The following is a 70,642-nucleotide window of genomic DNA, read 5'->3' as shown; positions in this document are numbered from 1 at the left end:
CCACTTAGACTCACTCGATTAGGCTACAGCCCTGCAGTTCCCCATGGCTATTTCCTGATGAAGGGTTTTGCCTGAAACGTCAATTCTCCTGGTCCTCGGATGCTGCCTGACCTGCTGTGCTTTTCCAGCTCCACACTCTCGACTCTAATCTCCAGCATCTGCAGTCCTCACTTTCGCCCAGTAAGGGGTAAATGTTCTATTCCTAGTCTTTTAGATCTTTTAAAATCTTTCTCCCACACCCTAAGCCTTTACCCTCTAGTTTTGGAATACCTCTACCCTGGGGAAAGGACAGAAACGTTGAGCAGCCAGACAAAATGCAAAAGAAATAAAATGTCGAGGCACAGGGAAAAAAAATCGGCAAAATAAAATAGCGTCGGCATTTGTCTCCCGTATTCGCATTTGGACGCTTAATATTTGTTATGATCGGGAGGTGCCCGTGTTGGACTAAGGTGTACGTGTTCAACGTTGGACTGTTGTGCTGTATCAGAGTTGAATATTGTGGCGCTGGAAAACCACAGTAGGTCAGGCAGCAACTGAGGAGGAGGGTTGACGTTTCGGGCACGAGCACTTCATCAAGAGTGACGTGTGGATAGACAAAGGGGCCTCAGTGTCCTTCTACACCAGTCACTGCCAGTTGTCAGAAAGTGCAGCAAGCAATGAGCAAAGCAAGTGGTATATCAGCGAGAGGAATTGAGTTCAGAAGTGAGGATGTCTTCCTGCAGTTAGGTCGGTTATTGAATTTATTCAAGGCTGAGTTCATGTGACTTTGAAGAACGAAGAAGTTATGGGAGGAGGCAAGAAAATGGTTTTAAGACCAGTACAGAACAGTTACAGAGTCATACAGCACAGAAACAGACCATTCAGTCGAACACGTCCATGCTGATGGTGTTCTGAAACTAAACTGGTCCCACCTGCCAATGATTGGCCCATATCCCTCCGAACTTTCCCTATTCATGTACTTATCCAAATGCCTTTTAAACATTGTAACTGTACCTGCATCCAGCAACTCCTCTGGACATTGATTCCTCACACGATCTACTCTTTATCTTTTAGAAAAAAGGTGCCCCTCATGTCTTTTTAAAATATTTCTTTCTTCACCTTCAAAATTTGCTCCCTAATCTTGAAACACCCACACTAGGGAAAGAATACTTGCCGTTCACCTCATTTATACCTCTCATGATTTTATAATCCTCTCTAAGGTCACCTCTCAATCTCTGATGCTCCAGTGAAAAAAGTCTCAGCCTATCCATCTAGATGCAGGTATGTTTATATCCAGTTATGAACTGTTCAATGCTGGTGCCAGCTGGAAATATAAATGACCTATTCCTGCTTCCAATTCTCTCACTGTGTCCAGGACAGCAGGAGACCATACAACATAGGTGCAGAAATTAAGCCATTTAGTCCATCAGATCTGCTCCACCATTCAATCACGGCTTATATGTTTCTCAACCCCATTTTGAAATATGGATTTTGGAAAGGCAGATCAGGGCAGGATCCACACATTTAATGGGGAGTGTTGTTGAATATACATACCTTGGAGTGCTGGTTCATAGTGGAGTCGCAGGTAGACAGGATAGCAAAAAAGGTATTTGGTATATTTGCTTTTATAGGTCAGTGCATTTCAATATAGATGTTGGGAGGTCATGTTGCGGCTGTACAGGACATTGATTAGGCCACTTTTGGAATACTGCATTCGGTTCTGGTTTCACTGCTACAGGAAAAGTGTTACGAACTTTTGCAAGGATTTGGAAAAGATTTACAAGGCTATTGCCAAAGTTGGAGGGTTTGATCTATCTGGAGAGGTTGAATCGGCTGGGCTGTTTTCTCTGGATCATTGGGGGCTGAGGGGTGACTTTATAGAAGTTCATAAGGAGCATGGATAGGGTGAATAGCCAAAATCTTTTCCCCAGAGTAGGGGTTTCCAAAACTAGAGGGCATAGGTCTGAGGTGAGAGGGGAAATATTTAAAAGGAACTTTACAGGCACCTTTCTTACCAAAGGGTGTTGTGTGTATGGAAAGAGCAGCCAGAGGAAGTGGTGGAGGCTGGTATAATTAAAGCATTTTAAAAGGCATCTGGTAATAGGGAGAATTGAGAGGGATATGGGTTATGTGCTGACAAATGAGACTATGTTAATTTGGGATATCTGGTCAGCACGGACAATTTGGACTGAAGGAAAGCAGAAGTGTCATTGTGAAGACTGGACTTTCAGAGCAGCTTTCAAGGATGTTTCGTCCTTACTGGGAGCAGAGGCTACAATGAAATCTTTCATTTGTGAGACAGCAACTGAGTGAGTGAGGACATCCAGAATATTGGTGGAAAGTGGGAATTTGTTTTAATGTGGAGTTGAAGTGATTGAAGTAAAGTGTGCTGAGCAGGGAGCCTAGTGAAGGGTTAGGTGAGTTTTTGTTTTAAACTGCTCATTTCTTTCAGCCTCCAACATTGTATTTCCAATGCTGTCCATCATTGGGAGCGGTGAATCAGTAACTGGTAGCGTTAGAAGCCTTACGATTTTCAGTACTGCAGGTATTGCATTGTCTCATCAGCTTTGGAAAGGTTACTGGCAGCAGCGGGAGGTGTGGGCTGTATTCACTAGAAATGATTAAGCAATTAGATAACACACGTACAAGAGGGCAGGGTGGGATTTGTCTTTCGATTTGCAGAAGGTGGGAGTTTCTGGTGCTGCGGTCCATGGCAAACACAACTGCGATAAATCATAGAATCACTACAGCGTGGAAGCAGGCCATTCATCGCATCAAGTCCACACTGACCCATCCAACGAGCATGCCACCCAGACCCACGCTATCTAGTCGTTTCTGCCGGTGAGTGAGACTAGGTCACAAGATTAGGGAGTAGGTTTAAGACAGAGGAGAAGGAACTGCTTTTCCCGGAGAGTGTGAATCTATGGAAGTCTCTGCCCAAGGAAGCAGTAGAAGCAGCCATATTCAAGACATAGTTCGATGGGATTTTGTATAGTAGGTGAATTTAGGATAGTCAGGATAATGCAGGTAAGAGGAGCTGAGACGATGGATAGATGAGCCATGATCTTAATGAATGGTGGAGTAGCTCGATGGACCAAATGGCCTACTCCTGCTTCTATTACTGCGAATGTATAAACATGCATTTTTCATGGCCAATCCGAATCAAGGCAGGTGAGCAATGTAGTGATGTGGAAAATGAACATCAGAGAATGATAGAAAGGGACACGGAAAGTAAATGTCCCAGTCCAAAGATGTGCAGGTCAGGTCAAATGACCATGCTAAATTGTCCATAGTGTTAGGTTCATTAATCAGAAAGAAATGGGTCTGGGTGGGCTACTCTTCAGGGTGTCGGTGTGGACTTGTTGGGCCGAAGGGCCTGGTTCCACACACTAGGGAATCTAATCTAATCAATCAAAACTGGATTCTACAAAATTGAAACCGAAGACTGTCTGGCTGAATGTGTGCTGCAATGTAACAAAACTGAATGAATTGACTGCACACATTGAAGAGAATAATTATGATCTGAGACTCCTTACAGGGACATGGCTTCAGGATGACAAGGATTGGATCTGAATATTGAGGGGGTACGTGACATTCAAGTTGAATAGGAAGCGAGGTAAAGATAGAGGGTTGGCACTGCTAATCAAAGCACTAATAACATGGTACTCTGGTGTCAGCTCGGATTTCAGGTCCTGATTTCTCTGTCCTCTTCTCCATGTTCCCACAGAGTAAGATGTTGTCTGTTCTCAGCTCAGCTGGCTTTCTGCTGAGCCCCTTTTACACCTTCCAGAGCAATAAAACATTCAGTCGATCAAGGCCCAATCCAAATATTCTCAGTCTGATAACCATCCAGACTGAGAGAGTAATCGGAGCAGGGAATAAAACAAGAAAAATGAAACAAAATTAGACATAAATGCACATTTGGTGCTTAAAGTGTGTTAATTAGATAGTAGAACAGAATTAGGGGTCTCCCAGGATTCTTATCATCCCCTACTTGAGGAATTCTCTCTCCCTAAAAATATTTACATCAACAGAAATAAAACATCTTTTATCAAATAGACATAGAGATTTACAGCACGGAAATAGACTTTTTAATCCAACACATCCATGCTGACAAGATGTCCTGTATAAATCTAGTATCCCATTTGCCAGCATTTGGCCCATATCCCACCAAACCTTTCCTATTCACACACCCATCCAGATGCCTTTTAAATGTTGTAATTGTACCAGCCTCCACCACTTCCTCTAGCCTATTTACCCTATCCATGCCCCTCATGATTTTATAAATGTCCATAAGATCACCCCTCAGCCTCCGACACTCCAGGGAAGCAGCCCCATCCTATTCAGGCTCTCCTTATACCACAAACCCTCCAACCCTGGCGACATCCTTATCAATCTTTTCTGCACACTTTCAAGTTTCACAACATCGTTCGTATCCTATCATAGGGAGACCTGAATCGAATGCAATAATCCAAAAGTGGCCAAACCGATGTCCTGTACAGCTACAACATGACCTCCCAACTCCTATACCAAATGCATTCAATGGGCCAAATGGCCTATTTCTGCACTGCAGCGATTTAATGATGTGATTTTGTATCAGAGTCAATGTCAGTCACTATCTCTGGTTTATGGTGTGTCAGGGTGGGATCACTGGTACCAGAATTGCATGCAATACTCCAAACGTGGCCTAACCAATATCTTCTACAGTCGCAACATGACCTCCCGACTGCTGCAGTCGTGCACTGACTAATAAAGGCAGGCATATCAAACACCTTCTTCACTATCCTGTCTGTGTGCGACTCCCCTTTCAAGGAACTATGAACTTACCATCGAGCCATACAGCATGATCATGGACCTTTGGTCCAACCAGTCATGCCAACCATAATCCCAAACTAAATCAGTCTCTCCTGCCTGCTGTTGGCCTGTATCCCTCCAAACCTTTCCTATTCATGTACCAAAACAAATGTATTTTTATTGTACCCGCATCCATCGCTTCCTGAGGAGGTTCATTCCACACATCAACCACCCTCTCTGTAAAATTAGTCTTTGAATGGCAAGGACAAAATGGTTCATTAAAATAAACAGCTTCTACCAAACCCCCTACAGCAGATATTTTAGGAACTCTGGAGTCTCTCAAATCGGTATTTCCAGGGAGTGGAGGGGGGAGTAAAGTGTTGGATTCACAGAGGTGGGCGTCTTCTGAGAGTGGAAAGCTAAAATTAAACCCCGTGCTTTGCTAGAACTCAAACCGCATTGATGTGGAGGAGAGCGAAAGGAGTTAGCAAAGTGTCCTCCCCTCCCCATGTGCTTCAGCTGCAGGGCAGCGCAGGCGCAGTGCGTCCCCCCACCCCATTGTGGACGTCACAACGTGGAGGCAGCCCTGTCAATTTCAGAGTGAAACTCCCTCCCTCTGGGTAACATCTGGGAGCAAAGCACTGTCTCCCCCTTTCCATTCCTCATCTTGGGAGGGGGAGAGAGAGAGGCATTTGGGGGTTGGGGGGGTGGGGTGGAGACTGTTCACTTGTAGCAACTGGAGTGACTCCATGGAGGGAGCAGGCTCTCCAAAGGTGCTTAGATGCTCTCTGTCCCTCTCAAAGGTATTTTCCTTGTGTATTACCTCAGTTTGGCACGTATACAGTTAGCACCCTGGAAAAGGTTTGCTTCTTACCTAATGTTCAGAATTATAAGGGTAGTTTCTCATGGAACAGAAAAGTATTTAAGGGATTGGCACATTGATTTCAAATGTAGATATATGTTGCTTCAGATGGTGTATATCTGATATTGTTGGCTGTCATAAAAACTTTGTGGCTATGATTTTACACCTTCTAATGCAGTAATAGAGTTACATTCTATATTTCGTGTCTTTTTTTATTTACTAGGACAGCAGGAAGTCATTCAGTAACTTCACTGGCTTTCTTTTCCCAAGCAGCCTTAACATTTCATTATCATATTCTTGATTCAGCTCCATTTCCAGCACCTTTGTTGACAGCTTGTTCCAGGTTATTGCGATCTAAATTAAGTTTTCCTCCATACACACTTAAGGCTATCTTGTTGCATGAGGGTTTTCTGTGTCCTGCATAATATATGGTCAGCATTCATCTAGCAATCTACAGGAATTTCCACCAATGTTATGTTCACTTAACAGTACTGACAGTGATCACTCAATTTGTGATTTTTTTTTGCAGGAAGACATGCAGAAAGAAATCTGAAAACAAATGATACATCATCTTCTGACAGCGCCACGTGAGTCAATGGGGCTTGAATATCAGCAGCCATTCAATTCAAGAAGAAATGTTTGCTTTTGTCTGTGTGAAAGATTTTGAACACTGGTTTGGCAGGAATAATACTGAGACACCCGAGTGAGGGAGATTCAGTACGCTGTCTGTGAAAAATGTGTCAAACAATTTACTAAGCTTGGGGGATCAAAATCTCACCCCTCACAGTGGGGAGAGACAATGCATCCATTCTGTTTTTAATTTCAAACCCAGCGTGACACAAAGAATGCTCCCCTTATGGGGAAACCATGGAAATGTGGGGACTGTGAGAAAGGGTTCCCTTCCCCATTGGGGCTAGACACCCACAGATGCGTTCTCACTGGGGAGACGCCATTCTCCTGTTCAGTGTGAGGGAAGGGATTCAGTTGGCTGTGCAGCCTGCAGACACACCAGCAGGTTCACATCAGGGAGAGGCCGTTCTCCTGCTCTGTGTGCAGGAAGGGGTTCTCTCAGACATCTGCACTGTAATCTACCAAAGGGTCCATATCATGGAGAGGGCGTTCATCTGCTTTCAGTGTGGAAAGGGCTTCACCCGCTCCTCCCACCAGCGGAGCCAGCAACGAGTTCTGGATTTTCTTTTAGGATGTAACTCTGAAGATGGACAAGGGAGATCCAGTGGATGTAGTGTACCTGAACTTTCAGAAAGCCTTTGATAAAGTCCCACATAGGATGTTAGTGAGCAAAATTAGGGCGCATGGTATTGGGAGCAAAGTACTGACTTGGATTGAAAGTTGGTTGGCTGACAGGAAACAAAGAGTCATAATAAATGGCTCCATTTTGGAATGGCTGGCGGTGACCACAGGGATCAGTGCTGGACCGCAGCTTTTTACAATATATATTAATGATATAGAAGATGGTATTAATAGTAATATTAGCAAATTTGTTGATGATACAAAGCTGGGTGGCAGGGTGAAATGTGAGGAGGATGTTAAGAGATTACAGGGTGACCTGGACAAGTTAGGTGAATGGACAGATGCATGGCAGATGCAGTTTAATGTGGATAAATGTATGGTTATCCACTTTGATGGCAAGAACAGGAAGGCAGAATACTACCTAAATGGAGTCAAGTTAGGTAAAGGGGCAGTACAAAGAGATCTGGGTGTTCTTGTACACCAGTCAATGAAGGCAAGCATGCAGGTACAGCAGGTAGTGAAGAAAGCTAATAGCATGCTGGCCTGGAATATTGTGTGCAGTTCTGATCTCCAAATTTGAGGAAAGACATTCTGGCTATTGAAGGAGTGCAGCATAGGTTCATGAGGTGAATTCCTTGAATGGCAGGACTATCTTATGTTGAAAGATTGGAGCGACTGGGCATGTATACCATTGAGTTTATAAGAGTGAGGGGGATCTGATTGAGACGTGTAAGATAATTAAAGGATTGGACACTCTGGAGGCAGGAAACATGTTTCCGCTGATGGGTGAGTCCTGAACCAGAGGACACAGCTTAAAAATAAGGGGTAGGCCATTTAGGACAGAGATGAGGATAACCTTCTTCAACCAGAGAGTGGTGGGTGTGTGGAATGCTCTGCCCCAGAAGGCAGTGGAGGCCCAGTTTCTGGATTCATTTAAGAAAGAGTTGGATAGAGCTGTCAAGGATAGTGGAATCAAGGGTTATGTAGATAAGGCAGGAACAGGATACTGATTGAGGATGATCAGCCATGATCATAATGAATGTTAGTGCAGGCTCGAAGGGCAGAATGGCCTACTCATGTGCCTATTGTCTATTGAGTTCATGTGCCATTGCAGGGGGATTGAAGGAACGACGGCTGAGTGCCATTATCGACTGGACTATCAACCCAGTTCCAGGGATTCCCGGGGTTTGAATCCCGCCGAGGCAGATGGTGGGATTGGAATTCAATCAGAAATTTGAAGTTCTGAATCTAATAATGAAACCATTTTTGGGGGGAGAAACTGCCATCTAATTCACTCATGTCCCTTTTAGGAAAGGAAACGACCATTGTGGGAAAGGCTCCCCCCCCCCCCCCCCCCCCACCCTTTTGGCAATGAATGGGAGTAAATTAAATGGATACGGTGTGTGGGTTGAAATTGCTGAGTGAGGCAATACTTCCTTCAGCTTAAGGCTGTACCAAGGACCAATTATAAAGGGACAACTCGGTGCTGACCAACAATAAAGGAAGTGGATTTGGGAGGAGTGTGTGAGCTTTGAGCTGTTTTAAAAAAAAGCTTCTTTTCAAACACTTTTTTTTGGCTGGGGAGATCTGAAGCTGTAACAAAGTTGGGTGGCAATAAAGGTTACTTGAACTTAACCCCAGTCTCAGACTGTCAATGAAACCTATGAGATCCAATAGGTTTTTGTTTTGAAGCTGCTCATTTCTTTCAACCTCTTGCACTAAGTTTCCAATATTGTGTATCAGAAGGAGAAGTGAATGAATAGCTAATACCATTAGAAATTGTAAACTTTTCATCTCTACAGGTATTGCATCATTTCATCGACATTGTAAGGTTTACTGGCAGCACCTGGAGGTGTGGGGTGTATTCACGAGAAACAAAGTTAAAAATCATACAACACCAGATTATAGTCCAACATGTTTATTTGGAAGCACTAACTTTCGGAACACTGCTCCTTCATCAGGTGTTTGTGGAGCAGGATCAGAGGAGAATTTATAACAAAAGGTCGCAGTTTCATGCAACAGAAATGATATAGAACAAACTTAGATTGTTTGAAATCTTTCATCTTTTAGGATGGGTTGCAGGTTTTGGTTCATTAATATGTAAATCCCAGAACTTGTTTGAAGACACATTCTCGAGACAACTTAAGGTCTGTATCCCAATCTTGAGTGAGACTGGTTCTATTTCCAAAGTAGGAATTTATAAAATCTCACATGGATTGACTGCCTGTAGATTGTATTTGGCTCAAAAAGCGCACAATATATCTGCAAATACAAAATCACACCAAAGCCTTGTATGTAAGTGTGCACGCATGAGAGTATGTGTAAGTGTGTGCATGCTTGATAAAGTGTGTGAGTGATAGAGTATCAGCCTGTGAGAAGGTGTATATGTGTGTGTGTCAGAGAGGGATCTCTGTGAATGTGAGAATGTGTGCTTTGTGTGGGTGTGAGAGAGCGTGACAGTGAAGTGGGGTTACCTGTCATGTGACAGGAATCCAAGGTCCTGGTTGATGCCATCCTCATGTGTTCCGAACTTGGATACCAGCCTCTGCTGGACCACTAAAACTGAATAAGCAGTTACATAGCACACATTGGAGAGGGCAGGGTGGGACTTGTCTTTCGATTTGCAGAAAGTTGGAGGTTTTGGGTGCTGGAAACTAGGGAAAACACATGCTGGAGGACCTTCGGCTCAGAGAGATGCAGCTAGAAGCCAGGCTGCAGACACGTTGGGGGAATCATCAAACCCCCTACACTGTGGAAACAGGCCCTTTGGTCCAATAATACACACTGACCCCTCTTAGAGCATCCCACCCAATAACCTCCACAGCTAATCCCTGAATTTAGAACATCCAATCCACTCTAAACTGCACATCTTGGGACCTTGGGAGGAAACCAGAGCACCCAGAGATTGGGGAGAGGGGGTAGTAAAATGCAAACTCCACACAGACAATCACCCTGAGGGTGGGATCAAACTCAAGTCCCTGGCACTGTGAGGCAGCGATGCTAACCACTGAGCTGCTGCCGCGCCGCCCACAGTCTTGGATTGAAGGAATCGATTGACTTCATTCCAGGATTGAAGGAATGGATTAGCTTCATGCCAGTCCTGGTGACACTCCAGCCCGTTTGGGGAATTGAATTTGCTTCCACAGAGTTTCCACTGTGCAGGGGTCATTGCGTCTCAGCAGCTTCAACGATCCAAAGAAGGGCTCGTCTACAGCGAGAACACTAGTCCACATTTCGCTACAGAGTTAAAGTTCTCTGCACAGTCAGAACCCTGGAACACTCCCACGCAGGCTGTGTGTAATCACGGGGCTTCTCAAGTCACGTTGATGTTTCAAATAATTTCCCCTCCTGGATTCAAACGCTGGTGATATTCAGGCCCTGAGTAAATTTCTTGTGTGCGCCTGAACAGCAAATCCTCCTCTGCTAATACCTTGAGAAAACAGATCATTGCTGTCAGTGCAGGGCAGGAAATAGGATAGGAGAATTCTAGTTTGTACCGAACAGCCTTCCCTATCGCCTACCCAAAATCTCTGTTTCCCAATTCCTCCACCTTTCAATGGATTCCAACTCGAATTCATCCTTCCATCCTCCTGTTTTTGCCTAGCTCCCCTCACCGGAGAGCGCTCTCAGTTCAGTTTCTTAGTCTCTTCTTGCTTTTCCCAGTATATTTCCCACATCCTTATTTAGTTTTTAAAACAGAAAGGCAGTGGTTTGCTGATGCCAGGATCTGAGGGTAACTGCGCTCACGCTCCAGATTCTCTCTCGCATCATTCACAACAATCTGCACTGCACATGTGGAAAGAAGGGGATGCTGGGAGTGGGTGGGACGCATTCACCAACTCCCCATTCAATCAAGATCCAATCATGCCCACAGCACCCCCAGTCTATTCTCTCTCACTATTCCTAGCTTCCCCCGCCCTTTGACACACATGCCACTCTCTGCACCTCCGTCCATTCTATCTCCATACCATCTGTCCCCGTCCAGTCCAGTCTCTCATCCACCCTCTGCCTTCCTACATCCAGTCCCTCTCCCCACACTCGTTCTCTCTCTCCTCCCACTCTCTGCCCCCTCCATTCTCTCTCTTCCCCACCCTCTGCTCTCCATCCATTCCCTCTCTCTCTCCCACCATCTCCTAACATTCATTGTTGCTCTCTTTCTCCACCACCCTCTGCCCCCCTTCCATTCTCTCCCCACCCACTGACCCACGTCCATTCTCTCTCCCCACACTCTGCAACCCCATTCTCTCTCTCTCTCTGACAAACGTTCTGCCGCCCATCCTGTGCACCCCCAGGGTTTCTATAACTCCAATACTCTGTCCCCATGTCCATTTCTCTCTCTCTCTTCCGCCTAGCCTCTGCTTCCCATCCAATTTCTCTACCCACACCACCCCGCTCCCCTATCCTTTCTTGTGCCTCGAACCCTCTTCGTTCACTGTGTCAGCCCTTCTCAGGACAGAGAGAGAGCGGATGGTGATGACTTTATAGGGAAAAAAACCTACCCTGGTAAGTTTGCGCTACACCAGCTTCCGGGTCCGCTCCGCGCTTTTTTCCAATAAAGGCGCGCAGGTGAGTCCCGGAGATGTGACTTGACTCTCCAGTCTCCCCAATGTTACAGAGATCGGATCAAGTCTTCTTACTGCCGCAGCCCGGGTTCGATTCCCGTGCAGCGAGGCAATTTTCAGCACAGCTACAAGAGCGGATTTACGTCTCCCTGGTGGTGTAGTGGTTAGGATTTGGCGCTTTCACCGCCGCGGCCCGGGTCCGATTCCCGGTCAGGGATGTAGTTTTCAATGGGTCTTAATGCGCTGTACAGTTGTTTCTTGATCTTCGTTGTTCCTGGGCACTGCAATGTGAAGTAGCTCGTTGAAATGGCATCCTGATGCAGATTTGTTTGCATGTGTTGGGATGATCGCTTCTGCAGCGACAAACAAGTGAACAATCCTCACTCTCACTGTTAGGCCCAACTTGTCATCTGCTTTGTAGGTAGAATCACAGGTCCTCAGCACTGCACACACCTTTGCAGTCATTCATGGCTTCTGATTGGGGCAAGAAGTGATGGTCTGGGACACAATGACACCGTCAATACACTTGCTAACGTAGGAAATCGTCGACACCATGTACTCCTCTAAATTGATGGGATCGCTAAAATTTGGGGTCTCCCTGAACACCCACCAGTCAGTGCGCTCAAAACAGTCTTGAAGAGCAGAAATGGCTCCACCTGGCCAGGTTTTACCTGCTTCAGAACGGGTCTAACACCCCTTATATACTGGGATGAGCATAATAGAGATGTTCTCTGAGGAGCTGAGGTAAGGCCGGGATATCATTTTAACCCCAGAATGAGAAAATAAATTGAAAAGGATGGGAAGGGTGTAGAAAGAAAGTGCCGTACTCACAGATGTTGGACAGAGGAAGGATGTTGCAGTCTCGGGTGAAGCTCTATCTTCATTCAGAGAAGTAGAGGCAGCTTCTGCAGCTCATTTAGACAATAGGTGAGCTCTGATTGGGAGGAGGACCAGACTCCTTTCGGGTCCTCCAGGGTTTGCAATTGGTCAGTCGCCAAGTATGGTTCATGTCTTTGCGCGACGTACGGGCCGTTGGCCAAAAGAACTTGTAACACAGCGACATCACTGGTCGGCGCTGCGATTCCTATTGGCTCCTTCATGACGCCCTGCCCTCCATCGTGAACGTCACAACGCGGGACGAGGCCACTTTCAGAAGGAAACTCCCTCCCTCTGGGCAACATCTGCTAGCAAATCAATGACTCCCCTTTCCATTCCTCATGCTGGCTTGGAGACGGGGAATGAGAGGGGGAGGGGTAAAACTATTCAATATAGCAGCTGGAAAAAGAGGAAGTGAATCAAATGGAAGAGGTTTCAACTTATCTTTGGCTCTCAGATCCGCAAAGCATTTATCAGGACTGGAACTAGAGAAGGAATAGAGATTGATCTAGTGTTATTAGATTACTTACAGAGTGGAAACAGGCCCTTCAGCCCAACAAGTCCACACTGACCCGCCGAAGCGCCACTCACCCAGACCCATTCCTTTACATTTACCCCTTTACCTAACACCACGGGCAATTTAACATGGCCAATTACCATTTTTGGATGGTGGGAGGGAAGGACAAAGGGAGAACGTGCAAACTCCACACAGTAAGTCACCTGAGGTGGGAATTGAACCCGGGTCTCTGGTGGTATGAGGCAACAGTGCTAACCACTGTGCCACCCATAAATGGCTTTATATTCATTATGCTAGTCTCCGAGATTCAAATACAATTATCTGTTGTATTTTTGTTCTTTAGCTATGTCATATACTTCCAATTATAGAATTATTGAAGGGAACAGTAAGTGACCATGGGACAGAGACCTCCCAATTCATATACTCGATGCTCTGACCAATATAGGGCTACTTTCTCTGGAGTGTCAGAGGGTGAGGGGTGACATTATACAGGTTTATAAAATCATGAGGGGCATGGATAGAGGAAATAGGCATGGTTTTTTTCCCTGGGGTGGGGGAGTCCAGAACTAGCAGGCATAATTTTACGGTGAGAAATGAAAGATATAAAAGGGACCTAAGGGGCAACTTTTTCACGCAGAGGGTGGTGTATGCATGGAATGCGCTATTAAAGGAAGTGGTGGAGGCTGCTACAATGACAGCATTCAAAATGGCATCTGGATGGGTAAATGAATAGGAAGGGTTCGAGGGATATTGGCCAAGTACTGGCAAATGGGACTAGTTTAGGTTTGGACGTCTAGTCAGCATGGACAATTTGGAATGAATGATCTGTTTCTGTATGTACATCTCCATGATTCTAAGATTCTTTGACTCTCCCGAGAGCTCAAACCCTCCAAGCCTGGCAACATCCTTGTGCAACTTTTCTCAACCCTTTCAATTTTAACATCCTTCTGATAGCAAGAAGGCCAGAATTGAACACAATATTTCAGAAGTGGCCTCACAATTTGGGATAACTGGTCAGCATGGATGAGTTGGACGGAAAGGTTTGTTTCCATGCGGTCAGGTTCTATGACTCTATGGTAGGGATATAAACCATGTCTGCATTCCCTTCTCCATCCTGCCATTTGTGGTGTGGCTCAGACTCTAGGAACATCAGTGGGTCACACAGACCCTGAAAATTTCAAAAATATCTCCAAAAGTCACCAGGATTGTAAGACATTATCAGAAACTCTCATTTTGCCAATTTGTCCAATCTTCAGTACCGGACAAGTATTCTCTGTTTCCCATGTTATCGTTCTGATAGCCTCCTGGGGAAGGGACAAACTGGAGCCAACCTTTCCATGGGATAGATTTCTTCACAGAGTAAAACATGACAAGTATACATTTCCTGACTCCACTGCTTCAGTAAGTGTGTCTTAATAGGTGCTCACCTGACCAGTGAATGTCAGCACTCTTGAGTACTATTAGTCGAGAGTGCGTTGCTGGAAAAGGACAGCAGGTCAGGCAGCATCCCAGGAGCAGGAGAATCAATGTTTTGGGCATAAGCCCTTCATCAGGATCGACGTTCGGGCAGACGACCTTCATCAAAATCAGCTATTCCTCAGAACTGCCTATGGAACTATCCGATCTCACATGGACTCCAGACCACATTCAGCCCAACACAGTTTGAACCTGATCAGGAAAGCCAGTACACCTACAAATTCGAAACCTTCAGCAACAATTCTCTTTCCGAATCCTCTGCTCCATGCTAGCAGCCATGCACCGCCACCTACTCTACCTGCATTCAGTCCAGCCTCAGCAATACTCCCCTTCCTCTTGAATACTAATACAAGTCACACCCACAAAGAATCCAAACGTGCTCTACTTGGTGTGACTGGATTGGTGTCTGAGCAGATGGGATGACTGACTAAATCCCTTTCTGCACGTGGAGCAGGTGAAAGGCCTTTCCCCAGTGTGAACCCGCTGGTGTCTCTGCAACTGGAATAATCTGTGAATCCCTTACCATACACAGACCAGGAGAACGGTCTATCCTCAGTGTGGATGCGCCTGTGCGCCAGCAGGATGGATGAATGGCTAAACCCTTTCCCACAGACGAAGCAAGTGAACAGCCTCTCCTTGGTGTAAATGTGCCGGTTTGTCTGCAGGTCAGAGGGGTTAATGGATCCCTTCCCACACTCGGACCAAGTGACTGACCTCTCCCCAGTGGGAACCTGCTGGTGAGTCACCAGGGTGGATAAATGAATGAACCCCTTCCTGCACATGGAGCAGGAGAGCAGTCTCTCCCTGGTGTGAACTCGAATGTGCATAAACAGGGCAGACAAGTTAATGAATACCTTCATGCAGACAGAGAAGGAGGATGGTCTCTTCCCTAGTATGATCTATTGGAGGACCAGCAAGGCAGATGACTGGGTGAATCCGTTCATGCACTTAGAGCAGGCGAACGGACTCTATCCGGTGTGAGCCGGCTGGTGGGTCACCAGGGGGATAAATAAATGAACTCCTTCCCACACACGAAGCAGATGAAAGGTCTTTTCCCCGTGAAACTCTACCGGTGGAGCACCAGGGTGGATAAATGAATGAAGCCCTTGCTGCATAGAGAGCAGGCGAAAGGCCGCTCTCCGGTGTGACCGTGGCAATGACGTTCAAGCAAATATGGCATTTTGAATTCCTTCCCACAGTCCTCACATTTCCACGGTTTCTCTATGATGTGGGAATCCATGTCTCTGTCCAGCTTCGACAACTGTTTGAAGGACGACTCACACATGGAACGTGTTAAATCTGTTGCCACTGCCATTCACCAGGCTTACTTTCCAATTAAGAAGATCATGCATGTCCCGCTGTAGTGCTAACTTCATTTGCCACCTGTACTCCATAACATTTCATTCCCTGTCACTCAAACTTCAGTTCAATTCAGCCCTGAATACATTCAAAGAGCCTGTCTCTATTACTCTTTGTGTGGGAGCATTGCAATAAAGAAGAGCGAATAAATTCCTCATTCTGCTGATATGGGAAAGCCCTTATTTATAATCTGTGTCATCGAGTTCTAGATTCTCTGACAAGGAAGCATTTTATTGGCATCTATCCTGACAAGCCTCCCCTCCTCAGAAAGTGCCGTACTCACATGTTGGACAATGGAAGGAAGTTGCAGTCTGGAATGAAGCTCTATCTTCATTCAATTTCAGTGTAAAACTCCCTCCTCTAGACAACACCGAGGAGCAAAGCAATGTCTCCCCTTTTCCATTCTTCATCTTGGGAGGGAGAGATGGGGGAAAACTGTTCACTTATTGCAACTGCAGTGAATCCAGGGAGGTACAAGACTCTGTAAAGGTGCTCAGATGCTCTCTGTCCCACTTAAATGTATTTTCACTTTTTTCTTTAATTTGACACATTCATTTGAATACAATTTGCACCCTAGAAATGGATAGCTTCTTTCCTCATGTACACAATTATAAGGGTAGTTTCTGATGGAACCGAGCTGCATTTAAGGGATTAGCACATTGATATAAAAAGTACATATGTGTTGCTTCATTTTGAGTATATCTAATATGATTCACTGTTGTAAAAGTTTAATGGCTAATATGCTTTATCTTCTAATAACATTCTATATTTCTTGTCATCTTTTTCATTTAATAGAATAGAAGGAAGTCAATCAGCAACTTAAATGGCTTTCTTTTCTCAAGCGGCCTTGTTATTTCATTTTCATGTCCTTGATTCAGCTCCATTTGCAACATCTTTGACAGCATCTTGTTCTAGGTCATTGTGTATGGAGGAAAGCTTCACTTAGGTGCTTCTTAAGGCTGGCTGACTGGCTGCATGACAGTTTTCAGTTTTGGTGTCCTGGATAACGTGTGATCAGAAGGTATTTGGCAGTTTACATGAATTTGGTGCCTATGCTATGTTCATTTAACAGTACACTTACTTTGTTAATTTTTCTGAAGAACATCAAGTGGAAGACCAGGGTTGTCTCTACTACCCTTCTTGAACAAGGGAACCACATTTGCTATCCTCCAGTCTTCTGGCACTATTCCTGTAGACAACGAGGACATAAGAATCAAGGGCAATGGCTCTGCAATCTCCTCCTTTGCTTCCCAGAGAATCCTAGGATAAATGCCATCAGGCCCAGGAGACTTATCTATTTTCACCCTTTCCAGAATTTCCACACCTCTTCCCTACATACCTCAAAGCCATCCATTCTAATTAATTGTGACTCAATATTCACATCAGCAACAATGTCCTGTTCCTGAGTGAATACTGACGAAAAGTATTCATTCAGTGTCTTCTCAATCTCTTCAGCCTCCATGCGCAACTTCCCACTACTATCCTTGACTGGACCTATTCCTACCCCAGTCATTCTTTTATTCCTGACATACCTATAGAAAGCCTTTGGGTTTTCCCTAATCCTACCAACCAAAGACTTTTCATGTCCCCTCTTTGCTGCTCTTAGCTCTCTCTTCAGATCCTCCATGGCTACCTTATAACCCTCAATCACCCCAATTGAACCTTCACGCCTCATCTTTACATAGGCCGCCCTCTTCGCTTTAACAAGGAATTCCAATTCATTATTAAACCAGGGCTGCCTCACACGATGCTTTCCTCCCTGCCTGACAGGTACAAACTTATCAAGGACACTCAATAGTTGCTCCTTGAACAAGCTCCACATATCAATTGTGCCCTTTCCTTGAAGCCTACTTTTCTGAGCCGCGCTTCCTAAGTCATGCCTCACCGCGTCATAATTTCCCTGCTCTCAGCTATAACTCTTGCCCTACAGTGCACACTTATCCCTCTTCATCACCAGAGTAAAAGTCACCGAATTGTGGTCACTGCTCCCAAAGTGCTCACCTACCTCCAATTCTAACACCTGGCCTGATTCGTTAGCCAGAGCTAAATCCAGTATGGCCTCACCTCTTGTTGGCCTGTCAACATATTGTGTCAGGAAACCCTCCTGCACACATTGAACAAACACCGTCCCATCTAACGTACTCGAGCTATAGCTTTCCCAGTCAATATCTGGAAAGTTAAAGACCCCATCGCAACCACCCTATTACTTTCACTCTTCTCCTGAATCATCCTCGCAATCCTTTCTTCTCCGTCTCTCGGACTATTAGGAGGCCTGTAGAAAACGCCTAACAGGGTGACCTCACCTTTCCTATTTCTAACCTCAGCCCAAACTACCTCAGATGGCGAGTCTTCATCCATCGTCCTTTCCACCACTGTAATACTACCCTTGACAAGCAATGCCACTCCTCCCCCTCTTTTGCCCCCACCTCTGACCCTACTAAAGCATTTAAACTCTGGAACCTTCAACAGCCAATTTCTGTCCCTGTTCTACCCATGTCTCCAAAATAGCCACAACATCGAAATCCCAGGTACCAACCCACGCTGCGAGTTCACCTACCTTATTTCATATACTTCTCGCATTGAAGTATACACACTTCAAGTCACCTTCCTGTTTGCAGGCACCCTCCTTCGAGATTGATGCCATGTTCCTAACCTCCCTACACTCAAGGTCCTGCACCCTAAAGCGACAGTCTAGGTTCCCATGCCCCTGCAGAGTTTCACCCCCCCCCCCAAAGAGCACTAGCAAACCTCCCCCCAAGGATACTGGTGCCCCTCAGGTTCAGGTGTAGACCATCCTGTTTATAGAGGTCCCACCAGTCAACAATCCACAAGCCAGGGACACAGCCAGACAGAACGGACTCAGGATGATCCAGGTAATGATTACAGACGCTCACAACAGACTTCAAAAATACCGACAAGAAATTGCGCGCCAAAAATCGTTAATTTCAAAAACCACCAATCAGGAATGGACCCGGACCATAGAACAGGCCGTCACCATAGGACAGAACAGGACCACACACTGCAAAAAAAGGCACTAAAAGAAAAAAATGGCCAAACTAACACACAACGAAGAGGACACCACAACACACACCTGGGTTAAAAACCTCTCCCACAGACAGCTCACAGACATGGAAAGAATAATACTGGCCAAGGGACTCAACTACAACCACAGGGACGCCAAGACAGCAGACGTCCTAGCAGCACTAGAATGCACACTCAGGAACAATGGACTGACAGAAGAGACACAACAAATAGTGAGACAAAGTATAACACCTCTGATAACAAGGAAAAGACAAACAAATAACCTCAAAACCCAGGAGAGAGAAGCACTAAAAACACTAAGAAACGATAAGAACATAATCATACTACCAGCAGACAAAGGCAGAATGACGGTCATCCTGGACAAAGCAGTGTACATCCAAAAAGCGCAACAACTACTTGCAGATATCAACACCTCCCAAAAGAGGGAGTTTGACCCCATCCCACAGCTCACCAATAGGATAAACAACACACTGAGGAATCTACAAAAAATGGACAGATAACCAGGTCGGACTACAAAGAATGAAACCTGAAAGCAACAACACCCCAAGATTCCATGGACTACCTAAAGTGCACAAACCAGACATCCCACTCAGACCCATCGTATCACTAACAGGGACACCATCACACAAACTGGCTAAAGAACTACAGCAGAAACTGAAACACCTGATCAGCGGATCCTGACACTCTATACAATCAATACAGGAATTCTTGGACATCATCAGAAATATACACATAGACAAGGAAGAAACCATGGTCTCCTTCAATGTAACAGCACTGTTCACCTCTATCGACAAAACCCTAGCCAGAGAAACAATAGCCAACCTGCTGGACATACAGAACAGACAACAGGACGCTGAACCTATCAACAAAGACGGCATACTTAAACTACTGGACCTGTGCCTCACAACACATTTCACATTCAACAACCAGATATACGAACAAATCAACAGAACACCCCATGGGCTCACCGATCTCTGGACTCATAGCAGAAGCAGTAATGCAAAGGTTAGAACAAACAGTCTTACCGCAAATTCAACCCAAACTCTGGGTCAGATATGTTGGATGACACCTTTGTAATCATTAAGAACACAGAAATAGAGAACACACACCGGATCATCAACGCCACACTCACAGGAATCCGATTCACGAGAGAGGAAGAAAAGGATAACCAACTCCCATTCCTAGACGTGATGGTACAGAGAACACCGAACGGAGAATTCATCACGAAGGTTTACAGGAAAGCCACACATACAGACCAAGTCCCGAACTACGAAAGAAACCACCCCAACACACACAAACGGAGTTGCATCAAGACACTATTCAAAAGGGCCACAACACACTGCAGTACACCAGAACTGCAAAAAGAGCAAGAAGAACACCTATACAATGTATTCGCCAAAAACGGATACCCACGCAATTTCATCAACAGATGCCGAAGGGAAAGACAACGGAACGAGGACATACCGCAACCCAAAGGACTAGCCATACTACCATACATAAGGAGCATTTGAGAACTGACAGCCAGACTACTGCGACCACTAGGACTCATAACAGCACACAAACCAACAGCCACTCGCAGACAACAACTCACCAGAACGAAGGACCCGATACCCATCCTGCGCGCCTTTATAGCAAAAAAAACCTACCCAGGTAAGTTTGCGCTACACCAGCTTCCGGGTCCGCTCCGTGCTTTTTTTGAAAAAAAAATTAAATTTTTTGTTGTTGTTTTTCTGTCGACGCTAGTTTGAAGTTCCCCATTGACTGTTCGCTCTACTGTGACATCTAAGAATGGGACTTTGTTGCTGTTCTCCTCCTCTTCAAACCAGGAGCACCCCTCAGGCCACAGTCTCACCACTTGGAACACCAATATACACACTAGTCAAAGACCTCCACTGAAGACGAAAACACCAAGTCGAAGATTCACGCCACTCCAGTTACTCCATCCAAGAATTCTTTAACACCAAAGACAACACGCGCAAACCAAATACTTAACCGCAGAAGCAATCATCCCAACACCCACACACGAGTGAACAATCCCCACTCTCTCCGTGGAGCAGGTAAGGGCAGTTTGGCACTGTCTGTTTGAAGACGAGGTTACGTTTGTTTAACGGTTTAAATTTAGTTTTTTTAAAAAAAAAGCGCGGAGTGGACCCGGAAGCTGGTGTAGCGCAAACTTACCTGGGTAGGTTTTTTTTCGTATAAAGGAGCGCAGGAGAGTCCCGGAGATGTGACTTGACTCTCCAGTCTCCCCAATGTTACAGAGATCGCATCGGGAGCAATGGATAAAAAAAAATTGCTGATGACGTTGGTGCTGTTTGGTGCTTGTGTCTTTGGTTCTTCAAGTAGTCTCTTCAGTTTTCTTTGGTCACGTTGATGTTAATGGATGTGAACAGGGCTGTATGTCAAAGGACAGCTTCATTCCATCCTCTTCTATCTTGGTGTCTTTGGTGTTCAAGAATTCTTGGATGGAGTAACTGGAGTAATCGTGAGTCTCCCTCGCCCCCTCAAAACCGCGTATCTGTGCCCCAAACAAGAGAGTCCCCAATAACTAATGCTCTGCTCTTCTCCACCCTTCCCTTCTGAGCAACAGGAACAGGCTCCGTGCCAGAGGCCTGAACCCCATTGCTTAACCCGGTAAGTCGTTCCCCCGACAAGTATCCAAAACAGTAAACTTGTTCTTGAGGGGAACGACCACAGGGGGTCCCTGCACTGGCTGCTTCCTCCAAGTCCCTCTCACTGTCACCCATTTGTCTGCAACCTTTGGAGTTAGTACTTCCCTAAAGCTGAAAACTGCTTCCCTGACCGGGAATCGCACCCGGGCCGCAGCGGTGAGAGCACTGAATCCTAACCACTAGACCACCAGGAAGACCGAGACCGGCTTTTGTAGTTCTGCTGAAAATTGCCTCGCTGCCTGGGAATCGAACCTAGGCTGCGGTGGTAAGAAGACTTTCACCGGTACATCCATCAATGTAATTTTTTTTGTATCCATTGCTCCCGGTGCGATCTCTGCAACATTAGGGAGACTGGAGAGTCATGTCACATCTCCGGGACTCTCCTGCGCTCCTTTATAGGAAAAAAAACCTACCCAGGTAAGTTTGCGCTACACCAGCTTCCGGGTCCGCTCTGCGCTTTTTTTGAAAAAAAAGTTAACTTAAACCGTTAAACAAACGTAACCGCGTCTACAACCAGACAGTGCCAAACAGCCCTTACCTGCTCCGCGGAGAGAGTGAGGATTGTTCACTCGTTTGTGGGTGTTGGGATGATTGCTTCTGCGGTTAAGTATTTGGTTGCGTGTGTTGTTTTTCTGTTGATGCTAGTTTGAAGTTCCCCATTGACTGTTCGCTCTACTGTGACATCTAGGAATGGCACTTTATTGCTGTTCTCCTCCTCTTCAAACCAGGAGCCCCCCTCAGGCCACAGTCTCACCACTTGGAACACCAGTATACAGACTAGTCAAAGACCTCCACTGAAGACTAAAACACCAAGTCGAAGACTCACGCCACTCCAGTTTCTCCATCCAAGAATTCTTGAACACCAAATACAACAAGATAGAAGAGGATGGAATAATACTGGGAATAACAAACATCCCGAGTGAACGCAATCCTTCCTTGATTGGAAATATACGGAACCGCTTTCAATGAGCCTGACGTGATGTGAACACGTAACGTTCGGATGTGGAGTCAGATGCGCTACCGTTGCGCCACAAGCTCATGGAGAATTTGAGGCCTCTATTCATGCTTAAGGGAAGTCATCGCACTACAATGATTTTGCGTTATGTCTCTCCACCTCTCCTTCTGTTTCTCGAAACAATTTCCAACCCTACCTCAATTAAAAGCTGAAAGAACTGCGGACGCTGTATATCAGAAACAAAAAACAAACAGTAGTTGCCGGTGACCCTTCCATAGAACCGATGGTGATTGGGAAAACGTTGGTTTATATGCAGGAGATATTGTGGGAGGAAGGCGGATGCAGTAAATGATAGATCAGGACAGAGCCCAAAGCGAGGGAAGAACTGTTGGACAGGAAAGGGAGTTGATAACGATCTGCGTGGGAGGGTGAATAACTGTTAATAGAGACTGTTAGTGGCTAAGAATAGGTAGTGTGTAATGACAGACTATGTGACAACAAGGCTTGGTGTGTGTGGTAGAGACGAGGATACTATGGATTTCAGGCCCTAGAATTATTGAATTTGATATTGGGACCGAAGGGATGTATAGTTCCCAAGTGGAATATTCGGTGCTCTTCGTTCTGCTGGTCCTGAGCTTCGCTGGGACAATACAGCAAACCTGAGACAGAGATGTTGGTCAGGGAACAGGGTGGGGTTGGAATTGGCAGGCAACTGGAAGCTCAGGGTCTTTTTTGCAGGCAGAACATAGATGTTCTATAGATGTTTGGGGAACATTTTCCTGGCCCCATTAAAAGCACACATTGTCAAAGCCGAGGAAGAGCAGCAAATAAAGCCCTCCTGGATGGGTTCGAAACACCAACCTTCCAGTTAACAGCCGTGAAAGTATTACAAGCATTTTCGACAAGTGATACAGGGGACTGGGAAGAAAAGTATTATAAACTGTGAACAACAAAGTTCTGGAGTACCACACTTACATTCAAACACCAAAAACATCCAGATCCTGATTAATCAGATTGAATTGTGGTGCTTTTCTGCAAAGCATCCACCTGTAATGTCCTACAAAAGAGTGACAAAACCCATCCCTGTCAGCCCAGGATAGAAAATCCGAAGGGATGAAGGTTTGCTTATTTTCTGAAGATTCACAAAGCTAAGACTGGGTTTTGGTGATTGTTTCCTTTCCACTCCTAGGAGCCACAGTGGTTGGGGCGGTGAGTTGGGGAAAGTAAAATGTGCTGAAAGTGTGTTGCTGGTTAAAGCACAGCTGGTTAGGCAGCATCCAAGGAATAGGAAATTCGACGTTTCGGGCATATGCCCTTTCCTGATGAAGGGCATATGCCCGAAACGTCGAATTTCCTATTCCTTGGATGCTGCCTAACCTGCTGTGCTTTAACGAGCAACACATTTTCAGCTGTGATCTCCAGCATCTGCAGACCTCATTGTTTACCCGAAAGTAAAATTTGCCCGTGAGCAGCGTGTGGGGCTGTCTCAGCTTCCGCTGTGACTTGACTCCGATGTTCTGAGGGACATTTATTGACGCGAGACAGTGAAAAGATTCTCATTCCCGCAGATCAGGAATTCAAACAGTATGCCGGCTTCAGGACAATGAGAAAGATTAATTGGGGTGTGTGAAGAAGCTGTGAGCTGCATTTCAAACAGGTAGGTGGAGACAGATGCGTCATCCATTGCGCCCCGGCCCTGTGCGTATCTAACGCCACCATGCTGCAGAGTTCTGACGCTAACACGGACATGCGCAGCAATGGGAACATTCACAAGGTCAACAACCAAAGACAATCAGCGTCACTGATTCCCTTCCACAGTCCCAACTTTGTGAAGCAGTATCTTTCACTGGCAAAGGAAACACCCTTGTCCTCAGGTGCCTGCTTCATTTCGATCACGATTTCCAGCCCCTCACTGTTCTTGTCTCATTTCCAGACACTTGGCTCAGCGCCTCAAAAGAAGCTCTGCGTGTATCTGCTTGTTCCACCTGAACAGGCAGTGGGTTACAGATTCCCACCAGTCCCAATGTGAGTGAAATAGTTTTCCCCCTCCACTGACTTGAATCTTAAAGAAGAAGCCGGGGAGCAAGCTCCCTTTCTTTTCGGCGACATTTCTCATTTTGTAGTCGGCAGGGGTCACACCTGCGTGGGGAAACCGCAATGGGTTTCAAGTCCATCGCATAAACCACTCGGCCCACGAATACAGAACCACACTGACAGCTTCACTTCCCAGATCTGTCTGTCTGTGGAGCTGACAAAGAGTGAATCATCGCAGAGTTTGTTTGAATCCATTCACTTTAGTGATTCGAAAGGGTTAAATATCTGCACACTGCGAGTCTAGGTGTTTCATCGCAAAAGATGAAATGAACTTTCAGTTAAAAACAAATCTAGAAATTTCAGGAGGAACGGAGAAGGTCAGGCAACATCTATGGAAAGCGAATCAGACACAGCATTTCAGAATTCCGTTTTCTCCGACAGGTGCTGTCAAACCTGCCGAGTTTCTTTTTTTGTCTCGGGTTCTCAGCATCCGCAGTCCCTTACGTTAGACAATAATACAACTCAGAAACCCCTTTATAGAGGAGGTTTCCGTTTGGATAACATTCTCCTGACCCCATTAAAGCGTACACAGCCGCGAAGCCTAGGAAGCGCATCGAAATAAGCGTCCCTGGGTGGTTACGAACCACCAACCTTTCGGTTATCTTTGCTGATGACGTTGGTGCTGTTTGGTGTTTGTGTCTTTGGTTCTTAAAGTATTGTCTTCAGTTTTCTTTGGTCACGTTGATGTTAATGGATGTGAACAGGGCTGTATGCCAAAGGACAGTATTATTCCATCCTCTTCTATCTTGTTGTCTTTGGTGTTCAAGAATTCTTGGATGGAGTAACTGAAGTGGCGTGAGTCTTCGACTTGGTGTTTTAGTCTTCAGTGGAGGTCTTTGACTAGTCTGTATATTGGTGTTCCAAGTGGTGAGACTGTGGCCTGAGGGGGCTCCTGGTTTGAAGAGGAGGAGAACAGCAACAAAGTGCCATTCCTAGATGTCACAGTAGGGCGAACAGTCAATGGGGAACTTCAAACTAGCGTCGACAGAAAAACAACACACGCAAACCAAATACTTAACCACAGAAGCAATCATCCCAACACCCACAAACGAGTGAACAATCCTCACTCTCTCCGCGGAGCAGGTAAGGGCTGTTTGGCACTGTCTGTTTGTAGACGCGGTTACGTTTGTTTCACGGTTTAAATTTAAATATCTTTTTCGAAAAAAGCGCGGAGCGAACCCGGAAGCTGGTGTAGCGCAAACTTACCTGGGTAGTTTTTTTCCCAATATAGGCGCGCAGGAGAAGAAAAACCTACCCAGGTTAGCTTGCGCTACACCAGCTTCCGGGTCCACTCCGCGCTTTTTTCCAATAAAGGCGCGCAGGAGAGTCCCGGAGGTGTGACTTGACTCTCCTGTCTCCCCAATGTTATAGAGATCGCATCGGGAGCAATGGACACAAAAAAGTTACATTGATGGATGCACCGGTGAAAGTCTTCTTACTGCTGCAGCCCGGGTTCGATTCCCGGGCAGCGAGGCCATTTTCAGCAGAGCTACAAGGCCGGCTCTATGTCTCCCTGGTGGTCTAGTGGTTAGGATTTGGCGCTCTCACCGCCGCGGCCCGGGTTCGATTCCCGGTCAGGGAAGCAATTTTCCGCGGGTCTGCAGGCTATCCATTCTTTTTAAATGCGCTGTATCGTTGTTTCCTGATCTTCGTCATTCCTGGGTGCTGCAGTGTGAAGTAGCTGGTTGAAATGTGTTGGGATGATTGCTTCTGCAGCTTAAGTACTTGGTTCGCGTGTGTTGTTTCCTGTAGACGCGGTTTTCAATTTACCATTGACTGTTCGCTCTACTGTGACATCTAGAACAACACCACTTTTTGTTGTTCTCCTCTTTTGTGAATTTTATGCCAGTAAGGAGATTGTTGATGGTGTTGTAGGTTTCCTCTAAGTTGTTTCACGTTGTGATGACAAAAGTGTCATCACTGTAGCCGACCCAAAGTTTGGGTTGGATCTTTGGAAGGGCTGTTTGTTCGAAACTCTGCATTATTGCTTCTGTTAGGAATCCTGATATTGGTGGTTTCATGGGTGTTCCGTTGATTTGTTTGTTAGTCTTGTTACTGAATAGGAAGTGGGAGGTAAGGCACAGCTCCACGAGCTTGACAGTGTTATCTTTGCTGATGACGTTGGTGCTGTTTGGTGTTTGTGTCTTTGGTTCTTAAAGTAGTCTCTTCAGTTTTCTTTGGTCACGTTGATGTTAATGGATGTGAACAGGGCTGTATGCCAAAGGACAGTATTATTCCATCCTCTTCTATCTTGTTGTCTTTGGTGTTCAAGAATTCTTGGATGGAGTAACTGAAGTGGCGTGAGTCTTCGACTTGGTGTTTTAGTCTTCAGTGGAGGTCTTTGACTAGTCTGTATATTGGTGTTCCCAGTGGTGAGACTGTGGCCTGAGGGGAGCTCCTGGTTTGAAGAGGAGGAGAACAGCAACAAAGTGCCATTCCTAGATGTCACAGTAGGGCGAACAGTCAATGGGGAACTTCAAACTAGCGTCGACAGAAAAACAACACACGCAAACCAAATACTTAACCACAGAAGCAATCATCCCAACACCCACAAACGAGTGAACAATCCTCACTCTCTCCGCGGAGCAGGTAAGGGCTGTTTGGCACTGTCTGTTTGTAGACGCGGTTACGTTTGTTTCACGGTTTAAATTTAAATATCTTTTTCGAAAAAAGCGCGGAGCGAACCCGGAAGCTGGTGTAGCGCAAACTTACCTGGGTAGTTTTTTTCCCAATATAGGCGCGCAGGAGAAGAAAAACCTACCCAGGTTAGCTTGCGCTACACCAGCTTCCGGGTCCACTCCGCGCTTTTTTCCAATAAAGGCGCGCAGGAGAGTCCTGGAGATGTGACTTGACTCTCCTGTCTCCCCAATGTTATAGAGATCGCATCGGGAGCAATGGACACAGAAACTTACATTGATGGATACAAGAAAAATTAAATTTAAACTGTAAAACACACGTAACCGCGTCTGCAAACAGACACTGCCAAGCAGCCCCGACCTGCTCCGTCGAGAGAGTGAAGACTGTTCACTCGTTTGTAGCTGCAGGAGCAATCATCCCAACACATACAAACAAATCTGCATCAGGATGCGATTTGAACGAGCTACATCACACTGCAGCACCCAGGTACGGTGAAGATCAATAAACAACTGTAAAGCGCATTTCAGAAGAATGGACAGCCCGTAGGCCAGCTAAAAACAGCTTCCCTGACCGGGAATCGAACCCGGGCCGCGGCGGTGAGAGCGCCAAATCCTAACCACTAGACCACCAGGGAGACATAAAGCCATCCTTGTAGCTCTGCTGAAAATGGCCTCGCTGCCCGGGAATCGAACCTGGGCTGCAGCAGTAAGAAGACTTTCACCGGTGCATCCATCAAGGTAACTTTTTTGTGTCCATTGCTCCCGATGCGATCTCGTGAACATTGGGGAGACTTAGAGTCAAGTCACATCTGCGGGACTCTCCTGCGCGCCTTTATTGCAAAAAAGCGCGGAGTGGACCCGGAAGCTGGTGTAGCGCAAGCTAACCTGGGTAGGTCTTTCTTCCTATAAATGCGCGCAGGAGAGTCCCGGAGATGTGACTTGACTCTCCTGTCTCCCCAATGTTATAGAGATCGCATCGGGAGCAATGGACACAGAAACTTACATTGATGGATACAAGAAAAATTAAATTTAAACTGTAAAACACACGTAACCGCGTCTGCAAACAGACACTGCCAAGCAGCCCCGACCTGCTCCGTCGAGAGAGTGAAGACTGTTCACTCGTTTGTAGCTGCAGGAGCAATCATCCCAACACATACAAACAAATCTGCATCAGGATGCGATTTGAACGAGCTACATCACACTGCAGCACCCAGGTACGGTGAAGATCAATAAACAACTGTAAAGCGCATTTCAGAAGAATGGACAGCCCGTAGGCCAGCTAAAAACAGCTTCCCTGACCGGGAATCGAACCCGGGCCGCGGCGGTGAGAGCGCCAAATCCTAACCACTAGACCACCAGGGAGACATAAAGCCATCCTTGTAGCTCTGCTGAAAATGGCCTCGCTGCCCGGGAATCGAACCTGGGCTGCAGCAGTAAGAAGACTTTCACCGGTGCATCCATCAAGGTAACTTTTTTGTGTCCATTGCTCCCGATGCGATCTCGTGAACATTGGGGAGACTTAGAGTCAAGTCACATCTGCGGGACTCTCCTGCGCGCCTTTATTGCAAAAAAGCGCGGAGTGGACCCGGAAGCTGGTGTAGCGCAAGCTAACCTGGGTAGGTCTTTCTTCCTATAAATGCGCGCAGGAGAGTCCCGGAGATGTGACTTGACTCTCCTGTCTCCCCAATGTTATAGAGATCGCATCGGGAGCAATGGACACAGAAACTTACATTGATGGATACAAGAAAAATTAAATTTAAACTGTAAAACACACGTAACCGCGTCTGCAAACAGACACTGCCAAGCAGCCCCGACCTGCTCCGTCGAGAGAGTGAAGACTGTTCACTCGTTTGTAGCTGCAGGAGCAATCATCCCAACACATACAAACAAATCTGCATCAGGATGCGATTTGAACGAGCTACATCACACTGCAGCACCCAGGTACGGTGAAGATCAATAAACAACTGTAAAGCGCATTTCAGAAGAATGGACAGCCCGTAGGCCAGCTAAAAACAGCTTCCCTGACCGGGAATCGAACCCGGGCCGCGGCGGTGAGAGCGCCAAATCCTAACCACTAGACCACCAGGGAGACATAAAGCCATCCTTGTAGCTCTGCTGAAAATGGCCTCGCTGCCCGGGAATCGAACCTGGGCTGCAGCAGTAAGAAGACTTTCACCGGTGCATCCATCAAGGTAACTTTTTTGTGTCCATTGCTCCCGATGCGATCTCGTGAACATTGGGGAGACTTAGAGTCAAGTCACATCTGCGGGACTCTCCTGCGCGCCTTTATTGCAAAAAAGCGCGGAGTGGACCCGGAAGCTGGTGTAGCGCAAGCTAACCTGGGTAGGTCTTTCTTCCTATAAATGCGCGCAGGAGAGTCCCGGAGATGTGACTTGACTCTCCTGTCTCCCCAATGTTATAGAGATCGCATCGGGAGCAATGGACACAGAAACTTACATTGATGGATACAAGAAAAATTAAATTTAAACTGTAAAACACACGTAACCGCGTCTGCAAACAGACACTGCCAAGCAGCCCCGACCTGCTCCGTCGAGAGAGTGAAGACTGTTCACTCGTTTGTAGCTGCAGGAGCAATCATCCCAACACATACAAACAAATCTGCATCAGGATGCGATTTGAACGAGCTACATCACACTGCAGCACCCAGGTACGGTGAAGATCAATAAACAACTGTAAAGCGCATTTCAGAAGAATGGACAGCCCGTAGGCCAGCTAAAAACAGCTTCCCTGACCGGGAATCGAACCCGGGCCGCGGCGGTGAGAGCGCCAAATCCTAACCACTAGACCACCAGGGAGACATAAAGCCATCCTTGTAGCTCTGCTGAAAATGGCCTCGCTGCCCGGGAATCGAACCTGGGCTGCAGCAGTAAGAAGACTTTCACCGGTGCATCCATCAAGGTAACTTTTTTGTGTCCATTGCTCCCGATGCGATCTCGTGAACATTGGGGAGACTTAGAGTCAAGTCACATCTGCGGGACTCTCCTGCGCGCCTTTATTGCAAAAAAGCGCGGAGTGGACCCGGAAGCTGGTGTAGCGCAAGCTAACCTGGGTAGGTCTTTCTTCCTATAAATGCGCGCAGGAGAGTCCCGGAGATGTGACTTGACTCTCCTGTCTCCCCAATGTTATAGAGATCGCATCGGGAGCAATGGACACAGAAACTTACATTGATGGATACAAGAAAAATTAAATTTAAACTGTAAAACACACGTAACCGCGTCTGCAAACAGACACTGCCAAGCAGCCCCGACCTGCTCCGTCGAGAGAGTGAAGACTGTTCACTCGTTTGTAGCTGCAGGAGCAATCATCCCAACACATACAAACAAATCTGCATCAGGATGCGATTTGAACGAGCTACATCACACTGCAGCACCCAGGTACGGTGAAGATCAATAAACAACTGTAAAGCGCATTTCAGAAGAATGGACAGCCCGTAGGCCAGCTAAAAACAGCTTCCCTGACCGGGAATCGAACCCGGGCCGCGGCGGTGAGAGCGCCAAATCCTAACCACTAGACCACCAGGGAGACATAAAGCCATCCTTGTAGCTCTGCTGAAAATGGCCTCGCTGCCCGGGAATCGAACCTGGGCTGCAGCAGTAAGAAGACTTTCACCGGTGCATCCATCAAGGTAACTTTTTTGTGTCCATTGCTCCCGATGCGATCTCGTGAACATTGGGGAGACTTAGAGTCAAGTCACATCTGCGGGACTCTCCTGCGCGCCTTTATTGCAAAAAAGCGCGGAGTGGACCCGGAAGCTGGTGTAGCGCAAGCTAACCTGGGTAGGTCTTTCTTCCTATAAATGCGCGCAGGAGAGTCCCGGAGATGTGACTTGACTCTCCTGTCTCCCCAATGTTATAGAGATCGCATCGGGAGCAATGGACACAGAAACTTACATTGATGGATACAAGAAAAATTAAATTTAAACTGTAAAACACACGTAACCGCGTCTGCAAACAGACACTGCCAAGCAGCCCCGACCTGCTCCGTCGAGAGAGTGAAGACTGTTCACTCGTTTGTAGCTGCAGGAGCAATCATCCCAACACATACAAACAAATCTGCATCAGGATGCGATTTGAACGAGCTACATCACACTGCAGCACCCAGGTACGGTGAAGATCAATAAACAACTGTAAAGCGCATTTCAGAAGAATGGACAGCCCGTAGGCCAGCTAAAAACAGCTTCCCTGACCGGGAATCGAACCCGGGCCGCGGCGGTGAGAGCGCCAAATCCTAACCACTAGACCACCAGGGAGACATAAAGCCATCCTTGTAGCTCTGCTGAAAATGGCCTCGCTGCCCGGGAATCGAACCTGGGCTGCAGCAGTAAGAAGACTTTCACCGGTGCATCCATCAAGGTAACTTTTTTGTGTCCATTGCTCCCGATGCGATCTCGTGAACATTGGGGAGACTTAGAGTCAAGTCACATCTGCGGGACTCTCCTGCGCGCCTTTATTGCAAAAAGCGCGGAGTGGACCCGGAAGCTGGTGTAGCGCAAGCTAACCTGGGTAGGTCTTTCTTCCTATAAATGCGCGCAGGAGAGTCCCGGAGATGTGACTTGACTCTCCTGTCTCCCCAATGTTATAGAGATCGCATCGGGAGCAATGGACACAGAAACTTACATTGATGGATACAAGAAAAATTAAATTTAAACTGTAAAACACACGTAACCGCGTCTGCAAACAGACACTGCCAAGCAGCCCCGACCTGCTCCGTCGAGAGAGTGAAGACTGTTCACTCGTTTGTAGCTGCAGGAGCAATCATCCCAACACATACAAACAAATCTGCATCAGGATGCGATTTGAACGAGCTACATCACACTGCAGCACCCAGGTACGGTGAAGATCAATAAACAACTGTAAAGCGCATTTCAGAAGAATGGACAGCCCGTAGGCCAGCTAAAAACAGCTTCCCTGACCGGGAATCGAACCCGGGCCGCGGCGGTGAGAGCGCCAAATCCTAACCACTAGACCACCAGGGAGACATAAAGCCATCCTTGTAGCTCTGCTGAAAATGGCCTCGCTGCCCGGGAATCGAACCTGGGCTGCAGCAGTAAGAAGACTTTCACCGGTGCATCCATCAAGGTAACTTTTTTGTGTCCATTGCTCCCGATGCGATCTCGTGAACATTGGGGAGACTTAGAGTCAAGTCACATCTGCGGGACTCTCCTGCGCGCCTTTATTGCAAAAAAGCGCGGAGTGGACCCGGAAGCTGGTGTAGCGCAAGCTAACCTGGGTAGGTCTTTCTTCCTATAAATGCGCGCAGGAGAGTCCCGGAGATGTGACTTGACTCTCCTGTCTCCCCAATGTTATAGAGATCGCATCGGGAGCAATGGACACAGAAACTTACATTGATGGATACAAGAAAAATTAAATTTAAACTGTAAAACACACGTAACCGCGTCTGCAAACAGACACTGCCAAGCAGCCCCGACCTGCTCCGTCGAGAGAGTGAAGACTGTTCACTCGTTTGTAGCTGCAGGAGCAATCATCCCAACACATACAAACAAATCTGCATCAGGATGCGATTTGAACGAGCTACATCACACTGCAGCACCCAGGTACGGTGAAGATCAATAAACAACTGTAAAGCGCATTTCAGAAGAATGGACAGCCCGTAGGCCAGCTAAAAACAGCTTCCCTGACCGGGAATCGAACCCGGGCCGCGGCGGTGAGAGCGCCAAATCCTAACCACTAGACCACCAGGGAGACATAAAGCCATCCTTGTAGCTCTGCTGAAAATGGCCTCGCTGCCCGGGAATCGAACCTGGGCTGCAGCAGTAAGAAGACTTTCACCGGTGCATCCATCAAGGTAACTTTTTTGTGTCCATTGCTCCCGATGCGATCTCGTGAACATTGGGGAGACTTAGAGTCAAGTCACATCTGCGGGACTCTCCTGCGCGCCTTTATTGCAAAAAAGCGCGGAGTGGACCCGGAAGCTGGTGTAGCGCAAGCTAACCTGGGTAGGTCTTTCTTCCTATAAATGCGCGCAGGAGAGTCCCGGAGATGTGACTTGACTCTCCTGTCTCCCCAATGTTATAGAGATCGCATCGGGAGCAATGGACACAGAAACTTACATTGATGGATACAAGAAAAATTAAATTTAAACTGTAAAACACACGTAACCGCGTCTGCAAACAGACACTGCCAAGCAGCCCCGACCTGCTCCGTCGAGAGAGTGAAGACTGTTCACTCGTTTGTAGCTGCAGGAGCAATCATCCCAACACATACAAACAAATCTGCATCAGGATGCGATTTGAACGAGCTACATCACACTGCAGCACCCAGGTACGGTGAAGATCAATAAACAACTGTAAAGCGCATTTCAGAAGAATGGACAGCCCGTAGGCCAGCTAAAAACAGCTTCCCTGACCGGGAATCGAACCCGGGCCGCGGCGGTGAGAGCGCCAAATCCTAACCACTAGACCACCAGGGAGACATAAAGCCATCCTTGTAGCTCTGCTGAAAATGGCCTCGCTGCCCGGGAATCGAACCTGGGCTGCAGCAGTAAGAAGACTTTCACCGGTGCATCCATCAAGGTAACTTTTTTGTGTCCATTGCTCCCGATGCGATCTCGTGAACATTGGGGAGACTTAGAGTCAAGTCACATCTGCGGGACTCTCCTGCGCGCCTTTATTGCAAAAAAGCGCGGAGTGGACCCGGAAGCTGGTGTAGCGCAAGCTAACCTGGGTAGGTCTTTCTTCCTATAAATGCGCGCAGGAGAGTCCCGGAGATGTGACTTGACTCTCCTGTCTCCCCAATGTTATAGAGATCGCATCGGGAGCAATGGACACAGAAACTTACATTGATGGATACAAGAAAAATTAAATTTAAACTGTAAAACACACGTAACCGCGTCTGCAAACAGACACTGCCAAGCAGCCCCGACCTGCTCCGTCGAGAGAGTGAAGACTGTTCACTCGTTTGTAGCTGCAGGAGCAATCATCCCAACACATACAAACAAATCTGCATCAGGATGCGATTTGAACGAGCTACATCACACTGCAGCACCCAGGTACGGTGAAGATCAATAAACAACTGTAAAGCGCATTTCAGAAGAATGGACAGCCCGTAGGCCAGCTAAAAACAGCTTCCCTGACCGGGAATCGAACCCGGGCCGCGGCGGTGAGAGCGCCAAATCCTAACCACTAGACCACCAGGGAGACATAAAGCCATCCTTGTAGCTCTGCTGAAAATGGCCTCGCTGCCCGGGAATCGAACCTGGGCTGCAGCAGTAAGAAGACTTTCACCGGTGCATCCATCAAGGTAACTTTTTTGTGTCCATTGCTCCCGATGCGATCTCGTGAACATTGGGGAGACTTAGAGTCAAGTCACATCTGCGGGACTCTCCTGCGCGCCTTTATTGCAAAAAAGCGCGGAGTGGACCCGGAAGCTGGTGTAGCGCAAGCTAACCTGGGTAGGTCTTTCTTCCTATAAATGCGCGCAGGAGAGTCCCGGAGATGTGACTTGACTCTCCTGTCTCCCCAATGTTATAGAGATCGCATCGGGAGCAATGGACACAGAAACTTACATTGATGGATACAAGAAAAATTAAATTTAAACTGTAAAACACACGTAACCGCGTCTGCAAACAGACACTGCCAAGCAGCCCCGACCTGCTCCGTCGAGAGAGTGAAGACTGTTCACTCGTTTGTAGCTGCAGGAGCAATCATCCCAACACATACAAACAAATCTGCATCAGGATGCGATTTGAACGAGCTACATCACACTGCAGCACCCAGGTACGGTGAAGATCAATAAACAACTGTAAAGCGCATTTCAGAAGAATGGACAGCCCGTAGGCCAGCTAAAAACAGCTTCCCTGACCGGGAATCGAACCCGGGCCGCGGCGGTGAGAGCGCCAAATCCTAACCACTAGACCACCAGGGAGACATAAAGCCATCCTTGTAGCTCTGCTGAAAATGGCCTCGCTGCCCGGGAATCGAACCTGGGCTGCAGCAGTAAGAAGACTTTCACCGGTGCATCCATCAAGGTAACTTTTTTGTGTCCATTGCTCCCGATGCGATCTCGTGAACATTGGGGAGACTTAGAGTCAAGTCACATCTGCGGGACTCTCCTGCGCGCCTTTATTGCAAAAAAGCGCGGAGTGGACCCGGAAGCTGGTGTAGCGCAAGCTAACCTGGGTAGGTCTTTCTTCCTATAAATGCGCGCAGGAGAGTCCCGGAGATGTGACTTGACTCTCCTGTCTCCCCAATGTTATAGAGATCGCATCGGGAGCAATGGACACAGAAACTTACATTGATGGATACAAGAAAAATTAAATTTAAACTGTAAAACACACGTAACCGCGTCTGCAAACAGACACTGCCAAGCAGCCCCGACCTGCTCCGTCGAGAGAGTGAAGACTGTTCACTCGTTTGTAGCTGCAGGAGCAATCATCCCAACACATACAAACAAATCTGCATCAGGATGCGATTTGAACGAGCTACATCACACTGCAGCACCCAGGTACGGTGAAGATCAATAAACAACTGTAAAGCGCATTTCAGAAGAATGGACAGCCCGTAGGCCAGCTAAAAACAGCTTCCCTGACCGGGAATCGAACCCGGGCCGCGGCGGTGAGAGCGCCAAATCCTAACCACTAGACCACCAGGGAGACATAAAGCCATCCTTGTAGCTCTGCTGAAAATGGCCTCGCTGCCCGGGAATCGAACCTGGGCTGCAGCAGTAAGAAGACTTTCACCGGTGCATCCATCAAGGTAACTTTTTTGTGTCCATTGCTCCCGATGCGATCTCGTGAACATTGGGGAGACTTAGAGTCAAGTCACATCTGCGGGACTCTCCTGCGCGCCTTTATTGCAAAAAAGCGCGGAGTGGACCCGGAAGCTGGTGTAGCGCAAGCTAACCTGGGTAGGTCTTTCTTCCTATAAATGCGCGCAGGAGAGTCCCGGAGATGTGACTTGACTCTCCTGTCTCCCCAATGTTATAGAGATCGCATCGGGAGCAATGGACACAGAAACTTACATTGATGGATACAAGAAAAATTAAATTTAAACTGTAAAACACACGTAACCGCGTCTGCAAACAGACACTGCCAAGCAGCCCCGACCTGCTCCGTCGAGAGAGTGAAGACTGTTCACTCGTTTGTAGCTGCAGGAGCAATCATCCCAACACATACAAACAAATCTGCATCAGGATGCGATTTGAACGAGCTACATCACACTGCAGCACCCAGGTACGGTGAAGATCAATAAACAACTGTAAAGCGCATTTCAGAAGAATGGACAGCCCGTAGGCCAGCTAAAAACAGCTTCCCTGACCGGGAATCGAACCCGGGCCGCGGCGGTGAGAGCGCCAAATCCTAACCACTAGACCACCAGGGAGACATAAAGCCATCCTTGTAGCTCTGCTGAAAATGGCCTCGCTGCCCGGGAATCGAACCTGGGCTGCAGCAGTAAGAAGACTTTCACCGGTGCATCCATCAAGGTAACTTTTTTGTGTCCATTGCTCCCGATGCGATCTCGTGAACATTGGGGAGACTTAGAGTCAAGTCACATCTGCGGGACTCTCCTGCGCGCCTTTATTGCAAAAAAGCGCGGAGTGGACCCGGAAGCTGGTGTAGCGCAAGCTAACCTGGGTAGGTCTTTCTTCCTATAAATGCGCGCAGGAGAGTAACCCGAGGCACTACAGGGGTAGTCCCTCCCACCCGCCCTCCTCCTCTAACCTTATAATAAGATCCGTTATGGTAAGCAGGTTAGTGCTGCATTTTGCTTGTTCTATTCTTCAGACCTAGTTTTTTTTAAAGGTTACTTTTAGAGGGATGGCAGCGAAGACAGTGCAATGTTCCTCTTGCAACATGTTTGAGCTGAGGGATGCCATGGTCGTCCCTGCAGATTACACTTGCAGGAAGTGCACCCATCTCCAGCTCCTCCAAGACCGTCTTCGGGAACGGGAGCTGGAGTTGGATGAAATTAGAATCATTCAGGAGGCAGAGGGGGTCATGGATCGGAGCTTTAGGGAAGTAGCAACTCCAAAGATTGCAGACAGATGGGTGATAGTGAGGGGTACTTGGAGATAGCAGCCAGTGCAGCGACCCCTTGCGGTCGTTCCCCTGAAGAACAAGTGTATCATTTTGGATACTTGTAGTGGGGGACGACTTACCAGGGGTAAGCAGTGGGGTTCAGGCCTCTGGCACGGAGCCTGTTCCCAATGCTCAGAAGGGAAGGTTGGAAAAGAGCAGAGCAATAGTTATTGAGGACTCGATAGTTTGGGGCACAGACATGTGGTTTTGTGGGGACGAGAGAGACTCACGATTGGTATGTTGCCTCCAGGTGCGTGATGTCTCTGATCGTGTTTTCCGGCTCCTTAAGGGGGTCGGAGAGCAGCCCGAAGTCATGGTCCACATTGGCACCAACGACATAGATAGGAAGAGGGATGAGGATGTTATGCATACTTTCAGGGAGTTAGGTTGGAAGCGCAGAGTTAGAACAAACAGAGTTGTTGTCTCTGGTTTGTTACCCATGCCACTTGATCGCGAGTTGAGGAATAGTGAGAGAGAACAGATAAATGCGTAGCTACAGGGATGGTGCAGGAGGGAGGGATTCCGGTATCTGGATAACTGGGGTTCTTTCTGGGGAAGGTGGGACCTCTATAAACAGGATGGTCTACACCTTAACCTGAGGGGCACCAGTATCCTTGGTGGGACGTTTGCTAGTGCTCTTTGGGGTGGGGGGTTAAACTAACTCTGCAGGGGCATGGGAACCTAGACTGTAGCTTTAGGGTGCAGGACCTTGAGTGTAGGGAGGTTAGGAACATGGCATCAATCTCGAAGGAGGATGCCTCTAAACAGGAACGTGACTTGAAGTGTATATACTTCAATGCGAGAAGTATACGAAATAAGATAGGTGAACTTGCAGCGTGGGTTGGGACCCGGGATTTCGATGTTGTGGCTATTACGGAGACATGGGTAGAACAGGGACAGAATTGGCTGTTGCAGGTTCCAGTGTTTAAATGTTTTAGTAGGGTCAGAGGTGGGGGTAAAAGAGGGGAAGGTGTGGCACTGCTTGTCAAGGATAGTATTACAGCGGTGGAAAGACGATGGATGAAAACTCGCCATCTGAGGTAGTTTGGGCTGAGGTTAGAAATCGGAAAAGTGAGGTCACCCTGTTAGGAGTTTTCTGCAGGCCTAATAGCCCTAGAGACGTAGAAGAAAGGATTGTGAGGGTGATTCAGGAGAAGAGTGAAAGTAATAGGGTGGTTGTTATGGTGGACTTTAACTTTCCAGATATTGACTAGGAAAGCTATAGCTCGAGTACTTTAGATGGGTCGGTGTTTGTCTAATGTGTGCAGGAGGGTTTCCTGACACAATATGTTGACAGGCCAACAAGAGGTGAGGCCGCACTGGATTTGGTTCTGGGTAACGAATCAGGCCAGGTATTAGAATTGAAGGTAGGTGAGCAATTTGGGGACAGTGACCACAATTCGGTGACTTTTACTCTGGTGATGAAGAAGGTTACGTGTGCACTGTAGGGCAAGAGTTATAGCGGGGGGCAGGGAATTATGATGCGGTGAGGCATGACTTAAGATGCGTGGCTTGAAAAAGTAGGCTTCAAGGGAAGGGCACAATCGATATGTGGAGCTTGTTCAAGGAGCAACTATTGAGTGTCCTTGATAAGTATGTACCTGTCAGGCGGGGTGGAAAGGGTCGTGTGAGGGACCCGTGGTTTAATAATGAATTGGAATCCCTTGTTAAAGCGAAGAGGGCGGCCTATGTCAAGATGAGGCGTGAAAGGTTCAATTGGGGCGATTGAGAGTTATAAGGTAGCCAGGGAGGATCTAAAGAGAGAGCTAAGAGCAGCAAGGAGGGGACATGAAAAGTCCCTGGTTGGTAGGTTTAGGGAAAACCCAAAGGCTTTCTATAGGTATGTCAGGAATAAAAGAATGACTCGGGTAGGAATAGGTCCAGTCAAGGATAGTAGTGGGAAGTTGCGCATGGAGGCCGAAGAGATTGGGGAGACACTGAATGAATACTTTCCATCAGTATTCACTCAGGAACAGGACATTGTTGCCGATGTGAATATTGAGTCACAATTAATTTTAATGGATGGCTTTGAGGTATGTAGGGAAGAGGTATTGGAAATTCTGGGAAGGGTGAAAATAGTTAAGTCCCCTGGGCCTGATGGCATATATCCTAGGATTCTCTGGGAAGCAAGGGAGGAGATTGCAGAGCCATTGGCCTTGATTTTTATGACTTCGTTGTCTACAGGAATAGTGGGGGTTTTGTGAACAACGAAGAGCCGATGAGAAAGATGTATATAATGTATTTAAGCAGAACAGGTACCTAATAAATCCAGTCCGCCGATTTCTCAATGATGCTTCCAAGTTGACTTCAAAAATTCGGTTTGTCCTACCATTTTTTCATGTTTGATTTTGTGAGTTTTAAAAACTTCCGCAATCTTCTGACTTGAGTATTGGAGTTGGGAAGTTACGTTGTGGCTGGACAGGACACTGGAATATTGTGGAATACTTTTGGAATATTGTGTGCAATTCTGGATTCCCTCCTATCAAAAGGATATTGTGAAATTAGAAAGGGTTCTGAAGCACCAATGTGTCCACAGAGAGGAGAGGCCCTTCTACTGCCCTGATTGCGGGAAGGCCTTTAGTGATTCCTCTGCCATGCGGACACACCAGTTGGTCCACACCCGGGACGGCTGTTCTCATGCCCTGAGTGTGAGATGGCTTTCAGCAGTTCTTCCCACCTGCTGAGACACCAGTGGGTCCACACCCAGGAGAGGCCGTTCTTCTGCCCCGAGTGCAGGAAGGGCTTTGCTCTTTCTTCTGACCTGCTGGCCCACTGGTGGGTCCACATGGGGGAGAGGTTGTTCAGTTGCTCTAAGTGCAGGAAGGCCTTCATCAAACCTCAGACCTGCATATCTTTGGACAGGACCACCCAGAGAAAGCCCACGCAGACACTGGGAGAATGTGCAAACTCCTCACAGACAGTCACCCATCTTCCACAACTACACTGGCACCACACCCCACCTTTTCCTCCGTTATATCGATGACTGTATCGGCGCTGCCTCGTGCTCCCACGAGGAGGTTGAACAGTTCATCAACTTTACCAACACCTTCCATCCCGACCTCAAATTCACCTGGACTGTCTCAGACTCCTCCCTCCCCTTCCTAGACCTTTCCATTTCTATCTCGGGCGACCGACTCAACACAGATATCTACTATAAACCGACTGACTCCCACAGCTACCTGGTCTACACCTCCTCCCACCCTGCCCCCTGTAAAAACGCCATCCCATATTCCCAATTCCTTCGTCTCCGCTGCATCTGCTCCCAGGAGGACAAGTTCCAATACCGTACAGCCCAGGTGGCCTCCTTCTTCAAGGACCGCAGATTCCCCACAGACCTGATCGACGATGCCCTCCACCGCATCTCCTCCACTTCCCGCTCCTCCGCCCTTGAGCCCCGCCCCTTCAACCGCCACCAAGACAGAACCCCACTGTCTCTCACCTACCACCCCACCAACCTCCGTATACAGTGTAGCATCCGCTGTCATTTCCGCCACCTCCAAACGGACCCCACCACCAGGGATATATTTCCCTCCCCTCCCCTATCAGCGTTCCACAAAGACCACTGCCTTCGCGACTCCCTCGTCAGGTCCACATCCCCCACCAGCCCAACCTCCACTTCCGGCACCTTCCCCTGCATCCGCAGGAAATGCAAAGCTTGCGCCCACACCTCCTCCCTTACTTCTCTCCAAGGCCCCAAGGGATCCTTCCATATCCTCCACAAGTTCACCTGTACCTCCACACACATCATCTATTGCGTCCACTGCACCCGATGTGGCCTCCTCTATATTCCGCCTACTTGTGGAAGGCTTCAGGGAACACCTCTGGGACGCCCGGACCAACCAACTCAACCACCCCGTGGCTCAACACTTTAACTCTCCCTCCCACTCCACCGAGGGCATGCAGGTCCTTGGACTCCTCCATCGCCAGAACATAACAACACGACGGTTGGAGGAAGAGCGCCTCATCTTCCGCCTGGGAACCCTCCAACCACAAGGAATGAACTCAGATTTCTTCAGTTTCCTCATTTCCCCTCCCCCAACATTGTCTCAATCGGTTCCCTCAACTCAGCACCGCCCTCCTAACCTGCAATCTTCTTCCTGACCTCTCCGCCCCCACCCCACTCCGGCCTATCCCCCTCACCTTGACCTCCTTCCACCTATCACATCTCCATCGCCCCTCCCCCAAGTCCCTCCTCCCTACCTTTTATCTTAGCCTGCCTGGCACACTCTCCTCATTCCTGATGAAGGGCTCTGGCCCGAAACGTCGAATTTCCTGTTCCTTGGATGCTGCCTAACCTGCTGTGCTTTAACCAGCAACACATTTTCAGCTTCAATCAGCTTGATGCGATTTGAACACGCAATTTTCTGGTCTGGAGTTAGACGCGCTACCATTGTGCCACAAGCTCACAGACAGCTCAGGAACTCTATTCATGCTTAAGGGAATTGATCGCACTACAATGATTTTATGTTATGAGTAACAACGGAGATCAACAGTTCATGTCTGTTCTGTCTCTCCTCCCTCTCATTCTGTCTCTCGAAACAATTTCCAACTCCACCTCAATAAAAAGCTGAAAGAACTGTGGATGCTGTAGATCAGAAACAAAAAAAAAACAGTAGTTGCCGGTGACCCTTCCATAGAATTGATGGTGATTGGGAAAACGTTAGTTTATATGCAGGAGATATTGTGGGAGGAAGGCGGATGCAGTAAATCATAAATTAGGACAGACCCTAAAGCGAGGGAAGAACTGTTGAACAGGAAAGGGAGTTGATAACGATCCGCGTGGGAGGGTGAATGGAGACTGTTCGTGGCTAAGAATATGTAGTGTGTAATGACAGACTATGTGATAACAAGGCTTGGTTTGTATGGAAGGGACGAGACACTATGGAGTTCAGGCCCTAGAATTACTGAATTCGATATTGGGACCGGAGGGATGGATTGTCTCCAAGTGTAATATTCGGTGCTCTTCGTTCTGCTGGTGCTGAGCTTCGCTGGGACACTACAGAAAACCTGAGACAGAGATGTCGGCCAGGGAATAGGGTGGGGTGTGGAATTGGCAGGCAACTGGAATCTCAGGGTCTTTTTTGCGGGCAGAACGTAGATGTTCTGTGCAGCAGTCACCCAGTTTATGCTTCGTTTTCCCCATTGTAGATGAGACCACAAGGTGAGCAGCAAATGCAGTAGACTGGGTTGTGGGAAGTGCAGGTAAAGTGCCACTTCACCTGGAAGGTAAGTTTGGGCCTTTGGAGAGTGAGGAGGGTGCAGGTGAATGGGCTGGTGTCACACATTCGGCGGTTGCAGGGGAAAGTACCGTTGGACTATTGGGGTGGGAATGGGGTTGGGTTGATGGGAATGAAGGAAGATTTGACCCCAGGTATAACTCCTGCCCATTTAATTATCCGCCAAATCGAGGAATTTGTTGAGTCTGTACAAGGAAATTTTCTAATTCTAAATGTGGATGTACAGACTGGCGAGGGTGCAAAACCTAAGTGTCAGCAACCATAATTCTATTAACATTAGAATCGTGATCGAAAATAATATATCCGATCTAAAAGTTGAAGTTCTAAATTGGATGAAGACTCAGGTATTAGACAAGATCTTTCAAAAGCTGATTGGGGGCAGTTGTTCGCAGGTTAAAGGACTGCTGGAAAATGGGAAGCCTTCAAATATGAGATAACAAGAGTCCAGACACAGTATGTTCCTGTTAGGGTGAAAGGAAAGGCTGGTAGGTGTAGGGAATGCTGGATGACTAGAGAAATTGAGATTTTGGTTAAGATAAAGAAGGATGCATGTATCAGGTATCGACAGAGCGATAGAGTGAATCCTTAGAGTATGAAGGCAGTACGAGCATACATAAGAGGGAAATCATGAGGGCAAAAAGGGGACATGAGATAGCTTTGGAAAATAGAGTTAAGGGTAACCCAAAGGATTTTTTTTATATATACGTTGAGGACAAAAGGATAACAAGAGAGAGAATAGGGCCCCTCCACACACGGCCTTTGTGTGGAGCTGCAGGAGATGGGGGTGGGGGGCGGTGGATGCTGAACGGATATTGTGCATCAGTGTTTGCTATGGACAAGGGCATGGAAGATATAGAATGTGAGAAAGTAGATGGTGACATGTTGAAAAAATGTCCATATTACAGATGAGAAATTGCTGCATATCTTGAAAAGCATAGAAGTGGATAAATCCTAAGGACCTGATCAGGAGTACACTAAAACTCGGTGGGAAACTGGGGAAGTGATTGCTGGGCCTCTCACTGAGACATTTGTATCATCAATAGTCACAGGTGAGGTGCCGGAAGGCTAGAGGTTGGCTAACATGGTGCCACTATTTAAGAAAGGTGGTAAGGAAAAGCCAGGGAACTATAGACCAGTGAGCCAGACATCCGTGAAGGGCAAGGTTTTGGAGAGAATCCTGAGAGATAGGATTTACATGTATTTGGAAAGGCAAAAATTGATTAGGGATAGCCAGCATGGCTTTATGCTTGGGAAATCATGTCTCACGAACATGATTGAGTTTTTGAAGAAGTACAATGTGGACTAATGAGGGCAGAGCGATGGACGTGATCTATATGGACTTCAGGAAGGCGTTCATCAAGGGTCCTCATGGGAGACTGGTGAGCAAGGTTTAATCGCATGGAATGCAGGGACAACTAGCCATTTGGATACAGAACTTGCTAGAAGGTAGAAGACAGAGGGTGTTGATGGAAGCTTTTGCTCCACATTTTGGTATTTTGTGCTAGGTTTCTTCTGTAATTTACGAGGAGAAAGTGAGGACTGCAGGTGTTGGAGATCAGAGTTGAAAATGTGTTGCTGGAAAAGCGCAGCAGGTCAGGCAGCATCCAAGGAGCAGGAGAATCGACGTTTCGGGCATGAGCCCTTCTTCAGGAATTTTTAACTATAAACTATAAAAATTCCCTTAGTTATATATTGTGAAGTGTGAAGGCATTGTGTTCGTCCCCAAGTTCGACCTGAGGCCACCCTTCCTCCATCCCAGTAACTCTGTTGACAGCCTTCATGTTACATTTAAAACTAGGATCGATAGATTCATGATCAGTTGGGGGATGAATAGTTACAGGAAAAGGGCAGGAGAGTGTATGTGGGGAATGTCAGATCAGCCACAATTCTATTGAATGGAGAAGTCGGCTCAAGGGGTTGAATGGCATTTTCCTATTCCTATTGCTTATGGTTCCCGAGCCCTCAACTCTGATACAGTGTCCTGGCTTCAGTATGTGCCATTACTGAGAGCGCTGATGTTCCCTTGTGTAATATCAACAACTTAGCAGCTGCTGAAACCTCTTGCTCCTCTGTTTCCTCTAAACACAATAACACAATATGCCAATGTGTTCAGGGGAGGCAATGGCCGACTTTATTGTCAGCAGACTATTCACCCAAGTAATGTTCTGGGGACCTGGGTTCATAACCTGCCACGGCACATGGTGGAATCTGAATTCAATAGAAATCTGGAATTAAAAGTCTAATGATGAAACCGTTGTGGTTTGTTGTAAAAATCTTATCTGGTTTCCTGCTGTCCAAACCTGATCTGATCTGATCTACATGTGATCTCAGATCCGCTGTCAGCTGGTTGAATCTTCACTGCCCTTTCAGTCAATTCTTAAAGCTCACCTTTTTTAACTATGATGTTGCCAGAATGATTTATAGACGGCATAGGCTGGGACTTTTTTTCACTGGAGTGTAGAAGGTTGTGGGTGGAGGTTATGGAGGTTTGTTACATCATAAGGGACAAAGATAAGTTGAATAACCAGGGAGTTCAAAATTTTGGAGTATATTTTTAAGATGAGAGGGAGAAGATTTAAAATGGACTAGGGCAGGGGAACCTCTTTTACATTGAAGGTATGGAATGAACTGTCAGAGGAAGTGGTGGATGCAGGTAATGTTACAATGTTTAAAATTATTTGGATAAGTACATATGAGCCAAACACAGGAGTGTGGGTCTAATCTTCCCCCAGATATTCAAAGTGACAACCAGTCAGAGGGGGGACAGGGCCATGCGATTCGTTGTTGTGTGGCATGTGTGACAGCTGCAACAAGATGTCCCAACTCCTGTGCTCAATGTTCTGACCAATGAAAACAAGCATGCCAAAAGCCTTCTACACCACCCTGTCTACCCACGACTTCATTTTCTAGGAACTAAAAACCCGTAACACGAGATCTCTTGGTTCAAAATGCTGCATATGAAAAAGATTTGGTGCTTGTTGGTAGACGTTAATATTTGGTGCATGTATCTCCTCTAATTTGGTATCTTATACTGAATGCCATCACTGATGAAGTCCAGTGTGCCAAAACCTGAACTTCAAAATCTCTCTGTTCAACGACACTCAAGGTCCTACCATTCACCATGTAAATCCGACCTTGGTTTGACTATACAAAATGTAAGACCTCATACTTAGCTATATTAAACTCCATTTGCCAATAACTTTAAACTTATGCAATCTAGTTCTGGACTCGCCCTCCCCAGGGAAAAGACCTTTTCAATTTACCCTATCCATGCCCTCATGATTTTATAAACATCTATAAAGTCACCCCTCATCCTACAAAAATTCTGGGAAAATGACCCCAGTCGATTCAGCCTCTTCCTGTAGCTCAAACCCTCCAACCCTGTCAGCATCCTTGTAAACGTTTTCTGAATCCTTTCAAGTTTCACAACGTCCTTCCTGTAGCAGAGAGCCCAGAATTGCATGCAGTATTCCAACAGTGGTGTAATCAATGTCCTCTCTGAAGAGGATTTAAAAAAATATAACTACAAGCAAATCAGGTTAGTTGGGCATGACTTTCACATAGCAGTTTGTTTTGGCTGTCCTTCATGAATCTATGTTTTTCTTCAGTTATGAGAAAATATTTTGTGGGATGTGATAATTGTGAGCACATCCAACATTTGCTCATTAACCCTCATGGCCCTTGGACAGAGTAATTGTGACTACATGCTAGAAGGCAGTTGAGAGTCAACCACATTATAGTCGGTCTGGAGTCACAAGGGGTATGTGTGTGTGTGTGTGCACGCACATGCATACATGCATGCAGGGTTCATGAATGGTAGGTTTCCTGCCTTAAAAAAGAAAGTTTCTGGAGAAACACAACAGTTCTGGTAGCATCTATGAAGAGACAACAGTGTTACTGCTTTGAGTCCAGTGGTCCTTCAAAACTTGACTGGATTCAAAACATCTCTCCAAAGATTCTGCCAAACCTGCTGAGTTTCCCAAGCAATTTTGCCTTTTGTTGCTGATCTCCAACATCTGCAATTCATTATTTTAGTGAATAACTGTTTCCTGTTTGCCCAGACCGAGAGAAACTCTCACTTCCAGATCTTTTAATTAGTTGAACATAAATTCTACCAGAAGCCATGATACGATTTCAATTTGTGTTCTCAGAAGACCTTGATCTCTAGGTTGCTCAATCATTATCACTGGATCCCAATCTTCCCTTAAATGAAAGTGTTCTCCTGAATATTTTCCTTTATTTATTCATGGGATGTCGCACTTTGTCTCCCACTATTATTCTGGGAAACATCAACTTCACTTTCCTGCTGTTTCCCCATAATCCTCAATTCCCTTTCTGATTAAAAAAAATGTTAGTTTTGAATGCACTTAACAATCCAGGTTCAACAACTGTCCTAAACATACAATCCCTTATTTGCAAGTTATTCCCTCAGGTTCTAAACTCACCCACAAGGGTAACCTTTCCCACATCTAGCCTGTCGCGTCTCCTCAGAATCTTGTTTGTGACAATAATGTTACCTCGAAATCTTCTAACTTCTAATAATCACGAGCCCAATCTATTCATTTCTCCTTATAAGACATTATTTCCATTCCTGATATCGTCCTGGTCAACCTTCTCTAGTCTGCCTCCAATGCCAGTATATCTTCCCTTAGTTAAAAGGCCCAAACCTTTTGCTTAACCTGTCGATATCCCTCTCCATGTCATCCTCACCACCTGCATTCCCATCAACTGTCTCTACTGCAGTCTTGGCAATAGTATATTCACTTCACTTATCCAAGTAATTCATATACATATTGTAAATAATTTTTGTAAATAATAATTGTAAAACACTGATCCCTGTGCCACATTGCTAGTTACAAGTTGCGATCCTGAACATGCCTCTTATCCCTGCTGCATCATTGGTTAGCCAATCATGTATCCATACGGTTAGACTGTCTCCAATATCATGTGAATATCATTGGCTAGGCCAGCAAGTCTTCCCAAACTGTCCTTGAAAAAGTGGTGATGAGCTGCCTCTTAAATTGCTTCACAAATATGATGTGGTCTATAATGAAGGTTCAGGAGCGAGTTCCAGGATTTTGATCAATAACATCGAAGCAATGCGTATTTGTCACAGTTGGAATGTTGTGTTCACACTTATCTCCTCTTGCTGGTTGAAGTGATGGAGTGGAAGTTGCTCTTGAAGAGCCGCCACTCATATAATCAAGCCAGACAGATCGATTGTGGCTCGAGACTCTGCCATTTTGACTTCTCATCAATCTACATTCTTTCCATGCAAGGTTTAGTCACATCAAACTGCCGCGCAATGCTGTTATGGCCTCAGTAAACTATAATAACGTGAAGATCGCTGGGATGATTTTCTACACCCAACTGCAATATAAACACAGATCATTATTTCCAGTTTTGGTGGAACAAAAGACATGGTATTGGTGGATAATAACAGTTAGTGCAAACACAGTTAGCCATCGATAAATATTAATCCTGTTCACTTCAATGGCCAATTTCAATTCAGAAACCAAGTGCACTCGGCTGCTTGTAACATAGACAACATGACAAAATGGCTCATAGGAGGAGAAATGGGGCATTAAGGAGGAGTGAAATTCTTGCTTTTGGTCACCTCCACAATTGTTAGAAAAACAGGTTGAAAGGATTCTTAAAAGGTGGCTGAAGTAATGGTGTGGCATAACACTTCAGACAGCGCAAAGTGGAAGACCACTTTCTAGTGGAAGAAAAATAATTTTCTTATTTCTGAAAGAACTGGGAAACAGAAGAGGGGATGAAATCTGACATGGGAGCTATTTCCTATTTATTGAGGATGTTGCTTCATCACAGTCTTGGTTTAGAGCATAAGCTCTTGATCAGGAATAAAGGGTGGCCCAAGGGGACTGAGAGATAAATGGGAAGGAAGTGGGGCTGGAGGGAAGGTAGCTGGGAGTGCAATAGATAGATGGAGGCAGCAATTGATGGTGATAAGTCAGAGATGAGGGTGGAGCAAATAGGTGAGAAGCAAGGTGGACAGGTTTCACAGGTCAAGAGATTGGTGTCGAATTGGAAGGTTGGATCTGAGACAAGGTACGGGTGAGGAAATGAGGAAAGTGATGAAATCTACATTGATCCCATGTGGTTGGAGGTTCCGAAGGCAGAAGATGAGGTGTTTTTCCTACAAGCATCGGGGAGCAAGAGTTTAGCAGTGGAGGAGGCCCAGGACTTGAATGTCCTTGGTGGAATGGGAGGGAGAGTTTAAGTGTTCAGCCACAGGGCCGTTGGTCGTTTAGTGTCAGTGTCCCAGAGTTGTTCCCTGAAACGTTACGCTTGTTGGCATCCAGTGTCCCCAATGTGGATGAGACCATATTGCTAGCAATGGCCATTAACTTATGAATAGATTGCATAAATCTTAGCCTGCCAGAGTTATTTTCTTTCATTAAATTAAAGAAAATTTTAATTAAATTGTGTGACTGCATGAAACGGTTTGTTGGTCAGATTTGAATCATCACTCCCAAATGAGACAATGCCATGAATATCAGCGAACTGCTCTTTTTGTTAAAAACCACAAGTTCTTGATTTATTTTCACAACTTACTGGTATTCACACCTGCACATTCAATGTCAAACTCTGACATCAGAAATGAAATTACACCATTAATTTTGACTTACAATATTCGAACAAACAAATTAATAGCACACAGTGAATACCAAGTCTGATTAATATGAAATTAAATTTGACCAAACAAATCTAAAATCAAGATGGGAGATAAGAAATGGAGGAAGGGCAGAAGGCAAGAAATGCAGCATCATAGAAGGTGCTCCTCCAGAGAATGTATTTTACCAACTACTACTGCTAAATATAAACACTCTGATATGACCCTCCAGTTTTAATGTAAACCATAGCCCCATACAGTAGGTACCATTTAAATGAGTAAAAAATGCAAGCCTTGAGCAAATCCAGCCTCCAGCCTTACCCCCCGCTTCTTGGTGCTTGGACCTTCCTCCAGTTCCGGGGGGTTGTTGAACCCCTGGGCTCCAGCTGCCACTCCTCCATTGAAGAAGCTTTTGGGAAACAGATGCAAAGGCAAGATACAGAACAAAGCACCTTTGCAAATGAAAGCAGCTTACAGAGACATCACATGGTTTTTAGCCATCGACCTCAAGGTTATCTGCCCAGCACACTCACGCAGCACTACTCTGCTTCTGTGCTCCCAGCAGCCGGATTGTGGATCAGTTTAAAGTCGATCCTATATCTCTGACAACATCGGTACACAAGGCAGTGAAGAAAGGTTTCAGCACACTGGCCTTCATCAGTTAGGGAATTGAGTACAGATGTTGGCAAGTTATGTTGCAGTTATACAGTACGTGGATGAAGCTGCACCTGGAATATTGTGACCAGTTTTGGTCCCCTTGGTGTTCTGACTTCTGACTTCTTCAATTCTGCGTTTGTGTTGAACTTGATGGGATATTTTCGAGTAAAAAGTGAGGTCTGCAGATGCTGGAGATCACAGCTGCAAATGTGTTGCTGGTCAAAGCACAGCAGGCCAGGCAGCATCTCAGGAATAGAGAATTCGACGTTTCGAGCATAAGCCCTTCATCAGGAATGAAGGGCTTATGCTCGAAACGTCGAATTCTCTATTCCTGAGATGCTGCCTGGCCTGCTGTGCTTTGACCAGCAACACATTTGCAGCAGCAGTTGATGGGATATTTTGTCTAACTTAGCATGTTTAAACAGTATCGCTCAGAGGCATTCATCTGAAACTTTTCAGGAGGCGAGCTCAACAAGATTGAAAAATTCCAAGTTACTTGGAGTCTATTTTAAACTTACATCAGGACCAGTAGTCAGAGACACGTACAACATGGAAACAGATCTTTCGTCCAACTTATCCATGCTGACCTGATATCCTAAATTAACCTAGTCCTAGTGGTTGTTGGGTGTGGGGGAGGCAATTGCAGTCCAGCAGAAAACAAAAACAGCCCACCTACTCTCCCACTGCACCCAGTGTCAGAACTGCCAGAAGGTTCAGTCCTGGGAGGTGACCCAAGGCAGCGTCACCGGTAGGATCTGATTGCTGGGAGCACTGGTGCCCGCTCAGGTGCTTCTGCAAGTTGCAGGAAACATGAATCTCTTCCCACACTCGGGCCAACTGAAGGGCATCTCCCCAGTGTGGACACACTGATGCTTCAGCAGGGAGGAGGAATTGCTGAAGGCCTTCCCGCACTCAGGGCAGCAAAATGGCCTCCTCCCTCCACCCCACCCCCATCCCCGTGTGGACCAGCTGGTGCATCAGCTGTGTGGAGGAGCGGGTAAAGCCCTTCCCACATTCGGGGCTGGAGAACAGCTTATCCCCGGTGTGGACGGACTGGTGCCTCAGCAGGGCTGAGGAATTGCTGAAGGCCTTCCTGCACTTAGGGCAACTGAACGACCTCTCCCCCATGTGGACCCAGCAATGGGCCAGCAGGTCGGAAGAAAGAGCAGAGCACTTCCTGAACTCGGGGCAGAAGAACGGCCACTCCTCAGTGTGGACCCACTGTTGTCTCAGCAGGTGAGAAGAACCGCTGAAGGCCATCTCGCACTTAGGGCCGGAGAACAGCCTTCCCCGGTGTGGAAACAACTGGTGCGTCAGCAGGGCAGAGGAATCACTGAAGGCCTTCCCACACTCAGGGCAGCAGAAGGGCCTTTTCCACTCTGTGGACCCATTGGTGCTTCAGAACCCTTTCAAATTTCACAATATCCTTCTGATAGGAGGGAGACCAGAATTGCACTCAATATTAACCCAAAGTGGTCTAACCAATGTCCTCTACAACCACAACATAACTTCCCAACTCCAATACTCAGTCAGAGGATTCCAAAAGCTTTCAAAACGCACAAAAAACAAACAGGAAAGAATGGAGGACAAACCGAATTTTTGAGAGTCAGCTTGGAAGCATCACTGAGAAATCGGCGGACTGGGTTTATTGGGTACCCATTCTCCTTAAATACACTATATACGTATTTCTCTTGTGCTCTTCCTAATTTCTCTGTGCTGCAGTGTGTCATGGCTCGTTGAAATAATGTCCTGACGCAGCTTCGTTTGTGGGTGTTGGGATGATTGCTTCTGTGGTTAAGTATTTGGTTTGTGTGTGTTGTTTTTCTGTAGATGCTAGTTGAAGTTCCCGATTGATTGTTCGCTCTACTGTGACATCTAAGAATGGCACTTTGTTGTTGTTCTCCTCCTCTTCAAACCAGGAGCCCCCCTCAGGCCATAGTCTCACTACTTGGAACACCAATATACAGACCAGTCAAAGGCCTCCACTGAAGACTAAAACACCAAGTCGAAGATTCACGCCACTCCATTTACTCCACCCAAGAATTCCTGAACATCAATGACCCGAAGATAGAAGAGGATGGAATAATGATGTCAGTTGACAAAGCAGCCCGGTTCACAACCATTAACATCAACGTGGCCAAAGAAAACTGAAGAAACTATTCGAAGAACCAAAGACACAAACACAGCACCAACTTCATCAGCAAAGATAGCACTGTCAAGCGCATGGAACTGTGCCTTACCTCCCACTTCATATTCAGTAACAAGCCCTACAAACAAATCAATGAAACACCCATGAAACCACCAGTATCAGGATTCCTAGCAGAAGCAATAATGCAGAGACTGGAACAAACAACCCTTCCAACGACCCAACCCAAACTTTGGGTCAGCTACAGCGATGACACAGTCATCAAAAACTGAAACAAATTAGAGGAAACCTACAACACCATCAACAATCTCCTTACTGGCATAAAATTCACAAAATAGGAGAACAACAGCAAAGTGCCATTTCTAGGTATCACAGTAGAGCGAACAGTCAATGGTAATATTCAAAACAGCGTCTACAGGAAGACAACACACGCGAACCAAGAACTTCGCTACAGGAGCAATCATCCCTAAACATACAAACAAGCCTGAATCAGGACACTATTTCAACGAGCCATGCACACTGCAGCAGCCAGTCACTACGAAGACCAATAAGTAACTGTACAGCACATTTAAGGAGAATGGGTAGCCAAAATATCCATTGAAAAATGCTTCCCTGACCGGCAATCGGACCCGGGCTGCGGCGGTGAAAGCGCCGAATCCTAACCACTAGACCACCAGGGCGATGCAGGTACTGGCTGACAGCTCTACTATAAATTTCTTCCCTGCCCAGAAATCGAATCCGGGACGCGGTCGTAAGAAGGATTTCACCTGTGCATCCAACAATGTCTTTTCTTGTATCCATTGCTCCCGATGCAGTCTCCTCTACTTTGGGGAGACTGGCGATTCCTCGCCAAGTCAAGTCACAGCGCTTGAGGGAACATCTCCAGGACATCCGCACCAATCAACCCCATCGCCCTCTGGTCCAACATTTCAACGCCCCCTCCTACTCTACCGAGGGCATGCAGGTCCTGGGCCTTCTCCATCGCCGCTCCCTCCCCACCCGATGCCTGGAGGATGAACGCCTCATCTTCCGCCTCGGATAAATTCAACCCCAGGCCATCAATGTGGACTTCACCAGTTTGCTCATTTCCCCTTACCTCAGTTCCAACCTTCGAGCTCAGGGCTGCCCTCATGACCTGTCCTACCTGCCAATCTCCCTTCCCACCTATTCGCTCCACCCTGCTCCCTGACCTGTCACCTCCATCCCCACTCCCGTTCACCTATTGTACTCTTTGCTACCTTCGGCCCAGCACCCCCCAATTTATCTCTGCACCCTGTCCCTGGAGATGGGACAAACAGCTGGCTCAGGGATAGCAGTCCACATTGCTCTCTTTGCCGCCAGTTCAGAGGGAGAACATTGGAAGGACAAAGAAGTGAATAATGATCTGTGTAGGAGGGTGACGAACTGCTAATGGAGACTATTCCTACCTAACAATAAGTCGTGTGTAACAGCAGACGATGTGATAACAAGGCTTAATTGCCGCATAAAGGTCACCAATGATTCTGACTCTGCCACTCCCACAGGCAGCGCATTCCATGCCCCCACCACTCTCTGGGTAAAGAACCTACCCCTGACATCCCCCTTATACATTCCATCCTTCAACTTAAATTTATGTCCCCTTGTAACACTCTGCTGTACAATTTTCTGACTGTCTACTCTATCTATTCCTCTGATCATCTTATAAACCTCTATCAAGTCACCCCTCATCCTTCGCCGTTCCATGGGGAAAAGGCCTAGCACTCTCAACCTATCTTCGTACAACCTATTCTCCAGTCTAGGCAACATCCTGGTAAATCTTCTCTGCACCCTCTCCACAGCTTCCACATCTTTCCTAAAGTGAGGCGACCAGAACTGCACACAGTACTCCAAATGTGGCCTCACCAAGGTCCTGTACAGCTGCAACATCACTTCAGGACTCTTGAATTCAATCCCTCAGCTAATGAACGCTAATACACCATAGGCCTTCTTACAAGCTCTATCCACCTGAGTGGCAGCCTTCAAACATCTATGAACATAGACCCAAGATTCCTCTGCTCCTCCACCTTACTATGAACCCTACCTTTAACCCTATATTCCCATTCTTACTGGTCCTTCCAAAATGGACAACCTCACACTTGACAGGGTCAAAGTCCATCTGCCACTCCTCAGCCCAGCTCTGCATCATATCTAAGTCCCTTTGCAGCCGACAACAGCCCTCCTCACTATCCACAACTCCACCAATCTTCGTATCATCTGCAAATTTACTGACCAACCCTTCGACTTTCTCTTCCAAGTCATTAATAAAAATTACAAACAGTTACAATTTTGAAGTCGGTCGATGTTGAAGACTGGAGGTCTATAGGACCTCCAAGTGAAAAATGAGGCTTTGGTCTTCCATCTGGAGCTGAGCTTTACTGGAACACTGCTGCATGCCTGAGACAGAGATGTAGGCCAGAGAACAGGGTGGCGTGTTCAAGTGACAGGCAACCAGAAGCTCAGGGACATTTTTGCGGGCAGAACTGAGATGTTCTGCGAAGCAGTCACCCTGTTTATGCTTCATGCTGCGTTGGTGAAACGACACTGTGAGCAGAGAATGCAGTAGACTAGGCTGTGGCAAATGTTCAGGTAAAGTTGCTTCGCCTGGAAGGATGTTTGAGCCCTTGGATATTCAGGAGGGAGCAGGTAAATGGGCAAGTGTTACACATTCGGCGGTTGCTGGGGAAAGTGCCTTGGGACAATGGGAGGTGGGTGTGGGGTGTTGCGAGTGAAGGAAGAGTGGACCCGAGGTGTAACGCTGCCCATTTACCTCCTCTCATATATAAATCCGTGAAGTTGAAAGAACATTCCATAGAATGTTTCAGTACCACGTGACTCAAGAACTAATTCGTATTCATGTTCCGGGGCCAGCGCCATTATTGTGTCACAGCAGCTGCAGGCCATCACCGCGGGCTCGTCCTATGACGTCACGGTGCGGTTGGACGCCTCCGGGACAGTTTATCAAAGAAACCTCCCTGTGGGTCAGGGCAGCCCTGCATCGGGAAGCACTGGGATGGCTAACCGCTATCAGTTTACATGGGGAACATATCTCCACATTTCACAGCCTCGAGGCAAATTTCCCGTCCTTCTACTTAAAATTCAAGAACACTCAACCGAAATTCCCCAGGTAAGTTTGGAAGATTTTTTTCCAAGTGTTCGCAAAGTAAATCTAAGAGCATATTGTTAAAGTGTGAACATTGCGAGTGTTGAAATTGTGTGATTCTGAGCGAAATCACAGTTCGAAAAACAGAATGTGGGAACTTCGACAGAGTTTATACGATTTGCACGTCGGAGATATGTCTGCGGGTGCGTGATGGGAGCATAACCCAGGAGGGAAACTATCTGTCCCATTCACTCAATGTCATCTTTAGCAGCTTTCCCGTATGACGGCGCACTGTTCAGCACCTCGTCTTCTGATCTGCTTTCCAAAGATCGTCGACATAATTATTTCACATTGATATACTGGCCCAATGTGCACAGTTGAGATGGCACACTCGTGGAGGTCTGCGGGGTCTTCTCCTTTTCTGTGTATCCTATGTTGAGGAGGGCAATGCTTGTCACTGGTCACTCCGGTGTCAGAGAAAAGTTTAGAAAGAAAACGGTTGAATTTTCTGCCGGTAGAGAGGGCCCGGTTCCTGGGGACGGGCAAACAGCAGCAGGGAGACTGAATGAGAAGCAGCTGTCCGGGAAACTCTTTGCCGCTTGCAATTCTGAGAGCAATGTCAAATGTATTTCACACTGAGCAAGACTCAGCTGGTTCAAGAGGTAGGGCGGGGATGGATGGGGGTTCGATGTGTCGCTCGTTGGTCTCGGGGTATGATTCTCCCTTTGGGTCTTTTTCTACACAGACTTGCGAGAGATCCCGGACGAGCCCGCGTTTCATGGCTTGTACCAAAGTGCATTCAAAAATTTCACAAAAAGTACCTTCGTTAAACGAGATTGGGCTCCTTGGAGTACGGGTGGTGCAGAAAGCAAGGAAGTGAAATGATTGGAGATAGCGTTAAACAGGTTGACGTGAGTGGTGCGATGTTTGAGGAATGTCAGTGATAAAGCTAGATTAGAAAATGCGAACAGCTCTCCTCGGAGAACGGAAGTTTGAAATCTGGCCTGAAGGAACTTTACCAAGTCATGCGGGGTCTCGACAGAGAAAGTAATGTAGTCAAAATGCTCCCACGCCTGAAAGGATCGGCTGGGTTTGAAAGTCTTGAGGAAAAGAACTAAAAGTGACATTAGGAAGAATGCTTTCGTACAGGGAGTGGTTGGGGTCAGAAAATCCCGATCTGACATTTACACAGAGTCATAGACGCAAAAGGGAAATTGGTGGTCATGTTTAAAGTAACAATGTGTAGAATTACATGGAGAAGGCAAGAGAATGATACGAATAGACAGGCACATTTACTTACTGTTTCGAACCAGCAGAGCGAAGGTGGGCCGCATGGCCTCCATCTGCGCTGTGACACATGTTGTGATTCAGTGTGAAATCACAGTTCGACCAACAGAATGTGGGAATTTAGTAAAAACGTTTCTATTTACACAGCCTCCGTACGTCTGCGCACCAGCATATTACACGACAGCAGTGGAGGTCTTTGACATCAGGCTCGAACGTGCATGCCGCGTGCCAGGCGAAAGGCTGAAGGGACCTGTGGAAAACGGCAGACAGTGTAGGTGTAGAGTAGCACAGCGAGAGTGTGCTGGCCCCTTAAGCCACAGGTCGATGCATCGAAGCTGCCCCTTGTCATAGAACTTCGTTTCGTATCTTGCCTTTGCATCTACTTCCAGAGGGTCTGAATGCCATGTATCATTCCGAAACTCACGCGGTTCAAGTAACATGCTTTTTGGAGATCTGAGTGGATTTCCCCTATTCTTCGTAGGTTTCCTATGAACTAAATCGCAAAACCACTTCTGTGAAATGCCAATGAGTTGATAAAGTTGAAACACATGCCTTGCAGTTTCGTCCATTCCCTGCAGTAATTCGCCACGCCTGTTCAGACGTGAATGACAAGCCGATCAGTCTGTCACAAAGGGTATCACCATTCAGACATAGTCCCCCACTATTAGTACGCATTTCACGGGTTGTGAATAACCTCAAAGAGAGACAAGTGACAGAGAGTTTCGATGGGCTGAACGGCTTCTGCCTGCGCGAGAATGGTGCTACGTGTTTATGGCGTCCCACTGCCTTTATATGGGACAGAGAGGCTGAGGGAGCAACAATGGTTCATTTTTAACCGTCCCTTCCGTGTTGGACTGCCTGCAGTCCCTCAGCTCAGGGCCGTGGGGATGACTCTCAGTGAGTGAAGGTTTCACTCGGATTCTCTTCATCTGCGACACTTGGGGCTCAGATGTTAACTGCTGCGCAGTCGCAGCAAAGAAGGCGATGCCCACTTTGCAATACACTGTCCGTAAGATTGCTGCGTGAAGACGATTTCTGAACACCAAGAAGGCTGCACAACAATGTGAATTTACCAGGGCGAAGAGTCCTCGGTGTCCATTCTCTCTGTCTCGCCAGCACAGCATCTTTCTATCTCTCCGTTAACAGGACCTTTGGAACACGTTCAAAGTTGCCCATTTCCTCCGCATGACTGTAACTGACTTCTCCTGCCTCACGTAATAGTGAGAGAGTGAGAGAGAGAGAGAGAGAGAGAGAGAGAGAGCAGAAGAGGGAATGGGCTCTGACTTCCACCAGCACAGCTTTTAAGTAGAAACAAAATGGTTCAATAATCCACCAGTGGAGACAGCCCGGTCCCTAGGGAACGGGACAAACAGCAGCGTCCAGGGAGCAGGGAGGCAGATTGAGAAGCAGATGTTCTTGAAACTCTTCCCTGCTTGCAATTCTGGGAGCAATGTACAATGTATTTCGTACTGAGCAAGTCACAGCTGCTTCAGGAGGTGGCTGCACCCATGGCTGGGGGCTCATTAGTCTGGGATATGATTCTAGCTTTGGGTCTTCTAGTATATGCAGCCGTGTGAGAGTTCCCGGGTTCCAATACCAGGCGAACTCCCATTTCTTAAATTGACATGAGCAAAAATGCCCGATCAATTTTCTTAAAAAGCCGCTTCTTAAATAAGATCGGACTGCCTGAATTAGGGACGGCGCGGAGCCGCCATTGCAGAGAACACGGCGAAGGGAAACACGTGTTGAAAGTGAAAACAAGGATTGCAGATTTTTGGCCCGCGCAATCCGAGTCTGAATGAATCCTCCACCTGCATTACGCTCAATTCTGAGGGTGATACTTCAGGAAGCGGGGAAGTGAAGTGATTGCAGACAGCACTGACCAGGTTGAAGTGAATGGTGCCGTCCTGAGGAATGTCAGCAATGAAGGGAGATTGAAAAGTTTGGGGCTGCTCTCTTTGGAGAACAGAGGGCTGATAGCTGGCCTGATTGAGGTTTTCCACATCATGAGGGTTTTAGACAGAGGAAATAATGCAGTGAAAATGATCCCAGGCCTGAAAAGATCGAGAACGATTTGGCAGAGATTTAAAGTCATCAGGAAAATAAGTAAAAGTGACATTAGGAAGACCGTTTTCGCACAGGGAGCGGGGCCAGTCTGACAGTGACAAAGAGGCAGATTCAATGGACACAAAAGGAAATTCGGTGGACATGTTCAATGTAACAACGTGCAGATTTACAGAGAACAGGCGACAGAGTGGGACACGTATTTACATATTGTTTTGAACCAGCAGAGCTAAGGTGGGCTGCATGGCCTCAGTCTGCGCTGTCACGGATTTCGTGATTCTGAGTGAAATCGGAGTTGGACCAACAGAATGGAGGAAATTTGACAACGGATATATTCTGCCCAACAGGATACTCCATTACAGCAATGAAGGTGTTTTGACATCATTCTCGAAGGTGCATGACACAATGCAGATTCAAAACTGAGGATTCATTTGAATCACTGAGTAATTTGTTTACAGTAATTCAGTTGAGGTGAGCGGAGTTGCGCATTGGGAGCCACTCCAGTTGATCTGTCGAAGCCGTTTTCTCCTGTGTGATAGTCCCACCAGCACTCCAATTTGCTGTTCTTCCAGTCAGTAGATACAGATTACTGTCCCATACTGATACATGGGCTTGTGAAGGTCTGAGTGCTCTTCTCCTGTTCACTGTCGGCCTCCTATGATCCGAATAATCAAACTTCTCTTCTCCGAGAGTAGGAATAAACTGGTGAAGGTGAAACACATCAGTTTCGGTGTGTCCCATGTGCAGGAGGCCCTGCAGTAATTCACCACGCTGTTTCACACAGCAGCATCCTCTCGGTGAATTACACTTGGCAAAAAAATCGATTGAACCAAATCAGTGTCCGCCACAGTATTTTAGTGACACCGTTTATAAAATTCAGGCTCACCGTTAATGTTGAGAGGGGCCGTCAGACTGTAGTTTCCGCTCCTTATGTTGAATAATGATAATTTCAACTGTGTGCAGTGAGAGGAAAGAATTTGCTGTTGGTGGGATCGAAAGTTTACACAAAGGAGACTTAGCTCAACAAATGTATGGACGGAGCACAATCCTTCCTTGAAGGTGAAATGTAAGAAGCCGATATTTAGTGAGCCTGACGTGATTTGAACACGTAACCTTCTAATCTGGAATCAAACGCGCTACCGTTGCGCCACAAGCTCACAGAGAGCTGGTCGCTTCTATTCATACTTAAGGGAAGTGATCACACTGCAATGATTTTCCGTTCTGAGTAACAACGAAGATCAACAGTTCATGTCTGTTCTGTTTCTCCCCCCTCTCTTTCTGTCTCTCGAAACAATTTCCAACTCTGTCTCAATGAAAATCTGAAAGAATTGCGGATGCTGTATATCAGAAACAAAAAACAGGAGTTGCCGGTGACCCTTCCACAGAACTGATGGTGATTGGGAAAATGTCGGTTTATATGCAGGAGATATGGTGGGAGGAATCAAGGACAATGGAAATGAAATGTCAAGGCTACATGAGAAAAACAAACCAGTAAAGTTGCTGAATGACTTTCTGCTGTCCTATTCGATTAAAAAAGATGACAAGAAATACAGAATATAACTTCAGTGCTAGATTAGAATGTGAAAAACAATAGCCACAAAGCTTTTATAACAGTGAATAATATCAAATATACACCATATGAAGCAACATATGTCTACATTTAAATCAACGGGCCAATCCGTTAGATTCTGCTCCATCCCATGAGTAATTACACTTTTAATTCTGAACATGAGGAAAGTATCAATGTTTTCCAAAATGCAAATTGTATCCACTGTCTCCCGTCAATAAATATCTCTGAGAACATCGGAGTCAAGTCACAGCGCTGTCAGATGAAGGGGAAGCTGAAACAGCCTCACACGCTGCTCACGGGCACATTTTACTTTCCCCAACTCAACGCCTCAACCACTGCGGCTCCTGGGAGTGGAAAGGAAACAATCACCAAAACCCAGTCTTAGTTTTGTGAATCATCAGAAAATAAGCAAACCTTCATCCCTTCGGATTTTCTATCCTGGGCTAACAGGGATGGGTTTTGTCACTCTTTTGTCGGATATTGCAAGTGGATGTTTTGCAGAAAAGCTCCGCAATGCAATCTGATTAATCAGGACCTGGATGTTTTCGGTCTTTGAATGTAAGTGTTGTGCTCCAGAACTTTGTTGTTCACAGTTTATAATATTAATCTGCCCAGTCCCCTGTACCACTTGTCGAAAATGTTTAATTTGCGTCTTGTAATCCTTTCACTGTCTGCTAATTAGTGCTTTACCTAAGTTATCTTGACCTTGCATACCGGAAGCCTCAAGCTAATTTCACGAGAAACATTCTCCAGTTCAAAAGCCAACTGTTAGTGATGGCTCCTTTTCTTGTACCGTATCCAATTTCAGATCAATGTTGTTAATGTCCCTTTTATTAGAGTAAAAAATGAGGTCTGCAGATGCTGGAGATCACAGCTGAAAATGTGTTGCTGGTTAAAGCACAGCAGGTTAGGCAGCATCTCAGGAATAGGGAATTCGATGTTTCGAGCATAAGCCCTTCATCAGGAATGAGAGAGAGTAGCCAAGCAGGCTAAGATAAAAGGTAGGGAGGAGGGACTTGGGGGAGGGCGATGGAGGTGGGATAGGTGGAAGGAGGTCAAGGTGAGGGTGATAGGCTGGAGTGGGGTGGGGGCGGAGAGGTCAGTAAGGAGATTGCAGGTTAGGAGGGCGGTGCTGAGTTGAGGGAACCGACTGAGACAAGGTGGGGGGAGGGGAAATGAGGAAACTGGAGAAATCTGAATTCATACCTTGTGGTTGGAGGGTTCCCAGGCGGAAGATGAGGCGCTCCTCCTCCAGCCGTCGTATTGTTATGTTCTGCAGGTGGAGGAGTCCAAGGACCCGCATGTCCTCGGTGGAGTGGGAGGGAGAGTTAAAGTGTTGAGCCGCGGGGTGGTTGGGTTGGTTGGTCCGGGCGGCCCAGAGGTGTTCTCTGAAGCGTTCCGCAAGTAAGCGGCCCGTCTCCCCAATATAGAGGAGGCCACATCGGGTGCAGCGGATGCAATAGATGATGTGTGTGGAGGTACAGGTGAACTTGTGGCGGATATGGAAGGATCCCTTGGGGCCTTGGAGGGAAGTGAGTGTGGAGGTGTGGGCGCAAGTTTTACATTTCCTGCGGTTGCAGGGGAAGGTGCCTGGGGTGGAGGTAGGGTTGGTGGGGGGTGTGGATCTGACGCGGGAGTCACGAAGGGAGTGGTCCTTGCAGAACGCTGATAGGGGAGGGGAGGGAAATATATTCTTGGTGGTGGGGTCCGTTTGGAGGTGGCGGAAATGACAGCGGATGATATGTTGTATGCGGAGGTTGGTAGGGTGGTAGGTGAGAATCAGTGGGGTTCTGTCTTGGTGGCGGTTGGAGGAGCGGGGCTCAAGGGCGGAGGAGCGGAAAGTGGAGGAGATGCGGTGGAGGGCATCGTCGATCACGTCTGGGGGGAATCTGCGGTCCTTGAAGAAGGAGGCCATCTGGGCTGTGCGGTGTTGGAACTGGTCCTCCTGGGAGCAGATGCGGCGTAGACGAAGGAATTGGGAATATGGGATGGAGTTTTTGCAGGGGGCAGGGTGGGAGGAGGTGTAGTCCAGGTAGCTGTGGGAGTCAGTCGGTTATCGCCCGAGATAGAGATGGAAAGGTCTAGGAAGGGGAGGGAGGAGTCTGAGACAGTCCAGGTGAATTTCAGGTCGGGATGGAAGGTGTTGGTAAAGTTGATGAACTGTTCAACCTCCTCGTGGGAGCACGAGGCAGCGCCGATACAGTCATCGATGTAGCGGAGGAAAAGGTGGGAGGTGGTGCCAGTGTAGTTGCGGAAGATCGACTGTTCCACATATCCTACGAAGAGGCTACCTGGACTACACCTCCTCCCACCCTGCCCCCTGCAAAAACTCCATCCCATATTCCCAATTCCTTCATCTCCGCCGCAACTGCTCCCAGGAGGACCAGTTCCAACACCGCACAGCCCAGATGGCCTCCTTCTTCAAGGACCGCAGATTCCCCCCAGACGTGATCGACGATGCCCTCCACCGCATCTCCTCCACTTCCCGCTCCTCCGCCCTTGAGCCCCGCTCCTCCAACCCCCACTGGTTCTCACCTACCACCCCACCAACCTCCACATACAACGTATCATCCGCCGTCATTTCCGCCACCTCCAAACGGACCCCACCACCAAGGATATATTTCCCTCCCCTCCCCTATCAGTGTTCCGCAAGGACCACTCCCTTCGTGACTCCCTCGTCAGATCCACACCCCCCCCACCAACCCAACCTCCACCCGATGTGGCCTCCTCTATATTGGGGAGACAGGCCGCTTACTTGCGGAATGCTTCAGAGAACACCTCTGGGCCGCCCGGACCAACCAACCCAACCACCCCGCGGCTCAACACTTTAACTCTCCCTCCCACTCCACCGAGGACATGCAGGTCCTTGGACTCCTGCACCGGCAGAACATAACAACACGACGGCTGGAGGAGGAGCGCCTCATCTTCCGCCTGGGAACCCTCCAACCACAAGGTATGAATTCAGATTTCTCCAGTTTCCTCATTTCCCCTCCCCCCACCTTGTCTCAGTCAGTTCCCTCAACTCAGCACCACCCTCCTAACCTGCAATCTCCTTACTGACCTCTCCGCCCCCACCCCACTCCGGCCTATCACCCTCACCTTGACCTCCTTCCACCTATCCCACCTCCATCGCCCTCCCCCAAGTCCCTCCTCCCTACCTTTTATCTTAGCCTGCTTGGCTACTCTCTCTCATTCCTGATGAAGGGCTTATGCTCGAAACGTCGAATTCCCTATTCCTGAGATGCTGCCTAACCTGCTGTGCTTTAACCAGCAACACATTTTCAGAATGTCCCTTTTATTTCTTCAAATCCACGTTTCGCTCACAGGGCATGAACAGAACTGTCACCAAATACATTTACCAATCTACGTTCATTCTATCGTTTGTATTAGCATTTTCAACATTTCTCATCAAAATAACTCGAGAGACTTTCATCACCATTTTCTGTGAACAGTTCTACATTAGCTTTGCTGAATGAACCCCAAATTTCTTGAAGTGGCTCCTTATTTTCGGCCCTGATTATTCATCTCTCTACGCACGGAAATGGATCCTTCCCACCCGCTCTGTCCCTCATCAATGTGTGTAATTCAATTCAATCTCCCATCAGCCTCCTCTGTCCTGATCAAATCCAGGGGAACAGGAAACGTTGGGGCTATGGCGCGGACAGGACAAGTCCAGTACTCACCTTTCCTGTTAGAGCAATTCCATGAGAAATTTTTGACCACAACTTTGGGAGTGTAGTTGTGGCCGAACATTTAAAGTGCTGGCGTGGAGATCCTTTGGGGCTTCCCCGCCCAGGGTGGTAACCTGCTGACTATGCTTTCTTCGCTGGCGATTTTAAATGACTTCCTGTTGTTTGCATTATCGCTCAAACTTCACAAAACCCGTCTCAATAAAGTCCCGTTTTCTCATGTCTGGGAATTGATTTCCATGCAGGAAACTCGTGTTCGGAACAAACAGCGTGCCAGACTCAAAACGTCAGCTCTGTTTACCTTTCCACAGATGATACACGACCTGTTGGCTTTCTGCAGTATTCTCTGTGTTTATTAGGCACAAGTGCTGCTTTTCATTCAAGAACTTCAATTTCTGTCCTCTGGTAACTGACTCTGGTTAGTGGCAATTGGTTCTTCTGATCATTAATCTGCCCATTCCCACCGCTTCTTCTCCCATCATTACCAACAGCCCCAGGAAATCTCCAGTTAAACTTCTTTGCTCCAAAGCGAACATTCCCAACCTTGGGAATGTCTCCCCACAATGGAAATTCCTCATCCCTGGAAATGAAGCATGGCGTACACTTGGGAAGAGATTTTGGCAAAATATTGTCAGTTAGGAAATGGAAAAATGTTCATGAAGCAAAACAGAAATCCCAGTCTCCAGCTTTGTGAACCTTTAGAAACTCTTTGGGAAGCGGATTTAGATGAGAATGAAAGATGAACCGTCCGACTGAGCAGAGACAGCCCAGACACCGTCCCCTTGTTGAAGAGGCTGGGAGATTGACTCTGATGTTCTCGGGACATGAACTGATCTGAGACATTGAAAGAATTGTCGTTCGTGCACATCAGGAATTCAAACCCATTCTCGCCTCCGAGCCAATGAAGGAACTCGGGAACAGGCAAAACACTGAAAGGCTCGAAGGGCGACGGTCCCGGAGGAAGAAAACTAGTTCCTCGTGACATGGATGTGTCTGCAGAGGGTGGGATCAGACTGTCCCCGGTGTCTCCACAATGAATGTCCCAGGCATTATTCAGGAAAAGTAAAAGTGATAGACGACAATTGTAATTCTAGGCGGGGCAGGCTGAATTATGAATTCATTAATAGCCTCCCCTAAGCGATGGCGCAGTCCACGACATCGCCTGTCTCTGTGGCGCAATTGGTCAGCGCGTTCGGCTGTTAACTGCAAGGTTGGTGGTTCAAACCCACCCAGGTACGCTTAGTTTTGCCCTCTTCCTTGGCTTCGCGACTGTGTGCACTTTAATGGGGTCAGGAAAATGTTATCCGAGCGGAAACCTTCTCCACAATGGGGTTTCTGAATTGTATTATTGTCTAACGTAAGGGACTGCGGATGCTGAGGACCCGAGACAAAAAAGAGAAACTCGGCAGGTTTGACGTCACCTGTCGGAGAAAACGGAATTCTGAAATGCTGTGTCTGATTCTCTTTCCATAGATGTTGCCTGACCTTCTCCGTTCCTCCTGAAATTTCTAGATTTGTTTTTAACTGAAAGTTCATTTCATCTTTTGCGATGAAACACCTAGACTCGCAGTGTGCAGATATTTAACCCTTTCGAATCACTGAAGTGAATGGATTCAAACAAACTCTGCGATGATTCACTCTTTCTCAGCTCCGCAGGCAGACAGACCTGCGAAGTGAAGCTGTCAGTGTAGTTCTGTATTCGTGGGCTGAGTGGTTAATGCGATGGACTTGAAACCCATTGCGGTTTCCCCACGCAGGTGTGACCCCTGCCGACTACAAAATGAGAAATGTCGTCGAAAAGAAAGGGAGCTTGCTCCCCGGCTTCTTCTTTAAGATTCAAGTCAGTGGAGTGGGAAAACTATTTCACTCACATTGGGACTGGTGGGAATCTGCAACCCATTGCCTGTTCGGGTGGAACAAGCAGATACCCGCAGAGCTTCTTTTGAGGCTGTGAGCCAAGTGTCTGCAAATGAGACTAGAACAGTGAGGGACATGAAATCGTGATCGAAATGAAGCAGGCGCCTGAGGTCAAGGATGCTTCCTTTGCCAGTGAAAGATACTGCTTCACAATGTTGGGACTGTGGAAGGGAAGCAGTGACGCTGATTATCTTTGGTTGTTGAAGGGCTTTGTTTAATCTTTTGTCGGATATTGCAAGTGGATGTTTTGCAGAATAGCACCACAATGCAATCTGATTAATCAGGACCTGAATGTTTTCAGTCTTTGAATGTGTGTGTTGTGCTTCAGAACACTGTCGTTCACAGTTTATAATGCTTATCTTCCCAGTCCCCTGTATCACTTGTCGAAAATGCTTAATTTGCGTCTTGTAATCCTTTCACTGTCTGCTAATGAGGGTAGCGTTTCCGTGTTTTACCTAAGTTCTCTTGACCTTGCATACCTCAAGCCTCAAGCTAATTTCACAAGAAACCTTCTCCAGTTCAAAAGTTAATGATGGCTCTGTTTCTTGTCATCTTTTTATTGAAAGAGAGTTGGAAATTGTTTCGACAGACAGGAGGAGATGGGGGAGAAACAGAACAGACATGAACTGTTGATCTCCGTTGTTACTCATAACGTAAAATCATTGTAGTGCGATCATTTCCCTTAATCATGAACTAGAGGCTAGGCGCTCTCGGTGAGCTTGTGGCGCAACGGTAGCGAGTCTGACTCCAGATCAGAAGGTTGTGTGTTCAAATCACGTCAGGCTCACTGAAGTCATCTTCTTGCACTTCAAATCAGGAAAGGAGTACGTTCACTCTGGATATCTGTTGAGTCAATTCTTTTTTTCCAGAAACTTTCGATCACACGTGAAGCTTTGCTGTCAGCTTATTTGTGAACACTGTGTCAGGGAGGTGGTGTGCCCAGTGTTTGGGTAAATGCTCAGCTCCCCCCAGTGTGAGAGGTCAAACACAAACTGTTCATCACGGGATTTAAACACGCAGCCCCTTCATTCAGTTGGTGACAGCGTGGTGTGAATAACATTATTACGATACCTTTACAACATAATCTAGAGACTCCCAGCTTGATGTTTCAATGTATCAGGAGATCCCAGCTCCTCCTGTTATAGCAGAGTGACAGCGAGTTCAGATAGAAATGTTTTCCAACAACAACGAATCATTTCCTCTCACTGGACACAGTTGAAGTGATATTTATTCAACAGCAGGAGCGGAAACCACAGTCTGACGGCCCCTCTCCACATTTTCGGTTAGCCTGAAGTTTATAAACTGTGTCAGTAAAACCCAATGGCGGATATCTATTTGGTTCAATCAGCTTTTAGCCAAGTGTAGTTGAGCGGGAGGATGAAGCTGTGTGAAACAGCGTGGGGAATTACTGCAGGGCCTCCTGCGCATAGAACACACCACAACAGATGTGTTTCACCTTCACCAGTTTATTCCCATCTCAGAGAAGAGAAGTTTGATGATTCGGATCATAGGAGTCCGACAGAGAACATGAGAATAGCACTCAGACCTTCACAAGCCTGTCACCACAGCTGGGTCATCGTGGCCCGTGTATCAGTATGGGACAGTAATCTGCATCTACTGACTGGAAGCACAGCAAATTGGAGTGCTGGTGGGACTATCACACAGGAGAAAATGGCTTCGACAGATCAACTGGAGTGGCTCCCAATGCGCAACTCCACTCACCTCAACTGAATAACTGTAAACAAATTATTCAGTGATTCAAAGGAATACTCGGTTTTGAATCTGCATTGTGTCATGTACCTTCGAGAATGATGTCAAAACACCTTCATTGCTGTGATGGAGTAGCCTGTTGGGCAGAATATACCCCTTGTCAAACTTCCCACGTTCTGTTGGTCCAACTCCGATTTCACTCAGAATCACAAAATGTGTGACAGCGCAAACTGAGGCCATGCAGCCCACCTTAGATCTTCTGGTTCGACACCATAATAAATAAGTGTCCGTTTTTGTATCATTCTCCCTGTAAATCTGCATATTGTTACATTGAACATGCCCACCGAATTCCCTTTTGTGTCCATTGAATCTGCCTCTTTGTCACTGTCAGACAAGGATTTACTGACCCCACTCCCTGTGCGAAAACGGTTGTCCTAATGTCACTTTTACTTATTTTCCTGATGACTTTAAATCTCTGCCAAATCGTTCTCGTTCCTTTCAGGTCTGGGAGCATTTTTATTACATTATTTCATCTGTCTAGACCCCTCCATGACGTGGAAAACTTCAATCAGGCCAGCTTTCAGCCTTCTGTTCTCCAAGGAGAACTGCCCCAACTTTCCAGTCTCCCTTCATTGCTGACATTCCTCGTTCACTTTAACCTGTTCAGTGCTGTCTCCAATCCCTTCACTTCCCCGCTTCCTGAAGTATCACCCTCAGAATTAAGCAGGAATGCAGCTGCAGGATTCACTCAGAGTCGGATTGCGCAGGCGAAAAATCTGCAATCCTTGTGTTCACTTTGAACAAATGTTTCCCTTCGCGTATTCACTGCAATCGGAGCTCTGCCCCATCCCTAATTCAGGCAGTCCGATCTTATTTAACGAAGCGGCTTTTTGAGAAAATTGTCCGGGCATTTGTGCTCAAAGTTTGCCTGGGATTGGCACCCGGGACCTCTGACACAGGCGTGAGAGCATTTTCACAACATTATTTCCGGAGTCTAGATCCTACATGACTAGGAAAACTTTCGTTCTCCGAGGAGAGTTGTCCCAAATTTCCAATCTAACTTCATTGCTGACATTTTTCAAACACTGCACCACTCACGTCAAACTGTTCAACGTGACCGCCAATGATGTCACTTCCCTGGTTTCTGCCCCATTCGTACTACAGGCAGCCCAACCTCGTTTGACCAAGGTGCTTTGTGAGAAAATTGACCATTCAGTTTTGGACGAGATAAGAAACGGTGGCTCGTCTGAGATTTGAACGCAAGACCTCTCACACGTCTGCGTAGGAGAAGAATCAAAGGGAAAGTTTGGCATGGAGCTAGAACACTGCTGCAAGCCTGAGACAGAGATGTTGGCCAGGGAACAGGGTGATGCGTTAAAGTGGCAGACAACCGCAAGGTCTGGGCCTTTTCCCTGCGGGCAGAACCGGGATGTTCTGCGAAGCAGTCACCCAGTTTATGCTTCATGCTACATTGGGGAAACGACACTGTGAGCAGCGAATGCAGTGGACTAGGTTGTGGCAAAAGTGCTGCTTCACCTGGCAGGTATGTTTGAGCCCTTGGATATTCAGGAGGGAGCCGGTAAATGGGCAGGTGTTACACATTCGGCGGTTGCAGGCGAAAGCGACTTGGCACAATGGGAGGTGGGTGTGGGGTGTTGCGAGTGAAGGAAGAGTGGACCCGAAGTGTAACCCCTGGCACAACGGCTGCGTGTTGGGACCATAACCCACTCTCTCCTATTCACTCAATGTCGTCTTTAGCAGCTTTCCCTTATAACTGCGCTCTGTTCTGCACCTCGCCTTCTCATCTGCTTCCGAAAAAAAGCTTGGACATAAATATTTCACAGTGATATACTGGCCCAATGTGCACAGTCGAGTTGATACACTCGTGGAGATCTGCGTGGTCTTCTCCTGTTCTCTGTATCCCATGGTGAGGAGGGTAATGCTTGTCACTGGCCGCTCGGGTGTCATAGAAAAATTTCAAAACAAAATGGTTGAATTGTCTGCCAGTGGAGAGAGCCCGATTCCTGGGGACGTGACAAACAGCAGCAGGGAGACTGAATGAGAAGCAGCTGTTCGAGAATCTCTTTGCCGCTAGCAATTCTTAGAGCAATCTCAAATGTATTTCATAGTGAGCACGTCTCAGGTCACTCAAGCGGTGTGGGGCGCTCATCGCGCGCCGGCTCGCTGGCTCGTTGGTCTAGGCGTATGATTCTCGCTTAGGGTGCCTTCCTGTGATGAGTTGCGAGAGGTCCCGGGTTCAAATCCCGGACGAGCCCGAGGTTTTTCTAAAACTTGACTTGTGCAAAACTGCCTGATTAATTTTCTCAAAAAGCACCTTGGTGAAACGAGGTTGGGCTGTCTGGAGTACGGACAAGGCAGAAAACAGGGAAGTGAAATGGTTGGATGTCGTGTCGAACAGGTTGACGTGAGCTGTGCGGCGTTTGGGGAATGTCAGCAATGAAGGTAGATTGGAAAATTGGGACAGCTCTCCTCGGAGAACCGAAGTTTTCCAAGTCATGAGGGACCTAGAAACAGGAAATAATGTTGTGAAAATGTTCCCACACCTGAAAGGTCCACAACGATTCGGCAGAATTTTAAGGTCACCAGGAAAACAAGTAAAAGTGACAGGAGGAAGAACGTTTTCGTACAGGGAGTGGTTAGTGTCAGTAAGTCCCTGTCGGACATTGACAAAGAGGAAGATTCAATGAACACAAAAGGGAATTCGGTGGTCACGTTCAGATGTGCAGATTTACGCTGAGAATGAAACGAATAGACACACGTTGACTTAAGTATAGAACCAGCAGAGCGAAGGTGGGCCGCATGGCCTCCGTCTGCGCTGCGACACATGTTGTGATTCAGTGTGAAATCACATCACAGTTCGACCAACAGAATGTGGGAATTTAGTAAAAACGTTTCTATTTACACAGCCTCCGTACGTCTGCGAAACAGCATATCACACGACAGCAGCGGAGGTCTTTGACATCAGTCTCGAACGTGCGAGCCGCGTGCCAGATGAAAAGCTGAATCGCTCTGTGGACAGGGCTCAGAGCGTGGCAGCAGAGTGGCGCAGCGGGAGCGTGCTGGGCCCGTAACCCAGAGGTCGATGGATCGAAACCATCCTCTGCTATTATTCAATGTCACCTCGAGCTGATTTCCTTTGGATTGGTGCTCTCTTCTGCCAGCTGCATACCCGAATGGCATGTAGCATATCGATGCACTCGCCAAATCCACTCCATGCAAGGTGCGTGGTTTTAGAGGTCTCAGTGGCATTCTGTTGTTCGGCGGTTTTTATTCTGAACTGGATCGCAAAACCAGTTCTCTGCGATGCCAATCAGCTGGTCAAGTTGAAACAAATGTCTTGCGGTTTCGTCCATTCCCTGCAGTAATTCGCTACCCTGGTTCAGACGTGAATGACAAGCATGTCAAAAACCTCATCACGACTCAGACACAGGTCCCCCACGATTAGGACGGATCCCACC

General features: G+C 47.1%; 18 non-coding genes across 18 annotated transcripts; 3 read left to right on the top strand and 15 right to left on the bottom strand.

The window, feature by feature from the left end:
* Positions 1 to 21,512: 21,512 nt before the first annotated feature.
* trnae-cuc (transfer RNA glutamic acid (anticodon CUC)) lies at positions 21,513 to 21,584 on the bottom strand. The gene has a single exon. It is a non-coding gene; the product is annotated as a tRNA-Glu (tRNA).
* Positions 21,585 to 25,949: 4,365 nt separating this feature from the next.
* Positions 25,950 to 26,021, top strand: trnae-cuc (transfer RNA glutamic acid (anticodon CUC)). Its single transcript has one exon. It is a non-coding gene; the product is annotated as a tRNA-Glu (tRNA).
* A 1,617-nt stretch (positions 26,022 to 27,638) lies between these two features.
* On the bottom strand, positions 27,639 to 27,710 carry trnae-cuc (transfer RNA glutamic acid (anticodon CUC)). Its single transcript has one exon. It is a non-coding gene; the product is annotated as a tRNA-Glu (tRNA).
* Positions 27,711 to 28,365: 655 nt separating this feature from the next.
* On the bottom strand, positions 28,366 to 28,437 carry trnae-cuc (transfer RNA glutamic acid (anticodon CUC)). The gene has a single exon. It is a non-coding gene; the product is annotated as a tRNA-Glu (tRNA).
* A 655-nt stretch (positions 28,438 to 29,092) lies between these two features.
* On the bottom strand, positions 29,093 to 29,164 carry trnae-cuc (transfer RNA glutamic acid (anticodon CUC)). Its single transcript has one exon. It is a non-coding gene; the product is annotated as a tRNA-Glu (tRNA).
* Positions 29,165 to 29,819: 655 nt separating this feature from the next.
* Positions 29,820 to 29,891, bottom strand: trnae-cuc (transfer RNA glutamic acid (anticodon CUC)). Its single transcript has one exon. It is a non-coding gene; the product is annotated as a tRNA-Glu (tRNA).
* Positions 29,892 to 30,546: 655 nt separating this feature from the next.
* On the bottom strand, positions 30,547 to 30,618 carry trnae-cuc (transfer RNA glutamic acid (anticodon CUC)). Its single transcript has one exon. It is a non-coding gene; the product is annotated as a tRNA-Glu (tRNA).
* A 655-nt stretch (positions 30,619 to 31,273) lies between these two features.
* Positions 31,274 to 31,345, bottom strand: trnae-cuc (transfer RNA glutamic acid (anticodon CUC)). Its single transcript has one exon. It is a non-coding gene; the product is annotated as a tRNA-Glu (tRNA).
* A 654-nt stretch (positions 31,346 to 31,999) lies between these two features.
* On the bottom strand, positions 32,000 to 32,071 carry trnae-cuc (transfer RNA glutamic acid (anticodon CUC)). Its single transcript has one exon. It is a non-coding gene; the product is annotated as a tRNA-Glu (tRNA).
* Positions 32,072 to 32,726: 655 nt separating this feature from the next.
* trnae-cuc (transfer RNA glutamic acid (anticodon CUC)) lies at positions 32,727 to 32,798 on the bottom strand. The gene has a single exon. It is a non-coding gene; the product is annotated as a tRNA-Glu (tRNA).
* Positions 32,799 to 33,453: 655 nt separating this feature from the next.
* On the bottom strand, positions 33,454 to 33,525 carry trnae-cuc (transfer RNA glutamic acid (anticodon CUC)). The gene has a single exon. It is a non-coding gene; the product is annotated as a tRNA-Glu (tRNA).
* A 655-nt stretch (positions 33,526 to 34,180) lies between these two features.
* Positions 34,181 to 34,252, bottom strand: trnae-cuc (transfer RNA glutamic acid (anticodon CUC)). Its single transcript has one exon. It is a non-coding gene; the product is annotated as a tRNA-Glu (tRNA).
* Positions 34,253 to 34,907: 655 nt separating this feature from the next.
* trnae-cuc (transfer RNA glutamic acid (anticodon CUC)) lies at positions 34,908 to 34,979 on the bottom strand. The gene has a single exon. It is a non-coding gene; the product is annotated as a tRNA-Glu (tRNA).
* A 655-nt stretch (positions 34,980 to 35,634) lies between these two features.
* trnae-cuc (transfer RNA glutamic acid (anticodon CUC)) lies at positions 35,635 to 35,706 on the bottom strand. The gene has a single exon. It is a non-coding gene; the product is annotated as a tRNA-Glu (tRNA).
* Positions 35,707 to 36,361: 655 nt separating this feature from the next.
* Positions 36,362 to 36,433, bottom strand: trnae-cuc (transfer RNA glutamic acid (anticodon CUC)). The gene has a single exon. It is a non-coding gene; the product is annotated as a tRNA-Glu (tRNA).
* A 22,929-nt stretch (positions 36,434 to 59,362) lies between these two features.
* On the bottom strand, positions 59,363 to 59,434 carry trnaw-cca (transfer RNA tryptophan (anticodon CCA)). Its single transcript has one exon. It is a non-coding gene; the product is annotated as a tRNA-Trp (tRNA).
* Positions 59,435 to 64,700: 5,266 nt separating this feature from the next.
* On the top strand, positions 64,701 to 64,774 carry trnan-guu (transfer RNA asparagine (anticodon GUU)). Its single transcript has one exon. It is a non-coding gene; the product is annotated as a tRNA-Asn (tRNA).
* A 1,394-nt stretch (positions 64,775 to 66,168) lies between these two features.
* trnaw-cca (transfer RNA tryptophan (anticodon CCA)) lies at positions 66,169 to 66,240 on the top strand. The gene has a single exon. It is a non-coding gene; the product is annotated as a tRNA-Trp (tRNA).
* The last annotated feature ends 4,402 nt before the right edge of the window (positions 66,241 to 70,642 follow it).

The sequence above is a fragment of the Hemiscyllium ocellatum genome (assembly GCF_020745735.1).
Source record: "Hemiscyllium ocellatum isolate sHemOce1 chromosome 27 unlocalized genomic scaffold, sHemOce1.pat.X.cur. SUPER_27_unloc_24, whole genome shotgun sequence".
Lineage (NCBI taxonomy): Eukaryota > Metazoa > Chordata > Chondrichthyes > Orectolobiformes > Hemiscylliidae > Hemiscyllium > Hemiscyllium ocellatum.
This window is presented reverse-complemented; position numbering and strand designations above follow the sequence as displayed.